We start from the raw sequence: 53,212 nt of genomic DNA, 5'->3' as shown, positions 1-53,212 counted from the left end.
GTGCCACATACTCCCTACCATTCATCTGGAAAAGGAGCAAGCATATACTCCAAAACGTGTTACTCACAATGAAGAAGTTAACGTCTTGTTAAAACTAGATTTGATAATCAGTATTGGACAATGTAACATGTTTTATTGAAAAATTTAAGAAATCCGTAATAATGAGTGGAATATTTATAACGCGCCTTTCCAGGCTTCATATCAATCAGTCATGAATGCATACATCAGCAATTCTTCAGTAGCTTGGGTCATGATTTGAATCAGAATTCTTGTACAGTGTGTGTTAAATGTGTAAGAGTGCTGGTGGAGGAGAACCCTTATAGAAGCATCACCCCCAGCTGTGGTTAAGTTTGAAAACAGAACTCTTCTGTTGTATAGTGGTTTGTGTACATACAATGTATCTTGTGTCATCTGAATGTCACATTTTGTAATAATCCAAACATTCATTGTATAATAAATGTCAGTATTAAGATAATCAGTTTGTCAGGAGTGTTTTCTTTACGTGTACATGGTGTAGAGAGTGCTTCCAGGATAGGAGTCTAGTCATGATGCAAGAGTGGATTGGAGATTGTGTGGCCACAATGGATGAAGACTGTGGACCACGAGGGAAGGACATCTGTGACTGCCTGATTGCATGCCTTTATACCCAGGTGGTGTTGAGTCAATGCCCTCACTATGACCATAGTTCATCATGCAGTTTCAAAGCCATATAATTATTCTTGATGTGGGTGTGGCAGAAACTTGACCATTTGAGTGAGTTTAGTTTTACGACACACTCAACAATATTCCAGCTATATGGCGGTGGTCTGTAACTAATCGAGTCTGGGCCAGACAATCCAGTGATCAACAGCATGAGCATCCATCTACCCAATTGGAATACAATGACATGTGTCAACCAAGTCAGTGAGGCTGACCGCCCGATCCCGTTAGTCACTTCTTACAACAAGCATGGGTTACTGAAGGTCAATTCTAACCCGGATCTTCACGGGTATACAAAACAGCAACAACAAGTAAGACAAAATTAAGTTTGGATGCTTTATTCAACATGATGCTTACCATTATGTACATGACTTGATGGCCACAAACAGGTCAGCTTGCTACAACCTCATCCTGGTGGAAATACTGGCTTCTTACAACATATTCTAACATCTCCTCAAACACCCTCCCAGTAATTGTATCTTCACAGGCCATTACACATCTATTAGTCTTGGATATATTGCAAAAAAGTGATTACATGACTCAAATTAATTCTAAACAGTTCTCAACAATATTTTCCTGATGACTATTCCATGAACTTGACTGACAGGATGTATTTGTGAGGTGTTTTCTCTCAAATACTAAACACAGTTAACATTCACATTCTTTTGCTTCCAATATTGAATCCAGACACATACAATAAGTGTGTCAGCAAGTAGCATTTGATGGACTGTGAAATGTCAACATTTCCAACGAATGTAATTAATTGTGGCTACATTTATGTCAATGGCTGAATAAATTGAACAGTATGATACACAAAGTACAATAGAACAGTTCAAAATAAATAACCCTTGGCTAAGATTTCAAATCTGGGTATATTTAATCATACAAATATGTTTAACATAGAACAAACACTAACAAACAAAAGTTTAAATATATACCATATCAGACTTAGTCAAATCATTTAATCATTTTCTCATAGAGATATCTCCCTATTCTAAAATCAATGTATAACATGACTGTCTTAAGGAGATATTTTCAGCAGAATGGTGTACAAGTACTGCATACAAAAATACATGAGTACTAGTAAATACAGTTAGTAAACAGTAAATGACAACCTATAAATCTTACTGTATGATTACTATCATTATGACACCATAAGGTCATCATGACCACAAGGTCAAGGCCATGACACCTGTATGAAGGTTAAGGCCATGGCACCATATGGTATGAAGGTCAAGGTCATGAGACAAATACGAGAATCCAGTGATCCACAATAATCTACAACCAACCCAGTAGATTGACACAGGTTCAAGGTTGTAACAAGCTGTACTAGTGATGCTTATGGTTAGGAATGATAAAGACACAGGGACGTGAGGCGTGGAGATTAAGCTGATATAACATTGAGCACTAACAAATAACCAACTGTGCTGTAACACATACATCATCAACAAACAGTAAGCAGTAGCCAATGAAAACAAGGAACTATATACAATAAGGTCATGTGACACCTCGTGCATATGCATTAAGTAGGGCATGTCTTGTGATGTGAACTAACATTGGTTGGGACTGAAAATGTTCCAATGTTGAAATTTCAGCTTTCAGTTTCATAAAATATCATAATTTGTTTTTTCAGCTGTAATCAATTTTCCAACGTGAAAACAGCATTTGCATTTTGGGAGAAAATTTTAACTTCTGAATATTTCTAAGCATAAATATTACTGAAGACAATCATCACTATACATGCCCTACCATCACAGTGCTGTCAGAAGGTGATGTTACATAATCAAAATTGGGGCCTTACAGTATTACTCTTCACCCCTGATCAAGCATACGGTATCATCAACTCCTGATGCCACTGAACCTGCTTACAGTGGACTACAGCCTTGTGTAATGTGGCTGTAGACTGTAGCCTCGTCATTGACAGAGAGGCAGGAAGATCACAGATGCAACATTGCTGATATTTATATACATAATACAACCAAACCAGCGCCAGCCAGTCTTATCACAATTCATCCTCTCTCTACAACACCTAACATGAAGCTGTCTTGTTGGGAGAGTGAGTAGCAACACTGATTGTACAAAGAGTTTTTTGTCAGTGCAAATGCCAAATCTTGAATATCCAACTCCAGCTAAAAGATTTTAATTGTGCTGTCATACAAAACATTATTTTCTTTTCATTTTCTTCACTAAAGTATCATCAACACTATGTGTTGCAACACCTTAATGTTATCTTAATTTACATGCAAAGTTTCAGTGCTGAACAGTGATTTTTATTTTTTTCAGCACATTGTGACAAAAGATTAGTAGAAACATTTTACGATATATCAGAATAGACATGTTAAGCTCTGGCCAAGCAAGATACATCAGGCAGTGAACTTTTCACTTTGAAAAATCATAACTGTTTAATATTTTTCCACCATTAAATAAATTTTAACACTGTGTGCAAATTAAAATAAATTCCATACATTTCACATTTAAAGTAAGCTTGATATATAGTTGTCATGGATATGTAGACATTTACCAGTATAGGATTCACATAGATATCTCACCTTACAAGAATCATAATGTTACCTCCCATTGTATAAACGTAGTTATCTCCCTTTGTATAAACTTACAGTTATCTCCCTTTGTATAAGCTTACATTCACATTAACATCACACATTATCTGGAATAGATATGTTGTGAGGTATAAGTATGTACGTACATGTTTCTTATCAATTTTTTTTAAAATTATTACCAACATAAGACACATTTTCAGTAACAGTTAATCTCTGTTTAAATGTGAGAACTCTTTCTGTTCGTACAACTAATATGATGACCGAGTGTATGTTTGTAGTAATAGCATGACATATGACACACGATGCATGACATTCATTAACAACATACATCTGATGGAATGTAACACAGTGTGAGTATCATATGATCCAACATGATGATGACAAACAGCCGGCCTATGCCAGAAGAGAGCTATAGCTGAATATGATACACCTCTAAATACAAGTGATCCAAATCGAATAAATACAGATCTAGATGTCTCATTCATGTCTTGGTAAGGCCAGACCAACTGGTAGTTCTTGCTGAACCAAACACATAAGCAGTACGCAGTACTCTACTGTACTGTTAGTCTATGTGTGTATGTGTGTGGTGTGAGTACTGTGTGTCTGCGTGTGTACATGTGGGTGTAAGTATATGTGATAGTGTTAGTGTGTGTTGGTGTCTGTCTTAGAGTGTGAGTGAGAGAGAGAGAGTGAGTGAGTTTAGTTTTACGCCACACTCAGCAATATTCCAGCTGTACGGCGGCGGTCTGTAAATAATCAAGTCTGGACCAGACAATCCAGTGATCAACAGCATGAAGATCAACCTGCGCAATTGGGAACCGATGACATATGTCAACCAAGTCAGCGAGCCTGACCACCCGATCCCGTTAGTCGCCTCTTACAACAAGCATGGGTTACTGAAGGCTCATTCTAACCTGGATCTTCACAGGTGGAGTGAGAGAGAGAGAGAATGAGTGTGTGTGTATGTGTGCGTGAACACATGCTCATATGTCTGTGTGTGGTGGTGTCAGTATTGGTATTTGTGTGTTATGTTGGTGACAGTGGTAGTGAGAGAGAGAAAGAGAGAGTGTGTGTGTGTGTATGACTGAGAGAGTGTGTGTATGTATTTTTGTGTGTGTGCGTGCATGTGTGTACACGCATATGTGTGTGCATATGTCTGTGTCTGTAGATGTGAAAAGCTGGTAAGCCTGCATTTACAGGGCACAATTTTATTCTGACAAATTAGGCACAGTTTAGAGCTCTTCTAAAACACATGGAACCAACTGGTCTGGCCTGAAACTCTCACTGACAACCCAAAACAAGAAGTACCTGCCAAGTTACATAATCCCAAACACAGTCCAACAAGCAGGTAATGACCAGGTAAACAATGCAAACTCAATAGTACCAGTTTATACACTGGGTAACATTAAGTCAATAAATTAAGTCAATAGGTCAACCGATTTTGTTCCAGTCCAGCGTCCAACATCAAATTGAATATATAATCTAACATATTTAGAAACCATTCATCAAGATATTCATGTGCAAAAACAGGAATTGGTTTCATACCAACATCTTGTATTAACTCAACATTGAATGATTTCACATCTCACTGTTTGAACAATAGGACTGCATCCATCTCAACATCCATACTATGACACATCTGTCTTTCATCATCATCATCATCATCATCATCATCATCATCATCATCATCATCATCATCATCAAGAAGCTAACATCTGAGCTGAGTCTTCAACCATTTATCATTGTCACATGAATATTACCCTGACATTATTTAGTTTCCACCTAAATTGTCCAAACATTTCTATGAAACTATTAATCTGTTAGGCTCAAAGCAGAAACTTCTGTCAAACTTTTACAATATAGGCCTTTCACCACACCATTCCACCCTGTAACCACGGTAACTGGCAAGGTGGCCAAGGTCATCCTGGAAAGACACTTTCAAAAAATGGTAAAAGAAAACATTCTGAATTTTGAACCAAAAATTTATGAAACTCTATATGAGAACACATTGGGGCCTAAAAGGTTTCCAAAATACCAAAACACAAATATACAGAAGGACCATTTATATTAAGCAAGACAGTTAGGTTACCATGGAAATAAGGTATGGAATAACAAGGTTCCTTGCAACATTTATATTAAACATCATTATTAACCTTCAGTTAACACTATGCCAGATCCTAGCACCAGCACAGGGCTAAATACATATTTCAAGGGAAAGAAACTTAACCACCAAAGTCAGCGAATAAACACAAAAAAGGACAGTTTAACAAGTTTGTTCATAAAAATGAAATGGCATGATACAATATCTAAGGATGCTGGGATGAACGCATCAGTAGAGTCCCTAACATCTTCAAGTGAATCCTTGTTCAGAATAATGGTTCCAATCTCAATTATGAAAAATAAAATTCCACATTAGACCCTTTCTCGTAAATACCAAATTTGACTGAACCCTTATTAAGACATGAATTCTTGTTCAGGAAAACTGTTCCAATCTCAACTTTGAAAAATAAAAATTCTACACAAGACCCTGTCTCGTAAATACCTAATCTGACTAAACCCTAGACGTGAATCCTTGTTCAGAATAACTGTTTCAATCTCAATTTTGAAAAACAAAATTCCACATTGGAACCTTTCTCAAAATGCCTATTTTGGGTGTTGTTCCACAACAGCTTGTGTCAGCAAGCGCGCATGTATAATTCATTATAAGAAAGCACCAATATGAAATATGACCCATCTTTAAGGAAATTGCATGTGTGCTACCCTTTTCCATAATGCAGCAAGGTAAGAGATAATTCAGAAAACAAACATGGAGGACAGGACATAAAACTACAAGTTCATTGCAACTTCATTCAAATATGATCGCTTACACCAATTTGATACCTCTCCGCATCAAAGATGTTACAAACTGTTCACTGGAGGTCATGGCATGTGAACTTTGAACTTTGACTGAAGCATGTCTGTGTTTTTGTCAGATTTCCTAAACAAATTTATTGCTTTACCTCCTTGATTTTGATTAAAAGATGAGAGGTTCTTTCACCTCTGACATATTCAGATATGGTAGGATTTCGAGAAGCAATGCTGATTTACTTGACAAAACAAGTCATAGCTAGAATAACAGCTGATTCAGCAAAAAGTTATGAAATTAAGAATAAACTTACTGTCTTTCATATCAGGAAACACTGACAAAAACACTGTGAAGGTGATGTGACAGCGATACGATCATGGAACATAAGAAAGATTATAAGAAAAGGGAACCTGATATATATCAAATATTTAAAGTCTTTTTCCTGAAATGTTACTCCTCAAGAAATCATAATGAGACAGATTTGGTCTACGTCTTGGTTTTAACTGTTATCACTAACAGCTTTAACTGGTATTCCTAGCAACTATAACTGGTGTCTCTACAGCTTTAACTGTTACCCCCTACAGCTTTAACTGGTATTCTTGCAGCTAAGCGTCTTTATGATAAATATGTATTCATACTGGTAAGTCTATAAATAATTCACACATTCTTCCAGTTTCACACTTTCATAACATTTAACATAGACTGTACAACCGTAAACACTCACAGTGTTGACTGTGGCCACACACAGTGTCTCAACACTGACGCAATACACCCTAGTGTTAGACACAGTGGCGAGGATATGATACGTATTGCCCACTAGCAAAAGGTCATCTGGGACCAGCCATAACAAACAGTTTGGTGCTGTAATGTAATGGGATTATTCAACATACATTGTACCACATCTGTGTTGCTGTAGTGCATCATATCACATCCCCGCTGTGTCATGACAAGCTATGTTGACAAGGCTGATGTCAATTAATCATTACATTACCATTCCAATTTTAAAATGAAGAGGGACATATTTGATATATTTTTGTAAAATTTAAAATATATGTCCAAATTTGCCATTTTGGCATACTGAATTGAAACAGAATTTTTTCTAATTAAATAACAAATAAGGTGAGTATTGTTTGATGCAATAAACAGTATGGTTCGGAACAAGAAAAATGGTCTTCACCCATCATACCAGAACTCATGGGAATGAAAGCCAGATCCATGTGACAGTGAACACTGGAACCACATGGCTACCCCACACAGTGAGGATAGCGGTGGTAGCCAGGGATGATAATACAATCATTGATTCAAGCTGGCCCAAGTAACATTTGCCACATCACCAAAGTCAATCAATATGCAAAAAAGAGTTACATATTTTGCCATTAATTGTATGATGAAATAAATACTATAAGAAATTCAAACATTATCAGTTGTGGTTGCAAAATATCAGTTTTTGAAAATTAAAATCACGCCACATTATGAGAATGAGAATATTGATAGTGTCCACAGGGTGATTAGCGAAATCATCACAGAAGAAAATCAACACAATGTGTGTTATAAAGTACATTGTGCCGATAAAAATTGCAATCGTAGCATAACAATTCAAAAGGATATTTTGAGGAAAACACGTAATTAGATAATGTAGTACTAGAAGATAAAATTTGTATATTTGATGACACTGTCAGAGCCATGCAGAAAGGCTGCTGATGCTGCTTAAGAGTTCAACTGTTAGGTCAAGGTCAACAGGTACCAGCTCTATAAACAAACGTACCCTGACCAATATTGGAGGTTTCTAGCATGGCGATATTACAGTGCTGCGGGTGAGGCGAATCCATTTTCACAACGCCCAGTTTGTTTGCAGATTTGCATTATTTTTTGACAAGCGAGGCAGAATTTCAGAATTTACATACCAAACCCAGGACGATGGTCCTATCATCATACTCTCTATCAGATAAACAGTGGATTCAATACATATTGCTCAAGGGATTGACTTGTACAGTGTAAACTTGTGTGTACAGAAAAGTACACAATATATATATATGCACATGCGGACATGCAGCCAAGGTAAATATCTGTAGTACCTACAGTAACATTCAAATATTTCTTCCTTGTTTTCCTCTGAAAATTTGAAACCATTTTGCTTCATGGCTTTTAAATAGTGCACCAATGAAATGAGTGACGGAGCATTAGTATAACATGCTGTACATAATTAAGATCAAATTGCTAAACACTTAACATGAGGAAGCCTGTTTGCGAAGGATCGTTCAAATGAATGACTACTTTTGCAACATATGATACAAATGTACAACACACATTTCTCAAATTACTTCTACATCAGGAGAAATGGCCAGAGTGTATAGACAGTCAGAATCTACAATCTATCAAAGAAACTGAGATTCTCAACAATTCGGCTAAACACCCTTTGAGCAGCTTTGTGATGCATTCATTGATGGGAATGATGAATTTTGGCATGACTTACATTTTCAAATTTATTAAATCAGAAACAAGAGATGATTTATCTTCCACGGTCACCAGAAATGATCAGTGTTTGATTGAATGCTACATTTACTTAATGAAATACGACTGTGGTTATATAACCCATACATTCTAAATAGAATCTTCCTGTTTTTGTTGTTGGATCAGTCTACTCAGGTGTGGGGTAGTCCCCTTCGTCGGTTAGTCATTCCAAGTATATGTCCTCTGTGGGGTGGGAGAATGCCATGTACTCCTGGTAGAACCTCTTGAAGGATTTGCTGAGAATGAGAAAGAGGTTCAGGTGTTGATAATATTCGTTTGGTTTCAAATATAGAGCAACAACTGCACATGTGTTTTAACCATTCTCAAAGCTGATTGGTCAATTGAAACAATATGTCATCGTTACTGTAGTGACATAGCTCACACTGGGGTCCATCCCGTATGGGGAAATGGATGATTCTGAGTGAGTTAATCACTGAGTTTGTTTTTACGCTGCTTTTAGCAATATTCCAGCAATATCACACCAGGTGACACCAAAAATGAGTTTCACACATTGTACCCATGTGGGGGATCAACCCAGGCCCTTGGCATGATGAGTGAATGCTTTAACCACTTCACTACTCCACCGCCCAAAATCTAAGCACTGAACTGCTCAGACTATACAACCAATAAATCCCAATCGCAGTCAGTCCTTACAAAGCAACCATTTCATTTTCAAAGGGGGCAGAATAGAACATTTTTTGTGTGTGTGTAAGGCAAATGGTTTAATATTATCCAATAAAAAATTATTACAACCACATCTTCCTTAACTGAAAATCATATGGCTAATTAAAGAGTGCCCCAATTCCTCCTCACCTTAATGCATCGGTAATAGAGTGGGTTGTCCTCTCTCCTAGAAACACATGGCAAGCATAACGCGAATCTTTGGGATGCTTGGTAATAAATGCAAAATACCTGAAAAACACAAATACTTCCACTGAAAAAAATGCAAATGAAACTGATGACAAATTTGATTTTAGATTGAAAAGGTTTGATTTTAAAATGTCAGAAATTGATAACAAATTCTTAGTGTAGTGTTTATTTTTACTGAATCTGGAACAATATAAAAGTACTCACTTGTTATTTCTTGGATGTGTACCACAATAGGAAATATTTTTCAATGCAAAAAAGTGGGAGAATGCATCACTTTCATGCTGAAATAAAAAAAAATCGGATTTGAAATTGACATTTGCTTCTTATTGATTTATTGTTTATTCAGGATTTAAGATTATCTGAATAAGTGTGTGCAGCATTTGGATCACCTTATCTGATTTATGAATATTGAAATGGAATGTTAAGAGGCAGTTCTAAATGGAGTATATAACAAAGTACATAAATGAACAGGTCGTTGTTTGCTCTGAGCATGATGACGGCAATACCCAAAAGGGTGTACTATCGAGGGAATATATGTTCCTGCATTTCCAAACTGCGTTACAAGTACTGTGATTTGACAATCAACCTTTTGACATAAATTGAGAACATGACTTCAAGCAGAACCAATTTAGAAAGTTGCCATCTCATTGGCTCCAAAACCTATATGTGTATCTAACTTTGATTGGGTGCTCAGCTTGCTTTGGGTTCACCTAACAACTCCTCCATATAAATGGGGAAACAAACTGAAGTAATGAATCTGATGGTGACATTTGTTTTTATTGTCAGGGAACTGAAACTAATATTGTGAGGGACTCACCCCCTCTTTGCTCTTGTCAATCATGCGGATGCCATACTGGCTGATCTCCATCGTGCACATCGGTGGGGGAGCTGAACTCATCGTTGTACGGCGTGCTATCGCAACCTGACAAACAATAACAAGCACCAGCTTAACAACCCATGAATGACATCTTTAATGAAGATGATGCTGTTGACTCCTCTGCATACCCATCATGTGAATGTTTCTATTTTCATTCATTACTGGCATAAAACACATTTGTATTTCTGCAGAAATATTAAAGGTCACATAAACCCTAGGGGGTACAAATACATAAATCACTAACTGGCATCGTTATAAATGAAACCCCGTCATTAAAACTACTCATTTCGACCTTTAATTGACTTAAATCGACCTTTTTGACAACAGTGCACAATTCTCACCCGCGAACGAAATTTCAACCAATCAGAGCGGCGCCTCTGTGGCGTCATATGAGGAATAGCTTTGAGGGCCGATGCAGAATTCATCTACATTTTAGGGGTAAATTATCGTGTTTACAGGCTTGTATAAACCTGAAATCGTGACAATTGTTGTGGAAAATGAAAGCTATATGTTCTCACAATCTACTGTCATTTAATTTTGTCTCCTGCTTTGCCTAGTTTCTGAGTTACAACTTGTTTTTCATAGACGATTCTGTCAAAATCGATTGGTGTCGTTAGGCCCTATTTGTATAATGACTGATCCAAATTGATCCCATTTCTGTGTTGTTTTACCTCGATATTTAATCATGTCATGTAAAAATCTGTTTGTATTCTCAAAACAGTGTCGGCCCATAAGTTTTCACATGCAATACAGCAATTAATACTCCCTCGTTGTAACCCGTGTTAGGTGGTATAAACCTACACATGTTATTTGTCATCATTCACTTGATGGTCAGTTAATGAATTTATAACAGGTATAATTAGTGGTAACACACTTAGATTACCGACAAAGGTTCCCATTTGGCATTTCTTGTGTCTGGAGTAAATATTCAACATTATAAACATCGATCAAAGGATTAACCGATAACACGCTGATTGATTAATTACTTTTATCTTACACAGCGGAATTGTCAAAGGTAGTGTTTATGTATGTAGATTTACTAATCTATACTGAATACTACTCTGTCGTGTCGGTGTCTCGCGTAAAAACAACGTCCTTCTTTCAAAGGATTAACTGGCAATACATTGATTGATTGCCCATTATTGGCTAACTAAATTACTGTTTTAAAGAAAGGCGGACATTATGCAATTAGTTGCCAGGTGTGCTATCTTGGGTGACCAATGAGACTATACACCAATACCTGAAAAGATTTATCACTTTTTCGTATATTAAACTGTTAAAAGACACATCATTTGGAACAGTTTTGTGGATATTGATGGATACATTCCTCGAACAAGGTAATGGCCTGATATTGTTCCTATAACTTTAATCTGTTTTAATTTTAATATTTGCATTTTGTTTTATTCATTTGTCGTAGCATTCAACAGAATCATTGTTTTTAAGCCGTGAAGTGTAATGAGACAGACAACATGCACTAGGGTGTGTGTGTGCGAATTATGATTCATATTGGCAAACTATAAAATGTCTAGATATTACAGTTCTGTTATAAATTCACTATAAGTATCAGCAGATCGTCTGCTTTTATTTAGTTTCAAAATGCATACAAGTGTGATAATAAACTAATTAGGATTATAAGACCAAATATAAAGGCGCACATTGACTAGTATCTACATACTGGTGAGTGGACATTAACCATGTGAATGTAGCAAGAAATTTATCGCCAGCAGTATTGTGACTTCGACCCCACCTCGGCTTCCGTGGAAGAAATCGTTATGTTATAAGTTGTGTCATGCAAAATCCGTTTGGTTATGATTCCAATACATATTTAACAACGAGTAGAAAGTAGTCTTGATTTTCTAACTTGATGAAAACAAACTATAATCTGATTAATTCTAACAGATTTTTTATTTTTAAAATGATGGCCCTGTCGGGAACATCCGCCAGTCTGAGGATAAATGGTATTTAGGTTTGTTTTCACGAGTTACAAAATCAAAACTACTTTCTACTGGTAGTAAAATATGTATTTTATTGATGGCCAATAGGATTTTGCATGACATATAGCGTATATCATAACAATTTCTCTCGTGGCAGCGCAGGTGGGTGTCAATATAATACTACTTACAATATTTTGCTACTGAGCATGATGACGGCAATACCCCTTCGAAAAGGGTGTACTAGTTGTGGGATATATAATGTTCCTGCATTTCCAAACATATGCATATTTTACTACAACTAGTAAGTAGTTTTGATTCTTTAACTCCGTGAACCTTTCTGAACACAAGTAAGAGAACATGAGGCTTCCAGCAAACCAATTTAGAAAGTTGCAAACATAACCCATTGGCTCCAAACTTTGCTATATGTGGAAATCTAACTTTGATTGGGTGCTCCATCGCTTGCTTTGGGTTGGCACAAAACAACGATTCCATATAAATGGGGAAACAAACTGAAATCATCAAAATGATGATGGTGACATTTGTTTTCTATTGTCAGGAACTGAAAATAATATTCATATGACTCCACCCCAGTTTGCTCTTGTCAATCATGCGGATGCCATACTGGCTGATCTCTGTCGTGGTTTTATCGGTGGGGAGCTGAACTCATTTGGCCACTTTTAATGCTATCGGTATGACAAACAATAACCAGCACCAGTTTTTTAACCCATGAATAAATCTTTAATGAAGATGATGCTGTTGACTAACCATCATGTGAATGTTTCTATATTCATTCATTAAAAGACATAAAAAACAAAGTTTAGTTTCTGCAGTTCTTTAATAACATATATCAACACACACATACACCTTGAACAGTTTGCTTAAAAGAAAACTTAAAATATAATATGCCAATCATCTCAGAGTACTAATAACATTCAGATGATTATAATAATAAAAAATTAGGCCAAACTCCATATTGAACTTTTTCCAACATTAACCATCACCCTAATGCCAGAAACTGAAGTGACCCTGACCTTGTTGATGGCCTGGCTGAGGACCTCATCTCCTTTGTGGTAGTTGACCTCCACCGACCCCAGGAAGCGGATCGTGAACTTCAAGAAATCCTCCTCTTCTGCAATCAAAGAAATATGGAATACATTTATATCCTACATTCTGCAATACTGAATTTCATCACTTCTGTGGCAAATCAGAGAACTTTCCAAAGACTGGTCATGAATTCCATGACAAACATTTCAATACCATTTTCATAAAGAAAACTAATATTTTGCCAAAAACATGCTTGTTAATCATGTATAGCTTAGTGGCGGAAATTCACACAATAAAAATTATGAAATTATGTTTCAGATCATGTAGTATTTCTGATTTTCTGTGATTCCATATTTCAACCAGGACATACCTGATTCCTCCTCTAGGAAGGTTAGATCTGTGGCGTACATCGCGGGGAAGATGCCCTTCTGACCTGTCCGCAGGTTTACACCTGGAAATAACCAATGTTATACTCAATATCACAGCTATATCCATTTCAGTTTGGACCAACCAAACCAGAGGGTGATAGTATGAGCATTAATCTATGCCATGAGGATACAATACATACCATTGGCCATGTTTCACATACAAAACACATGACCCTAATTCTGTTCAGAAATTTAACTTTTTCCTTCTCAAATCTTTCAACATTTACAAATATTTGAGAACAATTTTCATGGTCTGAAGATCTAAGATCATTTTAACACTCTCAACTGACATGAACAACCAGAGTAATTTTATACCAAGGTCTGAAGCATACATAATGTAGACTACCAATATTTACACATGTAGTGCTGGAGCGATTGATCAAATAATCGGTAAATTGATACATCTCGCTTGCATCAGCAATTATCAATGGGTTTGGGAGACAAATCGATATTCATAAAAAATGAAACAACAAATTAAACTTTAGAAAGTAGTTTCAGAATTATGCTTGTTAAATCAAGACACAAACAACTCAAGACGTTTCCTGACTCGTAAAACTGCTATGTAAACAACACACTTGCTTTATTCAACATGATGCTTAAGTGTGCTTACTGCTGTAGTGTTTATCGGTACCTGTTTGATTTGCACGGTGTTTTGATTTTGTCCCTTTATTGCTCACATGAGTTTTGTTGTGGGGTTTACAATTACAATCGTTTATTGATCCATTACTCAGCTCCGATTATCGATCTGCATGTACACAGGGATATTAACATTCTCAATTCTGTCAATTTACTGACAGATCATATTTATTCCATACCTTCACACCACAAGTCGTCCGACTCCTTTATGACATGAATTGGGTCGCCGATCTCTATCGTGATCTCGTCAGCGTGTCGAGGAATGAAGCGATGCATCCCTCGATGTGTCACCTCCATTTCTTGATATACAGACGTCGAAACAAAACTGGTGGAAGATGTGGAATCCCGCTTCGATCCTTATAATTAAATATCAAATAATTATTACAATGTGTCATTGTTGCAAACATATTCACAATAAGCCATGAAATTCATCTAGACAGGATGTGATAGGGCTTCAGTACTAATAAATCTTTCCCACAGATATATACACTGATCATGAATACAAAAACACCCAAAACATGAACCCAATAAATAACACAAGAATTATTTGATATACATAGACACTTCATTTCAAACCAGTCTACAAACATACATAGACTGTACACAACACTGAGAGACTGTTAATACTGGACTTCCCAACATTCTGTTGTTATGTTTACAACTCAGTGAGCTACATTTCCAAAAGAATCTAATTTAAAAAATAGAAATAAGAGAACAAAAAAATTCAAAGTAACAAGTGGAAAAATTAAAAAAACATTTGTATGGTTTTCACTCAAATGTTTCCATGAATTTTAGTCAGGATGTCCTGATAATTTAGAACTAGTTCTTATACAAAGAAGACTTATAAAACGGCTAGCATACAGGGGGGCGTTTTGTTTTCACTGATTAACTCAGTCAATATTATACCAAATGGAATGGTGCTTGTCTTTTTCCAGTTTTTTATGCCAGAAATCCTAACAGAAGCATGAAAGAGCAACTTTTCCAGTAAACAAAATTAATTTAGATATCTTTTGAAACACTATGTAGAATAGTTAAAACTTGTTTTGTCTATTAATTATCTCTTGCTTGACCCTTATGTTCAATATGAAGCATCAATTACCCTTCATATGCAAAAGTCAAAACATCCAATGATTTTTTCTAACAAAAGCAACTGTTTAACATATAAAATCAATATGTTCAAGTTAATGTTTGATCTGTGATGTGTTCAGTTAATCATTATATTACTGCTTGATCAATACAACATGTTCAATAACATGATTGTTCTGTCTAGTACAGACATATTTATCGGTACAATATCTGATATCCCTATTCTGATCAATACATCTTCTGATCATGACATCGTCTGATAAATATCTCTGTGCTGACAAATATATCTCCTGATCAATATCCTTATTTTGATCAAGACATCTCCTGATCTATATCCCTTTTCTGATTATTAAGTCATCTGATCAATATCCCTTTTCTGATTATTAAGTCATCAGATCAATATCCTTATTCTGATTATTAAGTCATCAGATCAATATCCCTTTCTGATTATTAAGTCATCTGATCAATATCCTTATTCTGATTATTAAGTCATCAGATCAATATCCCTTTTCTGATTATTAAGTCATCTGATCGACATATATCTGATTATAAAGTCATCTTATCAATATCTCTATTCTGATCAATACATCTTGATCTAATCAATATCTCTATTCTGATCAATACATCTTGATCTAATCGATATCTCTATTCTGATCAATACATCTTCTGATAGATATGCCTATCCTGAGAAATATATCTACTGATCGATATCCCTATTTTGATCAAGATATCTTCTGATCAATATTCCTAATCTGATCATGAAATCTTCTGATCAATTCATAAAACTATACAAGCAACTGCTCAGATCAAACGTAATATCAATATTCTGGTTAATGCAAACAACCTGCTCAATAAAAGTCTCCTGATCAATAGACAAATCAGCTCCATTCCAACATTCCGTTCAATACATCAGCTAATGGATACAAGCACTCTGATTCCTCTAACAAATGCTCTGATCAATGAAAATGTTCTGCATTACCATCTTCATCGGAACTGTTCTTCCTGCCTCGCCCACTGGAGGAGAGGGGAGACTTCCGTCGCTTGGACGAGGAATCCTCAATAATTAGTTGATTATCCGAGTCAGTGTAAGTTCTGGTATTCCTAGACACAGCACTAAAATAAAGGTATTTCTCCAGAATATTGTCCCGAGGTTTCCTGGCTGTTGTAAACACATCATCATTTTCCTCCTTCTCTATTGCCTCCTTCAGCTCATCGGCCAGAGAGCGCACCATCTCCGCTGGCTGGGGCTCATAACCTGTTGACAGGATAATAGCATTTACAACATGTTTCTTACTGTTCCATTATTTACTGACTTGGGTCACAACATGTAGGTAGGAAACTAGCATATACACCTTTAAGTTTCATTGTTGTGTCACTGACTCTAATAGCAGGGTTGTAAGCTGCAGACAGGAAAACGTCATTTACACATAGCATTACATTTACATTATCTCTACAAGTGGTATTCATAACGTGCAAATGGGAAAATATCACTTACATCTTTTTACAATTTGTCACATATTACCTCATCTGCCTTACACAACCTTTTGACTCAAAAGTGTTGAGGATGAGCATCCTGCCCCTAAACGTTTTTGTCTGTAAAACTGAACAGCAAAACACTTCCTATAGTTTGCACATGACACGTGCAGTAGCACTACACACATGCATATGGTGTCATGGCTGATTGGGACTCTTTAAGGAATGTCTATTATTCTTTGAGGATCATTTTCTGCCTTTCTTATTGATTCAGTTTATCATACAGTTGTGAGTTACTTCATTTCAGTTATTGTTTTGTGTATAAACTGGTGATATAATGTCTGCAGCATGCGGAACGTCTAGGGACTATTGTCTAAGGGCAGTTGTCTAGGGGCTCTTGTCTATAAGGACTGTTGTCTCAAGGGACTGTTGTCTAGGGGCAGTTGTCTAGCGACTATTGTCTAGGGACTGTTGTCTAAGGACTGTTGTCTCCGGACTATTGTCTAGGGGCAGTTGTCTGGGGCTGTTGTCTTGGGACTGTCATCTAGGGACTGTTGTCTAGGAGCAGTTATCTTGGGAATGTTGTCTTGGGGCTGTTGTCTAGGGACTGTTGTCTAGAGGCTGTTGTCTAGGGGTAGTTGTCTAGGAAATGTTGTCTAGGGAATGTTGTTTTGGGGGCTGTTGTCTAGGGACTATTCTCTAGAGGCCTGTTGTCTAGGGAATGTTGTCTACGGAATGTTGTCTGGGGGCTGTTGTCTAGGGACTGTTGTCTTAGTAAGAGACTGTTGTCTTGGGCAGTTGTCTAGGGGCTGTTGTCTAGGGACTGTTGTCTTGGGCAGTTTTTTAGGGGCTGTTGTCTTGTGCTGTTGTCTAGGGGCTGTTGTCATTCAGGAAACTGGCAGAAGTCCATGTGCACTGGTTAGTATTCAATGTATCGCAAGACGTGTTACAGGTCAGATGATATGACTGACTGACTGAGTTTGGTTTTACGCCGCTTTTAGCAATATTCCAGCAACATCACGGCGGGGGACACCAGAAATGGGCTTCACACATTGTACCCATGTGGGGATTCGAACCCGGGTCTTCGGCGTGACGAGCCAACGCTTAAACCATTAGGCTACCCCACCGCCCCCCAGATGATAAGAAATAACAATGCCTACATGCAGACATGATCAATGGCAACTTGTTGTGCCATCCTTTACAAATCGTAATAATCACATCCATGGTTTACACAATGTTGAAACTGGGTCATCATCGCTGTGTGATGCTTTTAGATAGTCCCGATTTCCTTTTAGTTTTATGCCACTTTTAGCAATATTCCAGCAATATCACTGCGGGGTACACCAGAAATGGGCTTCACCCATTGTACCTATGTCGGGTATCGAACCCTGGTTGCATGACAAGTGAAAATTTTAACTACCAGGCTTCCCCACTGTCCCTTCCGGTTGAAACGTGTTCCCGCTTCTTTCATTATCATAAAATTATTACTGAACACTAATATCCAATACAATCATGGAAATATTCAGATATTGTCAAGTATCCCCTATTGTTTTTAAGAGTTTCAATTCAATAGATTTCATAGAAATAGTGATCAACCAGATTTTGACATGGTTTGTTTTGTCCTGTATCTGAAGGGCACATTCAGAAATCATATTCTTCAACAAAACATTTTGTGACAGTAAAAAGCCATTGGTAAATATATTTTCCCACACGTGCACTATCCCAACATATGAAAATGTGTAGGATGATTCACAAAATATCTGAGAATACAGGATATTCGCACAGGGTAGTATCAGTGTCAGTGTCAATTCTTGCAATTACTCCACACTAAAAATATCTTTCTTTGAAATTTTTGTCACAATATGATTTGTGGGAAAGTAAATGAAATATTTTGGTGTATATTTATGCCCTAGACACAAGTTTCATTCCCTACATTATCTCAAAATATATATACCAGAAAAATGGCTGGGTAGAACAGACTAGAAATGCGTGAAGCCCTGGAAAAATCAATTTTGTCATTAAACTGCAATGGCTATCTAAGGCTCCGTACACTGGGAACTCAAGTCTAAGGCACTTGACAAACCAATGGCTACTGCCAGCCGTGGCTAGACACAAGGAAAGCAATTATACTGTGGAATACCTACAAGACTGTATGTATAAAATCTACATTATACATAAACTATAACTAGCAGTCAACCAAGCAGCAAGATTCCAGCTCAGACAGCCACTCGCCTAAACACAAATTGCTGACTGCGCATAAACTGAAGAAATTGTCAGTTATGAAATCTACTCTTATAATGACAGCGGGACCCAATTTAGATCGGTCGATATCTTTCTCCCTGCTCACTGCTGTATAAAATTTGTTGCCTTGACAACATTGAGATTTAGTGAAATTAACACTGGGAAATGTCAATCACACAATGAAGCAGAGGGCCCTAATAGACAATAAATCGTTTCTGAATCTTACCCGTGAATATTCTTATAAATAGGTGAATTGATCACAGCCATTACTATCATGGTAAATCTAGAGTTTATGTTGGTGTCCTATCATTTGATTAAAGAATGATCAAATAAAAATGTGCCTGTTTTTATCATTCAGGGAGGTAATTTAGTCATTTGTGCTGCGTCTGCGTCATGAACAATTTCTGTGAATCAAACAGTCACTTCTGCTACGTGAAGGAATGTTGTTTTACATCACAGTTTCCTGAAGGATAAAGAATAAATACATCCACACTCACACACCGACTCAACCACTCACTCACCGATCCAAACTCATAAAGGTTCTATTGCACATGGTCACATAGGCAACTACCAGCCTATACATTCAAACACACCCAATGGCTTGCCAAGCTTGATGTCTTAAACTGATCGAAACTAAATTGCTTTTACACAAATTTCAACAAGAAAATAACAGTTGCTCAAAATACATGTCATACTCTTGATGCCTTATCCTGTAGTCATGGCAACATAACAAGGTTAAAGATATAAGTCTTCCTTCAAGTCTCAAGTTTCATGATGGTGATCTATATTTAGTAAGATCCTGCCAAGGAAGCCAGGCAGTGTGCGAAATAGTTTCCATATTGTGCTATCCAGTCGGGCTAGCTATGCCTGAACGTTATTAGACCACAAAATAATTCACTTGCCCAAAATTTGAATGGTAAAACTAAGCAAAAGTTTACTGAAAGGTAAAACACCATCAAAAACAAATGACCTCATGAAAATTCTCTAACCAGTCAGGCCAGTGACTGTGGAGATTTACTGCCCTGACTGGATTTTTACTAGACAGTGAAGTATGCACGTTTGTTAGAACTCATACTATTTGGCATCTGTTTCCATGTGACTGAATGGCTGATCTCAGCTGAGGACATCAAGCTCTCTGCGTTTCATCCAACATAACCATGTGTAAGATGATGTTTTATGAGTGATCCACAATGAACATTAGGTTGAACACATCATCCTTCCTCATGTTCACACAGACCTTACCGAGGCATCCGTTGAGGTTATGAGATAGGTCATTTATGATGCCATTACATTTTGCTTTAAGAAGTGTGGATCGCAGCTGCCAGAAGTTCTCCCAGGAAATCTCTATTGAAAATTTGTTAGTTGTTTGCTCGTGATTTAGTGCACATTAATTTCTTACGTCAATATTACCCTTTCTAGCGACCATAAAAAATGTTAAGTACATCAGACTTCTCTCTATACAAATATGCATAAGAACAACACTTGAGGATGCTGATTGGACTGCATTCTCTATACCCTATGTTGAATGTAATGCACAGAGGAGTTTTGAGATTCCCTAAATGCTCAAACATCCTACAAAACAAGAGTCTCCACATTTCTAAGAAATCTTGACATTTAATTGTAATGCATTATAAATGGGTTTTAAAAAATCACCAGATCAATTCAAATCAGCAAAGAAATTACCTTCTTAAATTTAGAATTGATGGAAAACAGATTGAGGTTTCTCACAGAAGCCCTGTAAACGTAATTACGGCTCGGCCAATATTTGTCTGAGGCTGCTCAGTACGCACCACTATCTCCCATGTCAGGTCAATGTGTCCCGGGGACTCCGCTACCATGATAGAAGCTAGACCCACATGTAATAATCAATTTGTTTTATCAGTCTTGTGTGCCCTGTGTGAGTGCACCTTAAGTGTAGGTACATAATTTAATATTGATTTAAAACTTGAGAGAAAACTTGGCTGTTAGACACCTTCATAATAGCTTTTGCTGTCATTGATGTCTCTCTGTTATCATCATCAACATTTTCGTCATCATTATTGTCATGAGGTGAGGTGAAATTGGGTTTTACGTCGTGCTTGAGAATATTTCGCTCATATGACGACGTGCATGCGTGTGTATGTGTATGTGCAGCTGCTTGTACTAGTCCAGACTTAAGCTGGTTTTATAGTGCTAGCCCACTGAGAAACCGTGCCGCAGTTAAGCATGAATACCACCCTCAGACACATTATACTGACTTCGAGCTGACTAGTCCTTGTTGTACCCATTAATGCCGAGCGCGCCAGGCAGGGACCAACAAGTACCATATTTTAACATCTTTTGGTATATGACGCGGTCGGGGATCAAACCCGCAACCTTCCGCCACCACCACCACCACCACCACCATCATCATCACCATCATCATCATCATCATTTCCTCACCTCCTCGATGTTTCTTAGGTATTTCTGGAAGTTTCCGCGGCCGTCTAGCTGGCCATCTACCATTCTGTGCTTCAGGAGCAGGAGTTCCTTCCGAATCTGAGAGTTTTCTGATAGATTCCTGCAACAAAAACAGTGGCAATTACTGACCATTCTTGGACACCACAGACCACTCATGAAGGTCTGTTGTCCACGATTAGTAGACACCATGCCTTAAGCTATGTATCTTATTGATTCCACGATATTTGTTCTACACAATAATTCCATGCATGGCATAACACTCCCCAGGAGCGTTGTCAGAGTCTAGAAGCTATCTGGTGTTCATCAACACAATCTATGGCTCTCATCCACAACAAACAAGTACTGGTATAAAATCATAGCAATGGAGGATAAATTGATTGTGGGAATATGTTTATGTTGAACACTTTACCATATTCACCATAATAAGAACCCTGCTCCAAAATGAGCACCTTTACAAACAATCAGTACGGAAACTTCCAACACCTCTGTACAAGACCAAATATTTGCATGACAGTCTGAATTTTCTTGTGTATTTTAGTGATTATTTTACAGAAGATCACAGTACAAAAACTAGGATTGCATTGTAACTGTTATCAAAAAGAAGTACTTGTTAGGCATTTAGAAGTTTGAACATGAACAACATGAAGACATGATATTTCTTTATTGAAGTTGTTATCTTCAAAAAAGTGTCATGTATTTTTGTTTTAAAAAAAGCATCAGTTTCAACAATGATTCAACTGAGTGTGTTCACTGCCACCTGATCTCAGAAAAACAGTTGAACTTGCTATGATTTCAAGTACCACATGACACTTATTACCACAAATACAGTTTATTATTTTACTTTGTTTTAGTTTTGTCTCAACCAAACACAATGTCAATAATGACTAGGTAATATCTTTTATGGTTAGAGCACGAATGGACACTTTGGAAATCAATGAATTCCAAAAACTTCCAACTTTGACTACACACCAAAGGATAATATTGCATTGAAACTCATTTTGAAATATTAATTAAACATTGAAAAGTTTTTTAATCTTTCAAAAGATCAATATTATGCTGTGTAAGCCTCTGGGGCAAAAAATAATTTCCGACATTGCTATGGCAACCATACTCAGAGATGATTACATGTAACAGGCATATGGAAGATTCAAAATCCAGCGATATTTGTTGTAAAGGTCAAGACAGCTGCATCTCGTTTCATTTCCAACCTTTGAAGTAAAGAGAGACATCATTTCAACTTTAACAAAATCACGGTCGCAATAGTTTTTTCTGAGCTCATGTAGTTTATACAATGTGTTCGAGTTAAAGGAGCGAGTGAGTGAGTAAGGTTTTACGCCACTTTTAGCAATATTCCAGCAATATCATGGCTGGGGACACCAGAAATGGGCTTCACATGTACACATGTGGGGAATCAAACCCGGGTCTTCAGCGTGACGAGCGAATGCTTTAACCACTAGGCTACCCCACCGCCCCTCAAGTTAAAGGAGACCAACACAAGCTGTTATGAAGCACATCTCGTGAAAACATTCTCCATAATCAAAATGGCTCATATCATCTGGATAATGATAGCATTTGTCATTTCAAGACATCCAAAAGTGAGAACAATATGTTAAATTTGTTGATAAACCCTAAGAGAATATTTCTGTTTTAGCTTATTTTGCATGCACTTGTTTATATTAATCGCAAAAATTGTTAGCTGAACATAAATGCATACACGCATGCAAGAGGTCATACTCACACAGTCACACACGCAAATACAGTGAGTGAGTGAGTTTAGTTTTACGCAGCTTTTAGCAATATTCCAGCAATGTCACGACGGGACACCAGAAATGGGCTTCAGACATTGTACTTATAAGGGGAATCAAACTCGGGTCTTCGGCATGACGAGTGAACGCTTTAACCACTAGGCTACCCCAACGCCCCCTATGCCAATACAGGCATACACATGTATACTCATCTCTGACAAAAATGTCTAGCTGATGCCTGCTGCAAAGCAATGGCAGTGCACAAACATGCTAAACATGTACATATGAAACTGAATCTCCCAGAAACCATTTGGGACGGTGATGAATCATTCAAGATGACAGAGGAGCTGTCCTGATGAGAGCGTCAATAAAGTTGTGGCATGTTTGTGGGTGGGTGTCTGGCACTGCTAACTACATCAGACTAGCTTGTGGCATTGTAATAACTATATGTGAGGCCATGAGTGGGTGCATCTTAACATCAGTGTTAGCAATAAGCCTCATCACCTCGGTAATGGGATGGACTAGACACACGAGTGAGTGAGTGAGTGAGTGAGAGTGCGCATGAGCGAGTGAGAGAGTGAGTGAGTGAGTGAGTGAGTGAGTGAGAATGAGAGTCAGAGAGTGAGTGAGAGTGAGAGAGAGAGTGAGAGAGTGAGAGTGAGAGAGAGAGTGAGAGTGAGAGAGTGAGTGAGAGTGAGAGAGTGAGTGAGAGAGTGAGAGAGTGAGTGAGAGAGTGAGTGAGAGTGAGTGAGTGAGTGAGTGAGTGAGTGAGTGAGCGAGCGCATGAGCGAGTGAGTGTGAGAGTGAGTGAGTGAGTGAGTGAGTGAGTGTGAGTGAGTGAGTGAGTCCTTTAACACTAATTTAACAGTACTCAAGTTATATCATGGCTTGTCAGCTAAAATGTCACAGGAAAGCCTGAAGTAATGCAGGTCTCAGACGTTTACCACTTTGGTGAAACCTTTCAACAAACCTAGAAACATGATGAGGATTAACCAGGAGACAAATCCAGTATCATAGTTTCTTGCATGCCTAAATCATGCAACTCTGCACAGTAAATATTTGCTCTAATGAGGAGAGGGCTGAAGGTATATACAAGCTTATTGCCTTGTTCACATCAGGCATCTTGTTTTAGTTGCCTCCAAAGTCCAAATACGGGAATGTGTCATATCAGAATTACTCCGACCTTAACTATAGAGAATGTTAGTGGTAAAATTTCATAAATCAAACATGTCATGTCAGTCTCATATCTTTTTTAATGTACCAGGCTTACCGATTTTTTTCTGGAAAAATTGTAGAAACTACAAAGAAAATAGGCCTTACACCAACTGATATCATGTCTGGTACAACAATGTAATACCTTTTGCATGAAGATCTGAGGACAGCTCTGGAGGTTGGATCAAGTAAGCTTTCCTATCAGCCTAAAAGTGTTGAGGCTTTGAATTGTCAGAACCAATGCATTGAAACCAGCTTATCTTATTTCTGTATCTTGATAACAAGCTAAACAACCATCCCAAAATTGCAGCAGCCATGATGGATTACGATTTGATTGATATTTTAGATAGGGGTATCATTGATGACAGGTTTGTGTCATGCGTGGGTTTTTATGTTGTACTTGTTTCGAACACACACACCCCTCAGCCCCGCCAATCAAAACATTAACTTCAATGTGGTCTTTAGTCATTGTCAAATACCAAAAAAAAGGGGGTGGGGGGTGGTTTTTTTGGTCTACCCCCCCTGAAACACCCACCCTATGATCCGCCAATGTATGGTGCATCATTCATTAAGTAATTATAGAAGGTAACATAAATAGTGTTTTTCTGTAGGTATTTGGGTCAGCAATGTAAGGCGTAGGGGTGGAAAGTTAATAATTAATTTAATGGGCTAAAGGATTACAGGCAACTCTTACTCTGCTGCTCAGGAGCAAGATGGCCGTCTTAGTGTAGGATGATGATATATAGCAATTAGCAAATGAGTTACTACAAATATCTGCCATTTCTTCTGTCATTTTATTGGAAATATTACATGGAAAGGAATTATTCAATTTCAAAAGTTGGTGCAGCTTAATTTTTTAACCCTACTTTGAAAGGTTGATTGAAATTCATTGTAATTCAACTTATCAATACTTCAGCATTCTGTAAATGTGAATGTGAATTTGAATATGAACAATCTGGACTTTGAAAAGTGAGTGATTGATTGTAATTAATGCAGCTCTGAAGGGTCTTACCACAACATGTCAGCCTGATGTGGGAGGAGAAGGATGAACGTCTCTGACATTTACCACGTCAGTGCACCCAACAAGCTGACAGACTTACAAACATAACCAGGGTCCTTTAAGCCCACGATAACAGCTTTCTGGCAAGCCTTAGGATGTCACTCAAAATGCACACCTCATTTCGGCCCTTGAGACGACAGCACCACCTGAGCTGCCATAGCTCGAAAGGCTTAATGTCTTCCTGCCAAAGTTCATAAAAACAGGCTCTCAGCCACCTATCATACCTTGTAATTACATTTTACAAAAATAATTGAAACTAGGTTCTTTAACCAATTAAACTGTTCTCAAATTAACATTGGTTAAAGAGAAGAATTTGCTCGTCCTACAAATATAATCAAATGGCATGGAGTTAATGTCACAGTTTGACAGGAACTGCTTGAAGTGGAGTAATTCCTTGGAGAAATTAGCACTAGACAGCACAAACAGAATAAATGAACCACTTAGGATTTCAGGCTTTGTGTCGACATCCTGACCAAGTTACCATTGCACTACACTAATAAATCTTATTACCTACACAGAATATCTTTCTAAAAGTGAAGTAAGGCAAAGGAATTGTATTGGCATCAGGATGCTGTTTTTCTGTAATTTCTACTGACAGTGAGTAGAGTTTAATTTCACTGATGAAATGTTTCTGTGGCTGCCATGAATTGGCTTAATGATTTGGTCCTTAGAGTGATGAGCTACAGTTTAATCTCTTGGCTAGCCAACTCCACATTAACCATAAACTATGAAAAGAGAGACAATTCTTTTATTTAAGACCAATGAACAATTGAACAATTTGCTAACATACTTTAAATACGTTTACAAAATGTTATGATTTGAGGTAAAATTGCTTCAAAAATCGTTTTGTGTAATTTTGGTATTAGATAATCAAACAAAACAATATCTTAGTATAGGGTTAAATATTATTTTATGTGTTTCAAGATGGACCTGAGCACAAAAACACAATATGTCTCATGCTGTTGAACATTATGGGTTTACAATGTAAGTAATAATGAATTTGTGACCTTTAGAATGAAGATTCCTGAAGTCCTATCATTTCAATAGCTTCCTCAAAATTACTTATTACAATTTGAATTTATGAAAAAAAAAATCATATATTTCTTCCATAACTTAAAAAAAAAAAATGTCAAAAAGCAATATGAAGATGTTACAAACTAAACTGTATTCATCCCCAAGATAAAATTCTTATGACCCATTAGCTTTGACAAGATCCTATATGAGTCAACACAGCATGTGCTCTCAGATGAAGCTCTACCGAAATGCCAAGGTGCACGGCAACATAAACCCTCAAAGGCAAGTGCACAGATCCCTGCGAACTACAGTAACGGCCACACTGAGTAGCACTACTTACATCAGCTAATGACAGGAAGCTCAGGTGTCTGTCTAAGAACAACCACAGCTGAATTATATATGCCGTCATTTTAAGGTATACATTTTCTGCCGATCAGGGCATAAATACAGGTACTCTTGTAAATGAGTGAGAGGGTGAGTGGGTGAGTGGGTGGGTGGGTGGGTGGGTGAGTGTGTGTGTGGGTGGGTGGGTGAGCAGGTGAGTGAGTGAATGAAGCTTTTAGCATTATTCCAGCAATATCAAGGCTGGGGACAATAGAAATAGGTACATCAGTACCCATGGGGGAATCGAACCTAGGTCTTCAGTGTGACGAGCGAACGCTTTAACCACAGGGACACCCCCATTACCCCCTGTGTGGAACAGAGAGATTGTTGTATGTTTATTTGTAGTGATTGTTAGTGGCTGCAAAGGATTGAAGCATTTGGAAAATTTCAAGCACTTTTGCATGCAGGTTTTATTTGTATTCGGTTACAGTGAGTAAGTTATCTGCCTCGGTATAAACAACCAAAAGTTTCCAGAAAGGCCGACTGTGTACATATAAGAGCAAGAATTAAATTTGTGGCGTTTTCAGCCCTGACCTGTATCTCAACTATTGCCCAGTGCAGATTGGATTCTTGTCTCCTTATGATTCCTAACGCTGTATTTCTGCCAGCTTTTAACAATATTCCAGAATGGAGCACAGGCTTCTTTCAAGATATTTGACAGTGATAAATTCTGAACATTTGTGAGAGCAAGTCATGTATCAAAGGGCATGTTAATTACTGCTGCTACCAAGTATTTGACTCATTGTATTGCCATTTTTATAATTAAAAAATACAAGTGTGTTTCAAAGGAATATGTTGATTATTCTGTTTTGTGGTCATTTATTGATGTCACAATTTAGTTCAGTAATTAGCAATTTCTGGATTAACCATTGAATTTCAATTTGTATATCCCTCATTTCACCCTCAAATGTCTCCTGAATCAAATACTTAAAGATTTCTCTCTCGGGTGTTAAAAAACAATCATATGACACTTTTTTAAAACAATGTTTTAAGGAGGAAATTTCCAAACTTGACGTATCAGTGACAAGAATTATATCTGATGCAATTTCCCATTTTGACTTGTACCATATGTTCCCATGTATTCTTCAGGACAAATTGTCTTACCTTTGCATGTGTTTGTGATAGGTGATACCTAGAGATTCGTAAACATATGCTTATGACATAGTCAGAATCCTACAACAGACTCAGGCTGTAGTAGATATTTTGTGGGATTTATTATTATAATGGACATAGTTTTGTTGCTTCTATTATTATGGATGTCAAATAATGAATTGATTATACTTACGTTTGATGAATATATATGTACGTCTGAGGTATAGCTAATGCAGCTGGGTACAGTGTCCTCCTCGTAATCATCCTGAATTACTGCAGCAGTTTGTGGTGACAATGTCTTCTTGGGAGACAGTTCTTTTGAAGGTAATTCCTCAACATCTTCAATCCTAGTTGGTAAAGGATTTATATAATCAGGCCTCTGACCTTTTATATGTAACAAGTTTTTGGCATTCTTTTCTGCAGTACTGTCTTTTTCTGTGGAGCTGTCCTTGGCTGTGTCATTATCCGAGAGGGTAGAGTTATCTTTCCCATACCAACAGCCATAGGTTTCTGAGATGAACTCTTTTATCTTGAAGTCTGTATCACAGTCGTCATCCCCCAGTATATCTGGGCTTATGTCGTGTGCGAGCCTGCAAAGAGAATTTAAATGTTAATCTGATGTATAAACAAGGCAACCATTTTACCTCTGTTTAAAAGCTAAAACAACAAGGCCACCATTGTAGACAGAAAAAATATATAATTTTCTGGAATATTTGCCACATAATATTTAAAGTTTCAGTGAAACTTAAAAACATGAATATTCCATTACAACTGATCATAGCATGGTAAAAAATAACCTTTAAAACACAATAATGAATATAATGTTAGCCTGAAAGGGCTGAATAATAGCCAAAGCTTAAATTTTCAATATGGCCTCCATGGCGGCCATATTAGGAGTATCATCATGACGTCCTTGCATGAAGATAACCTTGATGTCAGGGTTTTATCACAGACATGTTGGGGCGGTGGGTAGCCCAGTGGTTAAAGCATTTGCTCATCATTCCGAAGACCCGGGTTGGATTCCCAACATGGGTACAATGTGTGAAGCCCATTTACGGTGTCCCCCACCTTGATGTTGCTGGAATATTGCTCAAAGTGGTCTGAAACCATACTCACTCACTGCTGTTAGGCCATGTTGCTAACACAGCCAAACAAGTGTTCCCCCATTTATACACTATTCATGCTCAATATCCACATGTCATTCAACTTTATGACAAGCTCTTGATTTGGGCATAAGAAATGGCGCTGAGATCCTATGACTGCCTAATCTCTGTATGACTCAATGGTTTCACAAATCATGGACGACATGTAATTGCCAGCGGCACTATTGATTTCACTGCAAATTTCCAGTAGCGTACTCCTGACGGAAGGCATGAGCTTCACAAACTTGAACTACCCCAGACCACGTCAATAACATCTCTGCCAATGTTGTGCTGCATGGTAGAATAAATACAACATGGTACACAACATCAATACAATGAATAATGACAGCAGGTTTGCTTGGGAAATAAACATTGGATCATACAACTACTGCTCAGATAAAAATACACAGTGAATCATGTTTTATGTGTTGGCCAACAATTCACTGCACCTGTATGATAGTGGACTGGAGCCAACCATATACATCATGGTGGCAATATTACATCTGTATACATCATGGTGGCAATATTACATCTGTATACATCATGGTGGCAATATTACATCTGTATACATCATGGTGGCAATATTACATCTGTATATATCATGGTGGCAATATTACATCTGTATACATCATGGTGGCAATATTACATCTGTATACATCATGGTGGCAATATTACATCTGTATATATCATGGTGGCAATATTAAATCTGTATACGTCATGGTGGCAATATTACATCTGTATATATCATGGTGGCAATATTACATCTGTATACATCATGGTGGCAATATTACATCTGTATATATCATGGTGGCAATATTACATCTGTATACATCATGGTGGCAATATTACATCTGTATATATCATGGTGGCAATATTACATCTGTATATATCATGGTGGCAATGTTACATCTGTATACATCATGGTGGCAATATTACATCTGTATACATCATGGTGGCAATATTACATCTGTATACATCATGGTGGCAATATTACATCTGTATACATCATGGTGGCAATATTGCATCTGTATACATCATGGTGGCAATGTTACATCTGTATACATCATGGTGGCAATATTACATCGTATACAATATGGTGGCAATATTACATCTGTATATTTCATGGTGGCAATGTTACATCTGCATATATCATTGTGGCAACATTACATCTGTATACATCAGGGGAAGCTGTAGTTGGCAATACTACACCTGCATATATCATGGTTAACTGTAGTCAGCAATATTACATCTGTATATATCATGCTGACTGTAGTCAGCAATATTACATCTGTACATATCATGGTGGGCTGTAGTCAGCAATATTAATTATACATCTGTATATATCATGGTTAACTGTAGTCAGCAATATTACATCTGTATATATCATGTTGGACTGTAGTCAGCAATATTACATCTGTACATATCATGGTGGGCTGTAGTCAGCAATATTAATTATACATCTGTACATATCATGTTGGACTGCAGTCAGCAATATTACATCTGTACATATCATGGTGGGCTGTAGTCAGCAATATTACATCTGTATATATCATCGTTGTCTGTAGTCAACAATATTACATCTGTATTATATCATGATGAACTGTAGTCAGCAATATTACATCTGTATATATCATGGTGGGCTGTAGTCAGCAATATTAATTATACATCTGTACATATCATGGTGGGCTGTAGTCAGCAATATTACATCTGTATATATCATGGTGGGCTGTAGTCAGCAATATTACATCTGTACATATCATGGTGGGCTGTAGTCAGCAATATTACATCTGTATATATCATGGTGGGCTGTAGTCAGCAATATTACCGTACATCTGTATATATCATGGCGGGCTGCAGTAGACAAATTACGGGAAAAAAGTAAGTAAAATCTTGTAAAACTGTCTGAAAATGATGTTTTGTCAACATCCAAACTGCATCTGCAATTCCTGCAACAGTAACTGCATTGTCTTGAAGATGAGGTAAGAGATAAAGTATTGATGCTTTAAGTTTCCAGAAATCAATGATGCTTGATACAATTGTTTGGAAAAAAGAAAATTTTTTCAGAATCGATACCTGAAGGACCAGGAACAATGGTACATGGCTTCTCCAAGAATCGGGTGAATAACGATCAATTCCATCAAGATGGGAGTTTGAATATATTCAACAATTTTTGTTGGTGTCAGCATATATCATTGGTTAACTGCCTTAGTAATAACATATCACTTTGAACAACAACGGCTTTTCAAAACAATATATTTCATTACTACCGTGATAATATTATGGGTTTTCAGACCCTTAAGAAACATTTACTGTTCTCTCGCTAATCACATGAACAACTGTAAAACATCTCACTTACCTATAAAAGACAACTTATTTTAAACACAAATCATCAAACAAGTATTCACATGTCTGTGTGATGAAAGATATTTAGCTATGGTGTGAGTGAATACTGACATCGAAAACATATGAAGTCGGAGATTACAGTCAGTGAGTGAGTTTAGTTTTACGCAGCACTCAGCCATATTTGAGCTATATGGCGGCGGTCTGTAAATAATCAAGTCTGGACCAGACAATCCAGTGATCAACAGCATGAGCATCGACCTGCGAATTGGGAACCGATGACATGTGTCAACCAAGTCAGCGAGCCTGACCACCCGATCCCATTAGTCGCCTCTTACGACAAGCATGGGTTACTGAAGATCAATATTCTAACCCGGATCTTCACAGGTCTCGGAGATTATATAATCTGATGCTTGTTATTAGTAGTATTTATTAAAGGCCAATTGTTTCCTTGGACATTCTCCAGTAATAATAAGCAAAGGCTTTCCACTAGATAATATCTTATGGTGTAGGCTCCATCTCAGTAGTGTACTATTGAATCTGGAGATATTCAGTGTTCGCTGAGTCCTAACATCATCAGAATGAAGATTAATTCCAGCAATATATTTAGTCACTGAAACATTCCTTCAAGGTGGACATAATGATCAAGGGAGATGTCATTCAAAGTAGTATTTCTTTCCAGGAAGTTAATATTCAAGTCAGTGTTTCTTTCAAAGAAGCTAACATTTAAGGAAGACATTTAAACTGCCACTGATCTCTGACAATTTGAATGTGATTGAAGGCTGTAGCCTATGGTTATCCCGCTGATATCCTAGAAATATTGACACGTTCGCAGGCTGGAAGTTCATTTCTCACTTTCATTGAAAGCATAAGGGCTAACATTAGAGAACTTCCAATGATGACTCCAGTGCTACTGCACATAAATGAAAACTATGTGAATACTAGCTATGGTGTCATAATTGCAACCAGTAAAAATTATCTGTATTACATTAAGCCCAAGGAATATTTCTGTCAATACTCACATAAATTAACGCTTTCCCACATATCTGCAGCTGTACAAAAATGGGTTTGATGCCACGTGTCCTTGTAACAATCTAATCACTCCCTCAATGTTTATATACACATTGCCCTTTATTTGATATTATGAGTGAGTGAGTATGTTTAGTTTTACGCGCCACACTCAGCAATATTCCAGCTATATGAAAGCAGTCTGTAAACATTCAAGTCTGGACCAGACAATCCAGTGATCAACAGCATGAGCATCGATCTGCGCAATTGGGTACCGATGACATGTGTTAACCAAGTCAGCAAGCCTGACCACCCGATCCCGTTAGTCGCCTCTTGATAAGCATAGTCGCCTTTTGTGGCAAGCATGGGTTGCTGAAGACCTATTCTACCCCGGAACTTCACGGGCTAATTAATAATTCAGCATATTTTGGTTGATCCATTGATCAACATGTTTGCTTTTAACTCCACAGATCATTCCCTATTCCTGGGCTGCCACATGCATATTGCACAACATGTAATACATTCTCCACATCAGCCCTGGAATATAATTTATTAATTTGGATAATTAAATTTAACCGAGATCGAAGAAATGTCAAATGGGAATCTCAGTCAGATAACGTGAATGGTGCTACCACAAACTAGACCTATGATAAATTCATAACCTGAGCATGAATTGAATGAACTTAACTAGTAACATAGGTGCAAGTTCATACCATGAAACAGGAGGACATGTTTTCACTGGGGAGACATATGTTCCTTTGCATCCACAAATCAACTTATTACCATTATGGGTATTTCCATTTAACAGTATCTTGACAGACTTCAATCATTCATTATGTCTGTTTGTTGAGGTTGATGAAAATGAATGACACGTGACCTTTGCAACATCAAAATATTTTCGTCTCATAGGTAACCAATCACTATTTTGCATATGTATAATGTTCCAAAGTTTATTTCTCCTGCCCTTACAGACAGTAGCCCAGTCCTTGTAACACTCACTCAGTGAAGTGACACTGATAAGAAACACCGAATCAAGGAATATTTCATTCAAAGCAGTAATGTTGGCAAGGAAGACAACATTCAAAGTTGATATTATTGTGAGCACATTATAAATATGCTATATTATTATTAGTAATTTAAAAAAAGAAACCTACATTCAAGGCAGACATTATTACAAAGAAATCTACATGCAAAGCAGACATTTATGAAAGGAAATTCATATTCGAGACATATATTAAGGGTTAAGATGCAAGAAGCTTATTCAAGGCAGACATTTCTTCAGAGATTCATAGTTGCCTCGTCTGAATTCCAAATATTTCGTAGATGCCAGAATAATGGAACTGACCTCCATGGATTTGACCGGAATGATTCCTGGTCACATGACCTTTCACTGGCGGCTCATTGATCAGTCTGGCAATCAAACAGAACCTGTCATGTGTCATGGAGTGTTTCAGAACCGACCTTGATCAATGATGAGATCAGTAGTTGAGTTTCATAGACTAGGGAGCATCATGTGACCTTTGTTCCGTCTGACTGGAGGTCAAACTTGATTTGTTTTTCTACATGGCTTTGTTTGTTTGTTGTTTAACACCATACTCAGCATTATTGACAACATTTATGGATAATAACTTATTATCCATGAAATAAAAGAAGTTGTTGTCCATAAAGTTTGTCAATATTGAAATTCCCATCTTCTAAAATGCCACTCAAAGAAGTCATACTCAGCATTCCTGCTATATGATGGCAGTCTGTAACCCATCAAGTTTGAACTGGACAATCCAGTGATAGGAATCATGCACAACAATCTACACAACATTGACACGATGACATGCATCAAATTAGTCACCAATCACTTCTCACATATTCTCATGAGCACAGGTTGTTAAAGACCAGTCATGCAAGAACATGGTGATTCCCCCATAGAAATCTTCCCAACAATAAAACATTGAAACACACAAAGGAATGATTGTCATACAAACATTGCCAATTTGTATCAAATTAGTCACCAATCACTTCTCACATATTCTCATGAGCACAGGTTGTTAAAGACCAGTTATAACCAAGATCATCAAGAACATGTTTTTCATGGTGATTCCCATAGAAATCTTCCCCAACAATAAAACTAGGTGAGGTGAGGTCTCTACTCAAACACACAAAAGGAATGCTGCATTGTCAGAAGGAAATACAAACATTGCCAATTTGTAGTAAGACATGGGCTGTTATTCTATGGGTATTTCAACAACATATGGTACTTGACTGACCATGGGTTAAGGAGCCACCTGACCAAAGTTACGGAACTGCCACCCCAGACATACTTGGTATCCAGTATGCTAAACACCAAGTGAAGGTAGGCATGGACAAGCTAAATGTTTTCAGAGGCAGTATTGGATTTTATTGCATCACAATTAAAAATAAATTAACAGAAAGCAGTGGGAACATATATTATCTGAAGGTGACGTGGAAACAAATTGGCAGTTTCTCAAAATGATGATACAATATCTTTGTTCATTACTAACTTGGACCTGTTAGAGCCTTGTTAAACTATCAAAGCTGTTATGTGGAGACAATGGCACTGTTCCTCAAAATATTGGTACAATGTCGCTGTTCATTACTAACTTGGACCTGTTAGAGCCTTGGTAAACTATCAAAACTGTTATGTGGAGACAATGGCACTGTTCCTCAAAATATTGGTACAATGTCGCTGTTCATTACTAACTTGGACCTGTTAGAGCCTTGTTAAACTATCAAAACTTATGTGGAGACAATGGCACTGTTCCTCAAAATATTGGTACAATGTCGATGTTCATTACTAACTTGGACCTGTTAGAGCCTTGGTAAACTATCAAAACTGTTATGTGGAGACAATGGCACTGTTCCTCAAAATATTGGTACAATGTCGCTGTTCATTACTAACCAGCACTAACACCTATCATTGTTCTTGTGTTATATGAAGTTATTTTAAGATGAAGTGTCCCATTACAGTGGTTGATTCAAATCATTGTCATCAATATTACATGTGTATCTGCATCCAGAAGAAGGATCAGACAAAAACAGTGGTAGTTGACACACTTCACCCCGTCATAATCTGCAGCCACTGTACCTTTGGGGTGTGGATGACACATACTTACGTCAGAAAAAGGTCAAGTATGTTGGGTTGACAGTTGCACAACATGTAGTCCGCTCATTACATGGCTTACTGAGGCGCTATCCTTCAGGAGAATCCTCTCCTGCATTTAGTCCATTTATGTACAATGAAAAACCATAGTTAAGAGTTTGGTTAATTAAAACTATATTTCTTTTGACATGCTGCAGTTTCAGGATTATTATTTTTATCATTATTATGATTATTGGATATTTATATAGCGCACATATCCACGCACTAGTGCATGCTCAAGGCGCTGGTATTTTTCCCCTCGATCATTGGATGTCGGCACATCTTATTATCAATCTCAACTCCTTGGGGAGAATACAACTCTTGCTGCCACAAGGTGCACCTAGTTATTGCGGTCTTTCCATCCTTACGAGGTTGTGCTGGTATTAATAGCTACTGGGAGTAGAACTCAAGACAGAATATAACCAAATCGCTACCACTGTCTCTGTTGTAATAAATCACATGTGGTTTATAGACTGGGTTTTCAGTTCCTCCTTGAAAACAATGTTTGAAGCCTAATCTGGTTCTCTTTCATATTTTTCTCTCTCTTTCTTTTTTCTCTCTCCCTCACCCAGCCACCTACCAAGTCACACAGCCCCATGATGTCAATCACAGGATTGTCTGGTCCAGACTCTCTCTCCCACCTAGTCACACAGCCCGTTATTGTCATGTCGTATTGTATTCCAATTGTGTAGATTGATGCTCATGATGTCAATCACTAGATTATCTGGTCCAGACTTGATTATTTACAGACCATCTCCATATAGCTGTAATAGTGCTGAGTGTGGAATTAAACACTGACTGACTGAGTATAGTTTTACGCCGCTTTTAGCAATATTCCAGCAATATCACTGCAGGGGACACCAGAAATTGGCTTCACACATTGTACCCATGTGGGGAATCGAACCCAGGCCTTCTGCGTGATGAGCCAATGCTTTAACCACTAGGCTACCCCACCATCCCGTGGCATTAAACAACAAAGAAACAAACCAACTTACAAACTCACATCAGACCACTTGCTAACTTGAAAGGGGACAATGGTTGAGTTGTATTTACTTCCCTGTCACCAAAATTCCAGACTTTTTTTCTCAGTTCCATGCTCATGCAAACCCTAACATAATTATTATTATTATTATAGGATATTTATATAGTGCATAATTATAAGAATTATGTTAGGGTTTGCATGAGCATGACATAAGTGAGTGAGTGACTTGAGTTGAATGCCTCTTTGAACACAATTAAAATTATATCAGCTAAATGTAGGAGGAATGCCTGAAATGACGCATGTTTCAGACATTTACCAATTTAGTGAAACCAATAATCATGGTGCTGACACTTCTACAAACGTAATTGGGGTAAACCAGGGCTCAAACCCAGGGTCAGAGGATTCTGGCATGCCCAAGGGACACTACTCTGCACAGTTCATTGTGGGACCTAGGAAGACATCGCCACCCCCTGCCCCTCCTATCAATAATCATACTAGCAGATATATATAGAATGAATGAGTGAGTTGCGTTTTACGCCACTTTTAGCAATATTCCAGCAATATCATGGCAGGGAACACCATAAATGTACAAATTGTACCCATGTGGGGAATCAAACCCGGGTCTTCGGCATGACAAGCGAACAGATTAACCACTAAGCTACCACACCACCCAGATATATAGAATGAAAATTCCAATACATCCCATGTTTGAGTGAGCGAACATGTTTTAAAGTATTCAGTTATCATCCTATACACCCAGAATTAATTCCCCACAGTGGCACGATGTGTGAAGCCAACACGAGCTAATGGTAGACACATTTACACAAGCACTGACTCACAGTAACAATAATGATAATAGATTGCCATCTATATTAACAAGCAGACTTAGTGTCACATAAATACACAAAGATTGGTTTAGTGTGCAGTCAAATTTCCTTTTCAGCTTCCTGAGGAGTATACATTCCGTTCAAATGGTCCATTACTGACACTACCATTGTTGAGGTCAGGTCTAGCAGAAATCTGACTATAAAAGCAACCATTTTTCAAAGTTCAGCTAATGAACCCAAATTTCATACTTGAAATCCCATTTTTTAATAATATTTAAAAAAATATGTCAAGAACTTGACCAACTTTATGAATATAATAAGATATGTTCATGTGTACAATCCCTGAAAATTTGTATTTCATTTCATGGAGATTATTTATAACCCCAGAAAGGTTAGACAAAATAAATTGAAATGAGATTCCTTTCAGTTATCTCACCTTATGAACTGCAATACTTATAAACAATATCAAGCCCTATCAACTCTGGTACTTTACCAGACGCAGGGTCAAGGGTCAGGCGGCCAATGCCATTTATGTCCGTGGGTCAGTTCTGAAGCACTGGAGCTCATTGATCCACTCACCCCTCTCACCCCAGTCCACACACATTCTCACCCCACGCTAACCCCAGCCCACGCACATGCATCTTCTAATTGAGGTGAATAGCTAGAACAATAACACCAGCCATAGAGATGGGACAGCTCATCCAGTACAATGAGACTATATATGGCTTCATACCAAGCCTTGTTTCCTGGAGTCAGCATTCCTGCCATCCAACTGGCCAACCAGACACATTGTAACATTGTATAGGGCCACACAGTTCATTCCAAGTTCAGTTCCCTATGTATGTTGTGGTATCCATTTAGGAGATAAACGTCATGTGTTGGCCAATTTCCGGGTGTTATTGAGCATTTGAAGCACGGGAATTCATTTGGAACCGACAGCGTCAGCCAGAGGTTTCAAATGAAATATTCCCGTGCTTCAAATACTCAATAACACCCGGAAATTGGCCAACACATGATGTTTATCGACATTGTGAACACAAAAGTAAACCAAAGGTCCACACACGTTTTTGTGTCTGCACTCATTGACATCGAGTTCGGGTACAGCAGTGAAATGTCATAAGCCGTCCGTTTCGGCTGTCTCCCATGGTAGCATCTGGAACTGCTCATTTATGACGTCATTCGGACTTTACGTCACAATATGATTTTAATGACATCATCACAGCTGACGACGTAACAATACAATGGTGTGAGCGATGTTTGTATGTATTAATACGCAGCGAATTTCCGGGAATCGAATACCATTTGATCACGTTTTTCAACCAATCAGATTAAAGAAAACAGTGACTTTTGGTTTACAATAACAAGTAGATACTGATAGCAGCACCCTGAGTTAATAAGGTTGTAGTCAAAAACCTAAGTTATATTGTCTACAGCCATCTACAAGTCTAGACAGGAGAAGTTAACATGTGTACATACTACTACTCTGAGTTGAATAAAAGATGGGGCTTTAACACTTGCCAACCCATGAAGGTCCGGGTTAGAACTGATCTTCAGTGACCCATGCTTGTCATAAAAGGCGACTAAAGGGATCGGGTGGACAGGCTCACTGACTTGGTTAACACATGTCATCGTATCTCAACTGCATAGATCGATGCTCATGCTGTTGATCACTTGATTGTATGGTTCAGACTCCATTATTTACACACATCCTCCATATAGCTGGAATATTGCTGAGTGCAATATTAAACAAAAAAAATCAGTTGACCAATTTAACACCTGCCAATAACATGGGTTGAAATTTGAACCGACCCAAGAACTGCTGAGTTCAGCTATTGAATAAATAAATAAAAAATTCTACTTAACTTTCACATGTGATTTTGAAATAATCATTCAGTCAGTGCAACAGGTCCTCACAAAAACACATTAGTGTCAGTAAGTTGAGTCTCTCACTGTGTTGACCAGTGTTTCAGTTGTATCATGACATGCCAGTCTGGTGCAGTTGCTCCCTGACTGATGCTGTTCAAGGACTCCTAGGGACCGTTCATAATTTATGGCTAGGGGGGTGATGATGATTTTAAGGGGTCACTCATTTTGTTCTTGGGAGGTGTGGGTGGGGGGTTGTTTTCATCAATCTTGTACACATGTACTGTCAGCAATTTTATACATAAAAATATTTTAAAATTATGCTTAAACAAATTAGGGGGTATGATTGATTTTGTACATGACATGGGGGGGCAGACTTACTTTGTATGTAATTTTTGTTTGGGGGCACACATTGTACATGCTTCTCCATAAAAATCATCATCACCCCCCTAGCCATAAATTATTAATGGTCCCTTATTGTTGTGTAAAACCAACTGGCAAGGGTATGATGCTTTTATACAAACGATATTGTACTTATAAACAAAAGATCTGAAGCACAATTTGTGAACCTGAATTTATCACATCCTAACATGATAAAGTTATGCAATTCTGTGTCGTTCTTACCCTTAGAAAGAACCCTAGGTTTTTTACATGCGAGACGCGGTTTTTAGAAGGAAATTATTCTGTTTATCAGTATGCTAGTCATTCTGTTCATCAGTATGCATACATTTGATATACACTAGATGTCAAATGAAGCTGTACATTATATGCCAGGTATATTAACAAAAAGACACATCTACACACATGTTGTAAAAGATATTGTCAGTGCAAAAGAGTATCCAGCCTTTACCATACTCAGACACAGCTTCCATTTAAACTCAAGGACAAAATAGCTGTGAAAATCATATGAATGGACCACAGAAAATCAGTAACACCACCAGGTGTTTGGGAAAAGGGAAAACATGTCACCTCCTTCTACGTAGCACCTGGCTTCACACAGTTTGCCCCCATAAGTAAATATATATTTACAGACTGATGCTACACAACAGTACTCCTGCTATGTGATAGTGGCCTGTACACAGAGTACATCCCTATCGGGTACTGAGCAGCATAGCACAGGCCATTGTAGCCACACCTTCATTGTTACGGAGTGCAGATGAAGTACACCCTTATCAAATACAGCAGTATACCTCTGACTCGTATAACCTAAAGCATGTCAGAGAGTCAGATAATATGTATATCCTCATCACACATTGAGTAGTATAGCACAGGCTCCTGTCAGTGTGTCATGGAGGGCAGACCTACGTAGATTCCTGTCAAACATTGAGTAGTATAGCACAGGCTCCTGTCAGTGTGTCCTGGAGGGCAGATGTAAGTAGATTCCTGTCAAACATTGAGTAGTATAGCACAGGCTCCTGTCAGTGTGTCATGAAGGGCAGATGTAAGTAGATTCCTGTCAAACATTGAGTAGTATAGCACAGGCTCCTGTCAGTGTGTCATGAAGGGCAGATGTAAGTAGATTCCTGTCAAACATTGAGTAGTATAGCACAGGCTCCTGTCAGTGTGTCATGAAGGGCAGATGTAAGTAGATTCCTGTCAAACATTGAGTAGTATAGCACAGGCTCCTGTCAGTGTGTCATGGAGGGCAGATGTAAGTAGATTCCTGTCAAACATTGAGTAGTATAGCACAGGCTCCTGTCAGTGTGTCATGGAGGGGAGATGTAAGCAGATTCCTGTCAAACATTGAGTAGTATAGCACAGGCTCCTGTCAGTGTGTCCTGGAGGGGAGATGTAAGAAGATTCCTGTCAAACATTGAGTAGCATAGCACAGGTTCCTGTCAGTGTGTCCTCGAGGGCAGATTTAAGCAGATTCCTGTCAAACATTGAGTAGTATAGCACAGGTTCCTGCCAGTGTGTCGTGGAGGGGAGATGTAGGCAGATTCCTGTCAAACATTGAGTAGCATAGCACAGGCTCCTGTCAGCGTGTCCTGGAGGGCAGATGTAAGTAGATTCCTGTCAAACATTGAGTAGTATAGCACAGGCTCCTGTCAGTGTGTCATGAAGGGCAGATGTAAGTAGATTCCTGTCAAACATTGAGAAGTATAGCACAGGCTCCTGTCAGTGTGTCATGGAGGGTAGATGTCCTACTAGATGTAAGTAGATTCCTGTCAAACATTGAGTAGTATGGCACAGGCTCCTGTCAGTGTGTCATGGAGAGTAGATTTAAGTAGATTCCTGTCAAACATTGAGTAGTATAGCACAGGCTCCTGTCAGTGTGCCTGGAGGGGAGATGTAAGCAGATTCCTGTTAAACATTGAGTAGTATAGCACAGGCTCCTAGCAGTGTGTCTTCGAGGGTAGATGTATGTAGATTCCTGTCAAACATTGAGTAGTTGGCACAGGCTCCTGTCAGTGTGTCATGAAGGGCAGATGTAAGTAGATTCCTTTCAAACATTGAGTAGTATTGCATAGGCTCCTGTCAGTGTGTCATGAAGGGCAGATGTAAGTAGATTCCTGTCAAACATTGAGTAGTATAGCACAGGCTCCTGTCAGCATGTCATGAAGGGCAGATGTAAGTAGATTCCTGTCAAACATTGAGTAGTATAGCACAGGCCTTCTGTCAGTGTGTCATGGAGGGGAGATGTAGGCAGATTCCTGTCAAACATTGAGTAGTATAGCACAGGCTCCTGTCAGTGTGTCATGAAGGGCAGATGTAAGTAGACTCCTTTCAAACATTGAGTAGTATAGCACAGGCTCCTGTCAGTGTGTCCTGGAGGGTAGATGTAAGTAGATTCCTGTTAAACATTGAGTAATATAGCACAGGCTCCTGTCAGTGTGTCATTGAGGGCAGATTTAAGTTAGATTCCTGTCAAACATTGAGTAGTATAGCACAGGCCCATGTGTGTTATGGAGGGCAGATTGTGCAGTATGTTAATGCAATCAATCAGATGAATCATACAGGTCGCCCTGTTGCTTTGACACTCAATTAATCATGCATGACATTTTCCTGCAGTTTTTTCAAATCTTCAAAGCATCCAGTTACATACAACTGCCCAAAATATACATTGCTTACCATTCAGTATAAATCAAATGAAAATAACTTTACTATCATTTGTCAAGCAGAAACACATCCTTTAACAAACTCTAACCTGTTGATGAGAACAAGATAAAGCTGCTCTCCAGATACAGATATCCTCCATCGGGGAGGCTGAACTAGACCTCCTTATACACCAGCACAGCTTTATACATTCGGCAACACCTGCCGCACGGCCAATATGGTGATATCTCTGGAACAATTCTGCTTCATTCTCCATCATGTGTCACATGAATATATGTTAAGCACTGCAATAAGTCCACGTGGGATATTTCAGCACTTGATGACATTCACAGCTAAGTATTCAAATAAGATACGGTTTTACATCACATATAATATACACATGAGTGTTGTCATGGAAACGTTCTATAAAAATAAGATGTTCATGAATACATGACACGTTGTTATGGATAACAACTTTTTATTATTTATAGACGTTTCAGAGCTAATTCTTGCTCCTTTATCATGTGAACGATTTTCTATGGAGTTACATCATTAAGTTATACAAGCTGAATTACTACAATATTAATAACATCATGACCGTTTCCTTATTTCCTGTGACAGATTTAGTGTATACAAAGGACCATGTAACTAATATTCTGTACTGACAAACTAGCAGATGAGACTTTGTGTAGAATGTTAGTTACATTGTTCTATGGCTCATTCAATAGACAGCTGTCCGGGAAAATGATGACACGTTCATGTCACATTTCATCAAACGAATGTCATGATGAATTACATGTTTGGCTATTGACATACCATCAAAATCCCAAACCAAAAACACATCAAGCCATCCAATAATGATCATGTATGTTTCATAATTGATGGACGTCAATACAATCATGCTTCTAATCTCTTCCGATACCAGTGAGTGAACATTTAAATAACTGTCCTCGCCATTAAAGATTAATTGACACAGTTTGGGCTGTATTCATACACAGAAGTAACCACGGCAACTGTGTTAGCTTGATGTATTAAATGTACACCATGTGCTCTAGCAAACCTTCCCTAATTGAGACAGATTCTATGAGGAAGTGTGAATTTAATGTTCAGTCCAATATGGAAGGACTCCTCTGGAATGTCTACATTTCGCCAAACAAGACCTGTTGAGGATGAACATGTGTTGAACACGACAACACAGAAATTCAAACATTAACATGATGATTTAGAAGCTGTCATGGAACGATTTGAATAAGCTAACTCATATGAAGGCATTGTGTGTATGTTAAATATTCTCATATATTAAAAATCAAAAAGCTTGATGAAACTGGGTTGGAATGGTAAATAACACGATATACTCATACCTGAATGTATCAGGACATATTGGCCTGTACACTTTCAACATCCTGGATGTTGAAACGACAATAATCCCTCTGAAACAGAATCCTTCGTTAGTCCATTTTGTCAGCCATCTTGTCTGCTAGAAATCCAATAGAACCAGAGCTAGCTAGCATGTTGTGAATGGCCACATAAATTATGTGGCTTGTGTAGGTTTGGCGTGACGTCACACGGGTCACAGTGACGCTCATCCGCTACAAGAAAGGCAGTTCCATGGAAGCTATCGTTGGCCTCCAAACCCAGAGATCCAATAGCTAGTCTCGACTCAATAATCAATAATCATGCCAGTCTGTGGAAGAGTCTATATCTATGGATGAGTCCACATCAGAGGGGGGTTCAGGGTAGGAATAATAACTTGAGCTTGTCTCAGTGTCAGAACTATTTATGTCAACCTGACTATAATGAGTCAACTGATGAGATAATTACAGGAGCGTGCGATGGGTTTATAAACTCAATATACCATAATCAATACTGTATCAATGTGTGTATCAATCTGTTACATTTCAAAATACTACCCCAGTCATCAAGTGCAATGCATTATTCTCATCAAAACTATATTAATTCAAAGTTATGAAATATCAGTAATAAATATGAAGAGAATATCAACATTTTTCTTTAACCTATGATTATTCTTTCATGACAACAAAGCATTTCCTGAGTTATGTATATTAAATCACCAGGTACAGACATGAAGATTAATGATTTAAGTTCAGTTTAATCAATACCTGCAAGGTAAGCCAGACAATTAGGTCATTGCAGGTATTCAATATCACATAACCACAAATTTACAATCTGCTCGGATGAAAAGAATGCATTCACAGGTGTTGGGATTTATTGCACAGAAAAATGGTGCTAAATATATGATTTAGCTGGTCACCTGTATTTGGGTTAAAATATGTTAAAACAGGTGAAACCAATATTCAAAAACAGGATTAATTTAATGTTATTTTTTCACAAATAAAGGTAACAACATGTTTATTACATCACATTGTCATCCATAAAGTATCTTACCTTTGTTATCACTTATCAGTTTCTAAACTGCCAATCCAAGAGGTGAGATTTAAAATTGTCATTGAAAAGTTTACTCACTGAAACTATTTTCTGAATTTCATACACAGGTAAAAATGTCTGGGATTTGAAACCCATTTAGTAATGTTTTCCTGCCACACAACCTGCCCCTCATTCCCTCCCACTATGTAAATATCAACAGATAATTTATCAAAAGAGTTATTTTATTCATATTGTTTCAAATGTTCAATCTACCTCTATTGAAATAACATACAAAAATATCTTGAGGCCAGACCAATTTTATTTCTTGTTTTATGGATTTTTGTCCTCAGAAAACCTAAAGGCAGGAGGGGAATAAAAAAAAAAAATGGGGCAAAATATTTTTGGCCAATAAAAACATGAGGAGTTTATTTTTTGAGTGGGGAAAATTAAGTTTTCTTTTTTTCTTATTCTTGAAAAAATATGATAGGCGGGTCCATAAAACAAGACATAAAATTGGTCTGGGCTTACCTTGCATTACAAGCACAGTTTACAAAGGCTAGTTTATGATGGTTACAATTAAGTGAAAAGTTCACTCACTGAAACTATTTTATGAATTTCAATATTTTAATAACAATGCCAAACTACTCATAGGAAGAATACATCAAAGTGCAACACAGCTCTCTGTACTATCATAAGCCTCCTCTGTCCAAGTCATAATAACAACACTTATATCGCACCAAATCCATGCGGCATGATAAGTTACAGTTCCTTACGACAGTCGAAGGTTTGAAACAGGCCTGTTTTTAGGCTTGCAGTAGGTATTGTTTGGATTTTAGGACATTGATTATATTTTGGTTTTGTGTTCCATTTCATGGCAGCATGGAAGAAGAATTCAAGGAAGAGAATATTCAAATGTTTTGAGTTTCTATCTTTGAGGTTATAGCAGGTTTACAGCATTGCAGAATATAATTAGTATCGCAGAATGTAAATATGTATAAGTTTACATAAGTATTTTGGAGCTTGTACTGGGACAGAGATGAGATTTATGTGTAATGTTAGTCTGGCTGGATGTAAATGTGACAATCAAGGCTGAGTATTCCGGACTCTGTAGGCTTTTGGAAAGAAGAGTATTCAAATGTTTTGACGTTTAGTTAGAAGTTTGGCAGGAGCTTGTGCTCAGAGCCACTGATGAAACATACTGTATTTTTACTGAGTTTTTCGTATCTGAAATGAGGGGGCTGAGAAAGGGTTGTCACCTTATACGTGGGGTAGACGATTGTAAGTTTAATGTCACCTGGCCTACATGATGAAACATACTGTATTTTACTGTAAGTTTAATGTCACCTGGCCTACATGTGACAATACAGGCAGCAATACTCTGGAGTTTTTGTTGGCTGTTGAGGTGGAACTAGGCAGCACTAGGCAGCAGAGAACAAGTCTGGGAGATGTGCACCCATACCTTTCTCTACTGTTTTAGCCTGCCTCTATCCTGCATACCTTGCTCCAATGGCTCAGTACAATTTGGAGAAAGAGTATCATTTAATGTTGCAGCCCAGTGTCACAGGCAAACAAAAAGTCTTCAAATGCTTCACAGATTGTATCCATGTAGGGAATGAAGTCCAGTCCATGTTTGAGACAGATGATCGCACTACCCACTGAACTACCTATTCACAGGCAGAAATTCTGCAGGAATTCATAACCATTGTCCAGGTGACTCTGATACCCGTCATTAGTGTGAGGAACTAGTTTTACATTGTAAAGACTGTAAAGATTATATACATATGCTCAAGCTAACGAGGGCCGGTGGGGTAGCCTGGTGGTTAAAGTGGTTGCTCGTCACACGGAAGGCCCGGGTTCGATTCCCCACATGGGTACAATGTGTGAAGCCCATTTCTGGTGTCCCCGTCGTGTGATATTGCTGGAATATTGCTAAAAGCGGTGTAAAACCCAATTCACTCACTCACTCAACCTAACTGACAATCCTAACAATTTCAGTTAAAGTCTTCCAAGGCCCACTTTGTTGTCCGCTAGGTTCAGTTTATACATAAAGAATCTCACCCTCATGTCTACTGATATCAATTATATCAACACGAGTTGATAAAGTTACAAATATCCGAGGCTTGCCGAGGATATTTTTACTTTTGTCAACGAGTGTTGATTTAATTGATATCAGTAGACACGAGGGTGAGATCTATTTATCATAAAAAATCACTCTTCATTAGTTTTCAATGAAAAATGTGCATCTCATAACATGGTACTGCCATTAGACTTGCAGTGCAGCAATGTCATAGCATTGTGACGTCATCAAGTTCATGACGTCATAGCATTGTCAGGGCATTGTACAAAATCTACTGTCAAAACGATATCTCCTAGGAGATATCGTATGATCTCACACAAGCAATATCTCCTGTGGAACACAGTTTGGGATGATAAATCTTTATCTTTATACATATGACTGTATTGTCTATGTGCACAAATGGCGGAACTTAGAATACCTATCTGTAATCCATACTTTACAATTGAAAGGCAAAACGTGTACATCTATGTATTATATATGTTGTAGAGCGGGAACCAAAAAAAATAAGAAAAAGTTCAGTTTACAATGTATCAACATAACTGTAAAATATTGCCCTAATTACTACAAGAAATTGTCTCAGGTTTACACATTGTGCTTTTGATAAATGAGCAAGCAATTGCATGGACATGAGGAAGGACCATTGTCCTTATTTAACGAAACAGAAGTGAAGAAATATTTTTTATGTAACCAGGTGCACGGTCATTTCATTGACAGAATCAGGCTATTATTGAAGATGTAAGGATTCTGATGGCTGTCAAATATTGGCAATGAAGATGGATTGGCATAATTCTATACCCTCGTGATCGTTTTTCCACTCAGCTTAGCACAGATCTTTCGCCTCCTTTATGAAAACCTCTTGCAGATTTGATCTAGTATGGGCTAGATGATTGATGTACTGGGGTAAATAGTTTCATTTGGAACTACTGTATAGCACCATCAACACTGATACACAGTCATTTGATGAAGCACCGTCTCTTTACATGAAATTCCAAAACAAACAGCATTTTTCTCCAAATCTGGGATAAATAATATATACTCATCAAGAAAAGTGTTCATGCAGTGAAAAATGTCTGGGATTTGAAACCCAGTTAGTAATGTTTTCAAGCCTATGAGATTGAGGCACAGGTTACGAGGTTTGAGGTTAGATAGATCACCTATCACCCCGTTCCCCCATTTCCCCCACCATTTAAATATCAACAGATCATTAATGTTGTTTTATTTATACTGTTTCAAATGTCCAGTCAACATCTATTGGAATAACATACAAAAATATCTTTACCTTGCATTACAAGCATGGTCAAATTTATAAGAGTTACAATCTGTGGAATGAAATATTGCAGTTGTCTGATAGATTCCTTGAAGAAAAATTTAAATAATAAATAATAACTCTGTTAGGGTGGTAGTAATGTAGAGATTACTACATTAAAATAAACCACAAAAGAAGCAGAATTGTATACGTAAGGAATTACTAGAAACATTGACTTAGACAACCGACAAGGAAGGCTGGACAACAGCCAACAGACGACTGCAGCTGACAAAAGTTAAACACCAGACTCCGGTTATTTGAATGGCTCAGGCCATGTTGAATGCTATTAAAAGGAGAATGTCTGTGGCCAGTGACAAACATTGTTCCAAATGTATCAACACTGACCCTGCATCAGAACAAACTGAAGCCAGACACAGAGATTTGTCTACCAGTGCCAATACACCAAAGGGACAATATATTGTGCTATCTTTGGGGAGCTAGAGACAACTGTGTCAATGTGTACAAGAGTATGTACAGTACACTTCTTCATTCCCAATGGCTGCAAATCTCTCCCTTAATCAATTACCCCCAAAACATGTACATTATTTCATGAACTTTGAATAAGGACTCCAGATTGAAAAATATATCAGTGGTTTCTCGGTTGCCGCCATCTTTTCCTCCATAACAAATACAGTTTTTAGAGTTCACCTGTTTGGTGTAATGTCTGACCACAATGCAGTTCTCTAAGAACCATGGGCATCTTACCAAGGCAAAGAACCTGTGAAAATACAGTTTAGAATTGGTCTTCAGCAACCCATGCTTGTCATAACAAGCGACTAATGGGATCGGGTGGTCAGACTCGCTGACTTGGTTGACACATGTCATCATATCCCAACTGCGTAGATCAATGCTCATGCTGTTGATCACTGGATTGTCTGGTCCAGACTTGATTATTTACAGACTGCTGCCATATAGCTGGAATATTGCTGAGTGCAGCATTAAACAACAAACCAACCGAGGCAAGAATATTTTACACTCTTGCTGGATGAGGTTGGACTTTCTCAGTTACATTTTGGCTGGGCCTATGAGTTTAAGCATATTTTAATCAAAATATAAATAATGAACTCAAAATATGGTTCATTTCCAACATGGTGGCTGCTGTGCAGGTTTTGGTCAGCTGTGCAGGATGTGTAAACCATGTGTACTGCCAAATGGGCATTAGCAGATGTTTTCCAAATCTTTTCAGTTTTTTTTATCAGCATGCCCAAGTGATCTGACTGCAATCAGATTATTACAATCAGATTGTCTTGAGTTCATGCCACCATTTTGTTTGAAGCCAATGCTTGTGACATGATACTTGAAATCTGATTGGTCAGTTGGAGGGACACATGGAAACTGGCTAAATCATTCCTGCCTTGTTCAAGGTGGAAACTGGACATTTATAGTCATTTAATTCCCCTGCCTTGAGTACATGATAAATGGGAGGAATACTGCGTATGTGATGTCCATGCATGACCAGCAGATCCTATGACCTAGGGGACATAACTCTGTAAAGTGACTCATGGCACCTTAGACAGCTGGTCAAACAATGATCATGTGTTCAGATTACTGACGGTTCTGTCCCAGAGAGCCTACATCTTATTGGTATATTTATATATTTGGATATTTATATAGCGCACATATCCACGCACTGGTGCATGCTCAAGGCGCTGGTATTTTTTCCCTCAATCATTGGATGTGAATCTCAACGGCACATCTTATTATCAAGATCAACTCCCTGGGGACCATACAACTCTTGCTGCCACAAGCTGCTGCACCGAGTTATTGCGGCTTTCCCATCCTTACGAGGTACCCAATTCACAGCTGGGTGGACTGGGACACAGTACTTTGTCCAAGTTTACTGCACGTTGCTGTACCCGCAACTAGGCTTTTGCATGCATTCATGTGGCCACCATCTGGTCATTTACCAACAGATTTGAGGGTCTTTTAAGTGCACAGGGTTGTGTACTGTACACTAGGGGTTGTGACAACACTGAAAGAGTCTGCACACAAAGTTGACTCCAAGGATTTTACACCCAGTCACAGGTGGGCTCGATCCCGGCACCTAATCTTGCTGGATCACTAGCCTGGCAGCTTAGCCAGCTCGCCCACCACACCCACAAATCTTATCAATGTTTTAATTCTGTTCATCCATAGATTCACACATCACAGTTAGAAATACAAGTAAATATTAAAATCTCACCTCTTTTTCGATACTATTTTTGTGATGAAATATAACATCCTCGTTTAATGAGGCCAAAGTAGGGTCAAGTCACTGTGATATTTCCTTGGTTTAATTTTAAGAGATTATGTATACAAGGTGTTGCCACCTTCAACAGTATTCAGATTGTGTGACCATTTGATAAGTACTTCAGTTTCTATCTCGATGGTCCTGTTTCATTACCCACTGTTCTGTGACCACTGATGGCTGAATAAAAAACAGAAAACAGAACAGAATTCCTGGGCATGGAAGGAAAAACCTGTGGAGTTATTTATAAAGGAGTAGTCAATACAACTCCAATATTTCGAAATCAGGTATAAAAATAGTGCTGTATTTGCGTGCTGTGGCACAGTAGATTTTGAAATGGCATGGATGAAACAATTTCAATGTGCCTAAGGGCACAACTTAAATTATAAAACTAATACCCAACATGATTCATATAAGAAACTTTTTTTTGTGCATCTGATCAAACTGTTTAACTGTGGCACTCCCAGTCTCACAGCTTAACATGGGTATGGAAATTTTGAAACCAAGTGTATAACAGGAAATCCCACATTGGATGATAACATAGTTTGTGGGTTGGATGCAGGTCAAATATAGCTGAACTATTCTTGCAGTCAGTGTTCAGGAAATCCAGCTTTCAAGCTTACAGGTTGAAATGGTGTTTACTGATTTATTTAACAATAAATTGAAATCAAATAATTGTTGTGATGTTTTAAGTCTAATTGAATCATCAAAAGGTATGGGCACTCTTATTTTCACATTGGGACATCTAAATTCTCTGTATTGTGCTCAATTTCACCCTTTGAAAAAGTTTTCATTTCTAGCCCAGAAAATCTAATAATTTACTCAGATACAACACCTCTTCAGATGAAAATGTTCTGACACACTACCACAGAAGACTTCATAAGGAGTGAACTGTGACTTTATTGTTTGCATTCTGACCTCCCCAATTACATTCATTTTCAGTAGTGTTAAATGCTAACCACTAGGCAGGTTACAAATCTCGTTGCTCGGTTTTAGTCACCAGGTAAATGATACATGAAGTTGTAAAGGTAGCTTGGTGTTTTAGTTTTTACCACAACATTAAATCATTATGAGAGGACGGACACAAATGAGGAATACTTTGTCCCCCAAATTACATTCAAGTTGTAGTGTTACATTTAAAAATGACATAATTTAAAAGCACAAAGTAACAAAGCAAAAATGAAACTAATGAATATCTTTCAGAAATGAATGCATTGTTTCTCTTTCATAACACAATAACATGGGTGACGTTAAAGTACAAATCAAGCCCTAAAATTGATTTTATGATCTTATTTGCCATTTATGCAACAAAGTTACACCACGTGCTGATGTGCATTCAGCTTCACTTAACACCAAGCCGTTCAACGGTAACCACGTGATGATATTTCCTGTCACATCAAGTTACACGACCTGAAACAAATAAAGCAGTGTCTGTCTGAGCCTCTACAGAATATCATTAGTTGTAAGTAAGACACAACCTTTCACAGTAAGGGGTACTTAGCCTTTTGGAAATGTAATTACTGGGACCAAATCAATACTAAGATTTCCTCACTATAACACAATAATGGAAATACATGCTTTTTACCCGTAAATATATTCAATATTACTTTCTTTTCTTATCATATTCAACATTTTGGTGATTAAAACTAGAAAAAATAAAATATGAAAAAACATATTACATTAATATTGATTGGCATTATAATGAGGAAGAACGGGAATAACTCCTCTGAAACCCCCTCCCATCAAGTAAAAGAGATGTCAGATTTTTACGATTGATTAAGCCAAACTGAAAGTGACAGGACGCGGTTGCAACTTTATTTTAAGAATTGCTTCATGAAGAAATCAGAAGAAAATTGGAAATTGGTTGGCGGTCAAACTTCAGGAGAGGACCAAACATCCATGCAGACAGTGAAGAGTTGCTAGTTTATACATTAAGGCATTAGCTCTGTGTGAGGACATTGACAAAAGTGACAGGCAGGATGATGACTTAAGATAGTTAAGTCCTAAAGAGGCTAATGAAGGGTTTTGGGGTGGAAAAGTCAAAGCTGTCACAAAGAGTCATATAGAGCTAGGCTAAATACAGGGCATTGATTAAAAATAAGGTATGACATTAAAAATAACATTTTTTATGTACAGAATTTGTTTATGGAATTACATTTGCCTTGCATAACTATTCTGTATTTCACAAATTTAAGCTTCATTGTGGGAAATGTAACTCTTTCATTACTTGTGCATGATTTTTATTAAACAAAACCATGAAACTTTCCCTGAAGATATGAGGCAATGTTGACAAAAGGTCATGTTGTCTCAGATTCAATATGAGGGTGATAAGAGATTTTGGGTTTTAAATATTTACTCAAACACACATTAAAAGTTACATTAAATATATTATTACTTGCTTTACAAATACATTGACTCAAAAAATAATATTTTCAAATCTAATATATGGGAATTGTGTTTCCTGGAGATTCTATTTCCTAATTTCTGTAAAGTAAAACATCCCCAAAGTAAATGAATTTGGGAAGGGGGAACTGACAATTTGATGTGTCGTTAATTTTACATAAAAAATTTCTTATATATTTTACTTCCTGATGGTAAAAGATGGTCAATATTTTTTCACTCTTTCATATCCGTTCAGAAAAGATTGGTGTAAATTATATATATATTCTTTATGCTTTTCTGTGGGTGACTTTTATCATTGTACCCTGACAGCATGG

At 37.7% G+C, this 53,212-nt stretch overlaps 1 protein-coding gene across 1 annotated transcript; it reads right to left on the bottom strand.

Moving 5' to 3' along the window:
- Positions 1 to 8,069: 8,069 nt before the first annotated feature.
- Positions 8,070 to 44,129, bottom strand: LOC124263364 (JNK-interacting protein 1-like). The gene is made up of 11 exons (XM_046697967.1): positions 43,862 to 44,129; positions 28,342 to 28,738; positions 21,624 to 21,741; positions 16,468 to 16,743; positions 14,582 to 14,758; positions 13,709 to 13,789; positions 13,326 to 13,423; positions 10,301 to 10,405; positions 9,688 to 9,764; positions 9,427 to 9,525; positions 8,070 to 8,849 (listed from the first exon to the last, which is right to left on the bottom strand). The coding sequence occupies exons 1-11, from the start codon at positions 43,900 to 43,902 to the stop codon at positions 8,777 to 8,779; spliced, it is 1,542 nt and encodes a 513-aa protein (XP_046553923.1). The 5' UTR covers positions 43,903 to 44,129; the 3' UTR covers positions 8,070 to 8,776.
- Between the last annotated feature and the right edge of the window lie 9,083 nt (positions 44,130 to 53,212).

This window comes from Haliotis rubra, unplaced genomic scaffold (assembly GCF_003918875.1).
Source record: "Haliotis rubra isolate DU_JTF1 unplaced genomic scaffold, ASM391887v1 Scf88, whole genome shotgun sequence".
NCBI classification, from domain to species: domain Eukaryota; kingdom Metazoa; phylum Mollusca; class Gastropoda; order Lepetellida; family Haliotidae; genus Haliotis; species Haliotis rubra.
The sequence above is the reverse complement of the archived record's forward strand: the minus strand, read 5'-3'. Positions and strand labels throughout refer to the sequence as shown.

Coding starts and splice junctions, on each gene's coding strand:
- LOC124263364 (XM_046697967.1), bottom strand. CDS start 43,902: ATGTTGAAAGTGTACAGGCCAATATGTCCTGATACATTCAG. Junction 21,742..28,341: donor TACATATATATTCATCAAAC/GTAAGTATAATC, acceptor TTTTTGTTGCAG/GAATCTATCAGAAAACTCTC. Junction 13,424..13,708: donor CTTCCTAGAGGAGGAATCAG/GTATGTCCTGGT, acceptor CTTTGATTGCAG/AAGAGGAGGATTTCTTGAAG.